Raw genomic sequence first — 67,493 nt, forward strand, 5'->3', positions numbered from 1 at the left:
GGGCAAAGTTCCCCACTGCCACTCCTGCCCCGGGCATGGCTCCGCACCAGGATGCTGCTGGCAGCGCCGTGGGGCTGGGGGGCACCAAGATGGGGGCTTGCACCCAGGCCTTCCTCCTCCTCTTCCACCTCCTCCTCTACAGGGATGCAATGGGTGAGTAGAGCCCGGCCAGGGGGCACCGAAACGCAGATGTGGGGGGCAGGAACGGGGCGTCCTCCCCTGGGGCATCTCCTTGGTGTGTGCTGGGGAGGCTGAAGGGGGAATCGGCCTCCACAGCCTGAGGTGGCACCGTCCTGGTGGGGACAGGGATTGGACATTGGGGAAGGGGATGGTGACAAGGACAGGGATGGGGACACTCCACAGCCCCCTGCCCCGCATTGATGGCACTGATGAGGGCCAATGGAGGCCAAAATTGGGGCAGGGGACACCACAAATCGGGGCAGTGTAGACAATGAACTGGGGTGGTGGAGTCCAGAATTGGGGCATCAGAGGCCAGAATTGGGGCAGTGGAGGCAAAAATTGGGGCACCGGAGGCCAGAACTGGGGCAGTTGAAGCCAGGATTGGGGCACTGGAGGCCAGAATTGGGACAGCAGAGGCCATGAGCTTGGGCAGAAGAGACCACAAATTGGGACAGCAGTGGCTACGTCCTCCTGTGCAGCCTCCGTCCCACCCATCCCATGGACATGTGAACGGGAACAGGACAAGGGTCAGATGAAAGCGAAAGTCGGGGAGAGGGTGGTGGTGGTGGCGGCGGGGGGGGGGGGGGGGGGGGGCGGGAAGGCCAGGAGCGAAGCCGGGAGGTACAAAGGGGAAAGGTGCGAGACGGGGCGGCCGCCACGAGGTGCTGACAGCAGCCGCCTCGCTTCTGACCTCACTGGCAACTAAAACCCCGATCGGTCTTGGTGATGAAGGAAGTGTCTCTGATGCCACCTCCACAACAGCACCTCAACCCACGGCCTCCAGTATAACTCCAGAAACCCCCACAGACTCGACTCTGGCCTCCCCCACCTCCCAGGATACATTCTCGGCCTCCTCTTCCTCTCCAGGAACCCCCACAGGCCCAATCTCCACTGCAGGGAACATCGCTCTGTCCTTCACAGGCTCCTCGGGAGCCACAGGCTCCACCAGTACAGCTCCAGAGACCACCAGCACTGCCCCAGTGACCACAAGCACCGCAACAGTGACTACCAGTACCATCCTAGTGACCACTAGCACAGCTCCAGTGATGACCAGTACAGCCCCAGTGACCACCAGTACCGCCCCAGTAAGCAGCAGTACAGCTCCAGTGACCACCACTAGTGCTGCAGTGACCACCAGCACAGCTCCAGTGACCACCACCAAATCCCAAGTGACCACCACCACCTCCACAACGACCACAAACACCACCACGACCAGTACTACGACGACGACCACCACCACTACCACCACCCCAACCACCACCACCACCACCACCCGAACGACCCACACCGTTCCTCCAGGTCAGCCTCCACATCCCTCCTGTCCTCCCTCCTCTCGGCCTCCTCCCTCCTCCACTCCACCTCCCAGGCCTCCATTACTGACCCTCAACCCCTGTCCTACCCGGGGTCTCCTCATGGGACCCCCCCCCCACCCCTGGGTGCCCCCTGACTTCCGCTTTCCCCACAGTGGTCTGCCAGAATGGAGGCTACTACGACGATATCAAGTGCGTCTGCCCCTCCGACTTCTACGGCCCCTTGTGCGAGTTCTTCAGCGACTCCATCACCACCGAGATCCGTAAGTGCGGCCTCCCCCCAGCCCACGGCCTCTGCCTGACCCGCAACCTCTGCCCGGCCCTGGCCCGCCGCGCTCAGCCCCCTCCTGCCTCCCGCAGCCATCGAGGGGACGATCGTGGCCAATGTGGAGCTGGTGGTGACCGTCACCAACTTTGACTACACGGAGGAGCTGCAGGACCCCCGGTCGGAGGCCTACGAGAACTTTGAGAAGCAATTCCGGCAGGAGGTGAGGCCTGGGAGCATGAGAGGAGGCTGGGCCCCGTGAGGGGAGGCTGGGAACCCGAGGGGAGGCTGGGAGCTGAAGGGGGGACCAGGGTATGCAAGGGGAATTAGGGAGCACAACAGGAGGCCGAGAGCAAGAGGGGAGGCCGGAAGCAAGAGGGGAGGCCGGGAGTGAGAGGGGAGGCTGGGAGTGAGAGGGGAGGCCAGGCCCCGTGAAGGGAGGAGCTGGCTACACGAGACCCATCCTCACAGCACCCCTCACTCTGGCAGATGGCCAAGATCTACAGCTCCGTGCCCGGCTACGAGGGCGTGAAGATCCTCCGCATTGTGCCGGCAGCCTCCAGCAGGTGGGGAGCCCGGGTGCACAGGGCTGGGGGAGACTCCGCATCCTCCCCCGTGGGCACTGGGCTCAACGTGGACCACGAGGTCATCTTCAGAACCACCGCCAGCCCCAACCTGACCGAGGAGTTCCAGAACAAGACGAAGGAGCTGGTGCAGAAGCTTCAGGAGACTGCCGACAGCCAGGGCGACTGCGAGAACGACTCCTGTGGGTGTTCTGTCTTCCCTCCTCGCCCCCCGACCCCTCGGGGAGGCCCCAGGGAAGGTTTCCTGACAGCCTCTCTCTCCCCGCAGCCATCGTCTGCTTCAAGGTGCCACCCAGTCCCATCATCAAGAACATGACAGAGTCCTCTTCATTTGATGGTGAGGCCTGGGTGGACAGGGTGCCCCCATGGACCCCCCCATGCACCCCCTGAGCCCCCTATGTGCCCCACCAGCCCCTACACACCCCACCACCCCATTTAACCCCCTCCCGTGCCCCCTCCTCAGCACTGTGCCAGCAGCGGGCGCCCGTTGGCTACCAGGACTACTACTACGCGCAGAACATGAGCGACACCATCCGCTGCGTCACCAACTGCACGGCCAACACGCCCGGCACCATGGACTGCCACCATGGCGAGTGCCGCATCACCCGCGCTGGGCCACAGTGCTTGTGAGTGCCACCACGTGTCCCTCTGTGCCCACCCCCCGGCACCATGGGAGCACCGGCCTGACCTTTCCTTGTCCTTGCAGCTGCCGGGATGAATCGCTCTACTGGTACACGGGCACCCGGTGCTCCGGGCGTGTCAGCAAGGTGGCCACCGGGTTGGGGGTGGTGGTCACGGTGCTGCTCGTTGCCTGCATCACCCTTGCTGTGCTGCTGGTGATACGGAAGAAGGGCAGGAAGAGGTAGAGGGGCAGGGATGGTTGGGGCAGATTGGATTGGGTTGGTTGGGTTGGGCTGAGGTGAGTAGGTTTGGGGTGGTTTGGTTTGGATGGGTTGGGTTGGTTAGGTTGGGTTTAGTAGGGTTGGGTTTAGTGGGGTTGGATGGTTTGGGGTCTTTTGGGTTGGTTGGGGTGGTTGGGTTGGATGGGATGGGATGGGTTGGGTTGGGTTTAATTGGGTTGGCTGGTTTGGGGTCTTCTGGGTTGGTTGGGTTGGGTTTAGTTGGGTTGGATGGTCTGGGGTCTCTTTTGCTGGATGGTTGATGATGGACTCATGGGCTGGTGGCAGATACCTGGGCTTGGTTGGGGTATAGAACGGGGTTGTTGGCGGACAGCTGGGCAGGCTTGGGGGGTGGGACAGCCCCCTCCTCTGTCCTTCTGCCCCCTCTGAGCCCCCTGGTGCTGCCCCCCAGGAACACTTCGGCCACTGTTGAGGAGAACTGGTATGAGAACGAAGGCGGCACCTGGACGGCATCCGACGGCTTCGTCCTCAGCAACAGCAACGCCACCGACCCAGGTCGGGAGGGCTCTGGGGGGCAGGACTGGGGGGGGCGGTGGGACCACAGCCGCTCCCCCAGCCCCACCGCTCACCCTATCGCCCCCCACCCATGTCCCCAACAGGCGGCAGCCTACGGAGCTTCACGGTCTCGCTGGAACGGGTCAACACTGACATCCCAGTGGGTGCCTCCAAGACGAGTCTCCCCCCGCACCCACCCTCCACCCCTCAGTCCCCCCGGACCCATCTCACCTCTGTCACCTTCTCCTTTCTCTCCGCCCTCCCAGATGCAGATCTCCAGACTCTCGCTGTGACCCCAGTTGTGACCCAGGTACTGTGAGATGTGGGGCAAGGGAATGTGGGGTGGGAACAAAGGGTGTGGGGCTGGGGTAGGGGCAGAGGGATGTGGGGCGGAGCGCTGTGGGGCAGGGGGGTGTTGGAGCCAAGAATCTTCTCAATGATTCTCCTCCAAGGTCTTCACTGGCCCCTCCTCACCTCATTGCCCACCAGGACCTCCAGGACCTTCTCAACGATGCTGATTCCAAGGTCATCGTTGGCTCCTGCTCACCGTGGTGCCCACAGAAGTAATCTGAGAAAAAGCAGATGGGGCTAGGAACAATTTGGGAAGACTCGGCCAGGAGTCAACCTGGGGAGACCCAACCGGGAGACCCAACCATGGCTGGAAATGCTCTTGGAAGACCCAACCATGGCTCAAAATGCTCTTGTAAGACCCAACCATGCCTTGAAATGTTCTTGGAACCCCAACCACGGCTCAAAATGCTCTTGAAAGACCCAACCATGGCTGGAAATGCTCCTTGAAGACCTAACCATGGCTGGAAATGCTCCTGGAAGACCCAACCATGGCTGGAAATGCTCCTTGAAGACCCAGCCATGGCTGGAAATGCTCCTGGAAGACCCAACCATGGCTGGAAATGCCCTTTGAAGGCCCAACCACGGCTGGAAGCAATCTGTAGGAACCTGGTGGAGCTGGAAGCGGCCCAGGACAGCCCAGCAGTGACTGGAAATGGGCTTGGCAGGACACGGGCGCGTTATTTTGCTCTGCGAGGAGGAGGAAAGACCTGTGTTTGCAGATCCTGGCAGTGGGGGACAGGACTCCGGCCAGTGTCTGCCCATTCCACTTAGGGTTGGGCAATCCCAATAAAAATTCTGTGAATCCCACTAACAATTCTGCTGCTGCCTCCGGCCCCACACCAGCCATGGTCACAGGGGATGTCGGGGCCGGGGTGGGAACTGGCCAACTATGGCCCCCTTGGGGCTTCAGCTGCTGGGGTCCATCTAGGTCCTTCTGGGGGTCTCCACCAGTGCCGGGAGCCACCAGAACCCACAAATCCCCAGCTCCCGGTCCCAAATTTAGGTCAGATTCACCCCAAATCCCCCCAGCCCTACAGGTCCTGCCAGCTCCCTGGGCTTTGGCACCAGCAAAGCCTCATGGGAAGGTGACAGGGATGGGGGATGTTGGGGACAGGGGATATGGTGGATGGAGATGGGGGGCACCAGGAATGGGGATGGACACCAAAGATGGGGGGGACACCGAAGATGGGGGGACACCAGGGATGGAGATGAGGGACACCAGGGATGGGGATGGACACCAAAGATGGGGATGGGGGACACCAGGGATGGGGATGGGGGACACCAGGGGTGGGGGGACATCACTGATGGGGTTGGGAGACGAAAAGGATGTGAATGTGCTCCCAAATTGCCCCAAATGCCTCAAAAATGAACAGAAATTGCCCCAAATTGAACACAAAACACACCTAAATGTCCCCATACGTCCCCAAACAGTCCCCAAATGTCCCAAAACAGACCTGAAATGGACCCCAAGACAGCCCTGGAATAGAAAAGCCCCAAAGTACCCCAGAACGGCCCCAAAGCAGCCTGAAGATTGGACCTGGAATAGACCTGAAAAAAAAAACAACACCAAAATATCCCCAAATGGCTCCAAATGCCCCCATATCAAAGAATCACAGAATCACAGAACCATCTAGGTTGGAAGAGACCTCCAAGATCACCGAGTCCAACCTCTGACCTAGCACTAACAAGTCCTCCACTAAACCATATCACTGAGCTCTACATCTAAACGTCTTCTAAAGTCCTCCAGGGATGGTGACTCAGCCACTTCCCTGGGCAGCCCATCCCAATGCCTCACAACCCTGTCAGTAAAGAAGTTCTTCCTAACAACCAACCTAAACCTCCCCTGGTGCAACTTTAGCCCATTCCCCCTCGTCCTGTCACCAGGCACGTGGGAGAACAGACCAACCCCCGCCTCGCTACAGCCTCCTTTAAGGTACCTGTAGAGAGCGATGAGGTCGCCCCGAGCCTCACCAGCCTCGTTGCCCTTCTCTGGACTCTCTCGAGCACCTCCATGTCCTTCTTGTAGTGAGGGGCCCAAAACTGAACACGGTACTTGAGGTGTGGACTCACCGAGTACGGGGGGGCAATCAATTCCCTAGCCCTGCTGGCCACACTGCTTCTTATGCAAGCCAGGATGCTGTTGGCCTTCTTGGCCACCTGAGCACACTGCGATGGTTGGAATTGAAATTAGAGGACCCAACGATGGTTGGAAATGATCTTGGACAACCCAGCGATGGTTGGAATTGATCTTGGGGACCCAATGATGGTTGGAATCGATGTTGGGGGACACAAAGATGGTTGGACATGAACTTGGACCAGCCAACGATGGTTGGAATCAATCTTGGCGAACCCAACGATGGTTGGACACATCCTGGGAAGACCCCACGATGGCTGGAATCCATCTACCAGCCCCCAACCCCAGCCCCCAGTCCCCAAATTGGGTCAGATTCACCCCAAAAAGGGGCAAACACCCCCTCCCCAGGACACCGCGATACCCCCAGGGTGACGATACCGGGGAGGGGGCCGTCGTGGTTGTCCCCGATAATGGGGACAATGTCATGTTTGTCCCCACAGTCATGGTGCCCACGATTGGTCTGGGAACGGCCGCGCCCCCCCCAAAACACCGCCTGCCCTGGGAAAATGCTGCTCCTCCCTGCAGAGGGGCAAAGTTCCCCACTGCCACTCCTGCCCCGGGCATGGCTCCGCACTGGGATGCTGCCGGCAGCGCTGCGGGGCTGGGGGGCGCTAAGATGGGGTCTTGCACCCGGGCCTTCCTCCTCCTCTTCCTCCTCCTCCTCTACGGGGATGCAGCGGGTGAGTGGAGTCTGGCCAGGGGGCACTGAAACACAGCCATGGGGGCGGGAGGAGGTGGCCTCCCCTGGGGCATCTCCTCAGGGTGCGCTGGGGAGGCTCAGGGGGGAATCGGCCTCCACAGCCTGAGGTGGCACCGTCCTGGTGGGGATGGGGACAGGGACATTGGGGAGGGGGATGGGGACACTGGGGAGGGGGACGGGGACATTGGGCACAGGGACATTGGGGAGGGGGATGGGGACAAGGACAAGGATGGGGACACTCCACAGCCCCCCACCCTGCGGTGATGGCATTGATGAGGGCCAGCGGAGGCCAAAATTGGGGCAAGGGAGGCCACAAATTGGGGCAGAGTAGACGCAGAACTGGGGCGGTGGAGGCCAGAACTGTGGCATCGGAGGCCAGAATTGGGGCAGTGGAGGCAAAAATTGGGGCACGGTAGGCCAGAATTGGGGCAGATGAAGCCAGGATTGGGGCACTGGAGGCCAGAACTGGGACAGTGGAGGCCATGAGCTTGGGCAGAAGAGTCCAAAAATCGGGACACTGGAGTCCACATCCTCCCGTTCAGCCTCTGCCCCACCCGTCCCACAGACGTGTGAACAGGAATAGGACAAGGGTCAGATTAAAGTGAAAGTGGGAAAGAGGCCAGGGGGGAAGGGGGCACAGCCACGGGTGAGGCCGGAGGGGAGGCAAAGGGGAAATGTGAGGCACGGGGCGGCCTCCACACGGCGCCGAGTGATGCAGCCTCCACAGGGAGCAACAGCAGGGAGCAGAGAAATCACCACAGAGACCCCTGCCAGCACCCCTAAAACCCCCATGAGCCCCCTGGGACCCAGAGCAGCACCCATGAGAACCCCACCAGCTTTCTCAGAATGACCACAAGCTCCCATGGGACTCCCATGAGCATCCCAGGGATCACCTGAGCAGGGACCTCCATGGCGTCCTCCACCAAACGTTCACTGACCTAAACTCCACACGGGTTACTTCCACAGCAAACACCACATCGACCTCCACAGTGACCACCAACTTTACAACAACCACCACCACTACATCGACCACCACTTCCACACCCACCAGCACCTCTACACGCACCACCACCTCTACACTGATGACCACCTCAACACCAACCATCACCCCTACAAACACCACTACCTCTACACTGACCACCACTTCTACACCGACCACCACCTGTACACCCACCACCACATCTACACCGAGTACCACCTATACATCCACCACCACTTTTACACTGAACTCCATCTGTGCACTGACCACTACTTCTACACCCACCACCACTTCTACACCAACCACCACTTCTAAACCCACCACCACTTCTACACCGACCACCACTTCTAGACCCACCACCATCTCTACAATGACCTCCACTTCCACACTGAGCACCACCTCTACACCCACCACCACCACCTCTACACCGACCTCAACCTTGACACCCTCCACGACATCTACACCCACCACGACTTCTTCACTGACCACCACCTCTACACCGACCACCACCTGTACACCGACCACCTCTTCTACACCAACCACTACATCTACTCCCACCACCACCTCTACACCCACCACCACCTCTACACCCACCACCACCTCTACACCAACCACTACATATATTCCCACCACCATCTCTACACCGAGTACCACTTCTACACTGACAAGCACCTCTACACCGATCACCACCTCTACACCGACCACCACCTCTACACCCACCACCATCTCTACACCCACCACCACCTCCACTCCAAGCACTACATCTACTCCCACCACAATCTCTACACCCACCACCACTTCTACACCCAACACCACCTCTACACTGACCACCACTTCTACACCGACAACCACGTCTACACCCACCACCACCTCTACACAAACCACTACATCTAGTCCCACCACCACCTTTTCACCGATCACCACCTCTACACCCACCACGACCTCTACACTGACTACTACTTCTACACCGAAATCCACCTCTACACCAACCGCCACCTCTACACCAACCACTACATCTACTCCCACCACCAACTCTACACCCACCACCACCTCTACACCCACCACCACCTCTACACCAACCACGACTTCTACACCGACCACCACCTCTACACCCACCACTTCGACACCGACAACCACCGCTATAACCACCAGCACGTCAATACCAACCACTACAACTACACCCACCACCATCTCTACACCGACCACCACTTCTACACTGACCAAGACCTCTACACTGACCACCACCTCTACACCGACCACCACTTCTACACTGACAACCACCTCTACACCCACCACCACCTCTACACCAACGACTAAATCTACTCCGACCACCACCTCTACACCGACCACCACTTCTACACCGACCAACACCTCTACACTAACCAGCACTTCTACACTGACCACCATCTCTACACCTACCAACTCTACACCGACCGCCACTTCTACACCGAAAACCAGCTCTACACCAACCACCACATCTACACCAATCAGCACTTCTACACCGACCACCACCTCTACAACGACCACCACTTCTACACCGACAACCACTTCTACACCAACAACCACCTCTACACACACCACCACCTCTACACACACGACCACTTCTACACCGACCACCACCTCCACACTGACCACCATTTCTACACCGAAAACCACCTCTACACGAACCACTACATCTACACCCACCACCACATCTACACCCACCACCATCTCTACACTGACCCCCACCTGTACACAGACCACCACTTCTACACCGACAACCACCTCTACACCCACCACTACCTCTACACCAATCACTACATCTACTCCCACCACCACCTCTACACCGAGCACCACTTCTACACCCACCAGCACTTCTACACCCACTCCCACTTCTACACTGACCACCACCTCTACACCAACCACAACTTCTACACCGACCATGATCTCTACACCCACCACCTCTACACCGACCACCACCTCTACACCAACCACCACTTCTACACCGACCACCACCTCTACACCCACCACTACCTCTCCACCGACAACCACCTCTACACCGACCACGACCTCTACACCGACCACCACCTCAACAGCCACCACCATCTCTACACCGATCACCACTTCTACACCCACCACCACATCAACACGCACAACCTCCTCTACACCAACCACTACATCTACTCCCACCACCATCTCTACATCCACCACCACATCTACACCCACCACCACCTCTACACCGACCACCACTTCTACACCGACCACCACTTCTACGCCGACCACCACCTCTACACCCACAACCACCTCTACACAAACCACTACATCTAGTCCCACCACCACCTCTTCACCGATCACAACCTCTACACCGACCACCACCTCTACACCAACCACTACATCTACTGCCACCACCACCTCTACACCGACCACCTTTTCTACACCGACCACCACTTCTACACCGAAAACCGCCTCTACACCGACCACCACTTCTATACTGACCACCACCTCTACACCCACCACCATCTCTACGCCCACCACCACCTCTACACTGACCACCACTTCTACACCGACAACCACGTCTACACCGACCACCACTTCTACACTTACCACCACCTCTACACTAACCCCTACATCTACTGCCACCACCACCTCTACACCGACCACCACTTCTACACCGACAACCACCTCTACACCGACCACCACTTCTACACTGACCACCACCTCTACACCCACCACCATCTCTACGCCCACCACCACCTCTAAACCGACCACCACTTCTACACCGACAACCACTTCTACACCGACCACCACCTCTACACTGACCACCTCTTCTACACCGAAAACCACCTCTACACCAACCACCACCTCTACACCAACCACTAAATCTACTCCCACCATGACCTCTACACCCACCACCACCTCTACACCCACCACCACCTCTACACCCACCACCACCTCTACACCCACCACCACCTCTACACTCACCACCGCCTCTACACCGACCACCACTTCTACACCGACAACCACTTCTACACCGACAACCACCTCTACACCGACCACCACTTCTACACTGTCAACCACCTCTACATCAACCACCACTTCTACACCCACTACCACCTCTACACCAACAACCACCTTTACACCGACCACCACTTCTACACTGACCACCACCTCTACACCCACCACCATCTCTACGCCCACCACCACCTCTACACCAACCACCACTTCTACACCCACCACCATCTCTACGCCCACCACCACCTCTACACCAACCACCACTTCTACACTGACCACCACCTCTACACCGACCACCACCTCTACACCGACCACCACCTCTACACCCACCACCACCTCTACACTGACCACCACCTCTACACCCACCACCACCTCTATACTCACCACCACCTCTACACTGACCACCACCTCTACACCGACAACCACCCCTACACCAACAACCACCTCTACACCCACCACCACCTCTACACCCACGACCACTTCTACACCGACCACCACCTCTATACTCACCACCAACTCTACACCCACCACCACCTCTACACCGACAACCACCTCTACACCAACAACCACCTCTACAGCAACCACTACATCTACTCCCACCACCACCTCTACACCCCCCACCACCTCTACACCCACCACCACCTCTACACCGACCACCACTTCTACACCGACCACCACTTCTACGCCGACCACCACCTCTACACCCACAACCACCTCTACACAAACCACTACATCTAGTCCCACCACCACCTCTTCACCGATCACAACCTCTACACCGACCACCACCTCTACACCAACCACTACATCTACTGCCACCTCCACCTCTACACCGACCACCTTTTCTACACCGACCACCACTTCTACACCGAAAACCGCCTCTACACCGACCACCACTTCTATACTGACCACCACCTCTACACCCACCACCATCTCTACGCCCACCACCACCTCTACACCGACCACCACTTCTACACCGACAACCACGTCTACACCGACCACCACTTCTACACTTACCACCACCTCTACACTAACCCCTACATCTACTGCCACCACCACCTCTACACCGACCACCACTTCTACACCGACAACCACCTCTACACCGACCACCACTTCTACACTGACCACCACCTCTACACCCACCACCATCTCTACGCCCACCACCACCTCTAAACCGACCACCTCTTCTGCACCAAAAACCACCTCTACACCAACCACCACCTCTACACCAACCACTAAATATACTCCCACCATGACCTCTACACCCACCACCACCTCTACACCCACCACCACCTCTACACCCACCACCACCTCTACACCCACCACCATCTCTACACTCACCACCACCTCTACACCCACCACCACCTCTACACCCACCACCATCTCTACGCCCACCACCACCTCTAAACCGACCACCTCTTCTACACCGAAAACCACCTCTACACCAACCACCACCTCTACACCAACCACTAAATCTACTCCCACCATGACCTCTACACCCACCACCACCTCTACACCCACCACCACCTCTACACCCACCACCACCTCTACACCCACCACCACCTCTACACCAACCACCACTTCTACACCCACCACCATCTCTACGCCCACCACCACCTCTACATCAACCACCACTTCTACACCCACTACCACCTCTACACCAACAACCACCTCGACACCGACCACCACTTCTACACTGACCACCACCTCTACACCCACCACCATCTCTACGCCCACCACCACCTCTACACCGAGCACCACTTCTACACCGACCACCACCTCTACACCGACCACCACCTCTACACCGACCACCACCTCTACACCCACCACCACCTCTACACTGACCACCACCTCTACACCGACCACCACCTCTATACTCACCACCACCTCTACACTGACCACCACCTCTACACCGACAACCACCCCTACACCAACAACCACCTCTACACCCACCACCACCTCTACACCCACGACCACTTCTACACCGACCACCACCTCTATACTCACCACCAACTCTACACCCACCACCACCTCTACACCGACCACCACCTCTACACCGACCACCACCTCTACACCCAGCACTTCCTCTACACCGACCACCACTTCTTCACCGACCACCACTTCTACACTGTCCACCACCTCTACACCAACCACCACTTCTACACCGACCACCACCTCTACACCGACCACCACTTCTACACCCATCACCACTTCTACACTGAGCACCACCTCTACACCGACCAGCACTTCTACACCCACCACCGCCTTTACAAGCACCACTACCTCTACACCGACCACCACCTCTACACCGACCATCACTTCTACACCGACAACCACCTCTACACCCACCACCACCTCTACACAAACCACTACATCTAGTCCCACCACCACCTCTTCACCGATCACCACCTCTACACTGACCACCACCTCTACACCAACCACTACATCTACTGCCACCACTACCTCTACACCGACCACCACTTCTACACCGACAACCACCTCTACACCGACCACCACTTCTACACTGACCACCACCTCTACACCCACCACCATCTCTACGCCCACCGCCACCTGTACACCGACCACCACTTCTACACTGACAACCACTTCTACACCGACAACCACGTCTACACCGACCACCACTTCTACACTGACCACCACCTCTACACCGACCACCACTTCTTCACTGACCTCCACCTCTACACCAACCACCACTTCTATACCCACCACCATCTCTACACCCACCACCTCTACACTGACCACCACCTCTACACCGACCACCACCTCTACACCCACCACCACCTCTACACCGACCACCACCTCTACACCGACAACTACCCCTACACCGACAACCACCTCTACACCCACCACCACCTCTACACCGACCACCACTTCTACAGTCACCACCATCTCTACACCCACCACCACTTCTACACCGAAAACCACCTCTACACCAACCACCTCCTCTACACCAACCACTAAATCTACTCCCACCACCACCTCTACACCCCCCACCACCTCTACACCCAATACCACCTCTACACCCGCCACCATCTCTACACCCACCACCACCTCTACACCAACCACCACCTCTACACCGACCACCACTTTTACACGCACCACCACCTTTCCACGCAGCACTACCTCTACGCCGACCACCACCTCTACACCAACCACCACTTCTACACCGACAACCACCTCTACACCCACTACCACTTCTACACAAACCACAACATCTAGTCCCACCACCACCTCTTCACCGATCACCACCTCTACACTGACCACCACCTCTACACCAACCACTACATCTACTGCCACCACCACCTCTACACCGACCACCACTTCTACACCGACAACCATGTCTACACCGACCACCACTTCTATACTGACCACCACCTCTACACCGACCACCGCTTTTACACCCATTACCACTTCTACACTGACCACCACCTCTACACTGACTACCATCTCTACACCCACCAGCATCTCTACACCCACTACCACCTCTACACCGACCATCACTTCTACACCGACCGCCACTTCTACACTGTCCACCACCTCTACACCGACCAGCTCTTCTACACCGAAAACCACCTCTACACCAACCACCACCTCTACACCATCCACTACATCTACTCCCACCACCACCTCTACACCCACCACCACCTCTACACCCACCACCACCTCTACACCCACCACCACCTCTACACCGACCACCATCTCTACACCGACCACCATTTCTACACCCACCACCACCTCTACACTGACCGCCACTTCTACAGTCACCACCACCTCTACACTGTCCACCACCTCTACACCCACCACCACCTCTACACCGCCCACCACTTCTACACCGACCACTACCTGTACACCAACCACCACTTCTACACCCACTACCATCTCTACACCCACCACCTGTACACCGACCACCACTTCTACTCCTACCACCACCTCCACACTGACCACCACTTCTACACCGACCACCACTTCTACAGTCACCACCACTTCTACACCGACCACCACCTCTACACCCACCACCACCTCTACACCGACCACCACTTCTACAGTCACCTCCACCTCTACACCGACTACCACCTATACACCCACCACCACTTCTACACCCACCACCACTTCAACACCGACCACGACCCGTATACCTACTACCACCCGAACTTCCACCACCAGCACGACCTCCACCAGCACTGTTCCTTCAGGTCAGCCTTCAGCTATTTTTCATCTTCCCTGCCCTCACCATCCTCCCTTGTCTACCCCTCTTCCGAGTCCTCCATCACTGCTCCTCTCCCCCATCCTCCCCGGGGTCTCCTCACGTGACCCCTAACCCTGGGTGCCCCCTGACCTCTCCTCTCCCCACAGTGGTTTGCCAGAACGGAGGCAACTACGATGGTGTCAAGTGCATCTGCCTCTCCGACTTCTATGGTCCCTTGTGCGAGTTCTTCAGCGACTCCATCACCACCGAGCTCCGTAAGTGTGGCCTGCCCCCAACCCACGGCCTCTGCTTGGCCCACAACCTCCACCCGGCCCTGGCCCCCCATACTCACTCCCCTCCTGCCTCCTGCAGCCATCGAGGGGACAATTGTGGCCAACGTGGAGCTGGTGGTGACCGTCACCAACTTTGACTACACAGAGGAGCTGCAGGACCCCCACTCTGAGGCCTACGAGAGCTTTGAGAAGCAATTCCGGCAGGAGGTGAGGCCCAGGAGCATGAGAGGAGGTTGGGCCCCACGAGGGGAGGCTGAGAACCTGAGGGGAGACTGGGAGCTCAAGGGGAGACCAGGGTGTGCAAGGGCAGTTTGGAAGCACAACAGGAGGCCGGGAGTGAGAGGGGAGGCTGGGCCCTGTGAAGGGAGACCGAGAGCACAAGGGGAGGCCGCGTTGTGTGAAGGGTGGCTGGGCTGTGCGAGAGGAGTTTGGGAGCACAAGGGGAGGCTGGGCCCCATGAGGGGAAGCTTGGGCCACACTGGAGCCATCCTCACGGCACCCGTCGCCCTGGCAGATGGCCAAGATCTACAGGTCCATGCCTGGCTACGAGGGCGTGAAGATCCTCCGCATTGCGCTGGCAGCCTCCAGCAGGCAGGGAGCCCGAGTGCGCAGGGCCGGGGGAGACTCCGCATCCTCCCCCGTGGCCAGCGGCCTCAACGTGGACCACGAGGTCATCTTCAGAACCACCGCCAGCCCCAACCTGACTGAGGAGTTCCAGAACAAGACGCAGGAGCTGGTGCAGAAGCTTCAGGAGACTGCCGACAGCCAGGGCGACTGCGAGAACGACTCCTGTGGGTGTCCCGTCCTCTCCCCTCGCCCCCTGACCCCTCAGGGAGGCCCCAGAGAAGGGTCCCTGACAGCCTCTCTCTCCCCGCAGCCATCGTCTGCTTCAAGGTGCCACCCAGTCCCATCATCAAGAACATGACGAAGTCCACTTCATTTGATGGTGAGGCCTGGATGGCCGGGGTGACACCCACGGACCCCCTATGCGTCCCCTGAGCCCCCTATGCACCCCACCAACCCCTAAGCGCCCCACCACCCCATTTGACCCCCTCCCGTGCCCCCTCCTCAGCACTGTGCCAGCAGCGGGCGCCTGTCGGCTACCAGGACTACTACTACGCGCAGAACATGAGCAACATCATCCGCTGCGTCACCAACTGCACGGCCAACACACCCGGCACCATTGACTGCCACCATGGCGAGTGCCGCGTCACCCGCGCCGGGCCACAGTGCTTGTGAGTGCCACCACGCGTCCCTCTGTGCCCACCCCCGGCACCCTGGGAGCACCGGGCCCAACTGTTCCTTTTCCCTGTTCCTTGTCCCTGCAGCTGCCGGGATGAATCGCTCTACTGGTACACGGGCACCCAGTGCTCCGGGCGTGTCAGCAAGGTGGCCACCGGGCTGGGGGTGGTGGTCACGGTGCTGCTCGTCGCCTGCATCGCCCTTGCTGTGCTGCTGGTGATACGGAAGAAGGGCAGGAAGAGGTAGAAGGGCAGGGATGGTTGGGGTGGATTGGATTGGGTTGGTTGGGTTGGGTTGAGGTGAGTTGGGTTGGGGTGGTTTGGTTTGGATGGGTTGGGGTGGTTAGGTTGGGTTTAGTAGGGTTGGGTTTAGTAGGGTTGAATGATTTGGGGTCTTTTGTGTTAGTTTGTTTGGGGTGGTTGGGTTGGGTTTAGTTGGTTTGGATGGTTTGGTGGTCTTCTGGGTTGGTTGGGTTGGGGTGGTTTGGGTAGAGTTGGGTTAGGTTGCATGGGTTGGGTTGGTTGGGTTGGGTTTAATGGGTTGGATGGTCCAGGGTCTTTTGGGTTGGTTGGTTGGTGACGGACACGTGGGCTGGTGGCAAACACCTGGGCTTGCTTTGGGTTCAGAATGGGGTTGTTGGTGGACATCTGGGAAGGTTTGGGGGGCGGGGGGGGGGGGACAGCCCCCTTCTTTGTCCTCCTGCCCCCTCCGAGCCCCCTGGCGCTGTCCCCCAGGAACACTTCGGCCACCGTTGAGGAGAGCTGGTACGAGAACAATGGCGGCACCTGGACGGCATCCGACGGCTTCGTCCTCAGCAACAGCAACGCCACCGACCCAGGTCGGGAGGGCTCCGGGGGGCAGCACTGGGGGGGCAGTGGGACCACAGCTGCTCCCCCAACCACACCACTCACCTTATTGCTCCCCACCCATGCCCCCAATAGGCGGCAGCCTACGGAGCTTCACGGCCTCTCTGGAAGGGGTGAATACCGACATCCCGGTGGGTGCTCCCCCAGACCTGTCTCCCCCCCCTCCCCTGCACTCACCCCCCATCCCACAGACCCATCTCACCTCCGTCCCCTTCTCTTTTCTCTCCACTCCCCCACAGATGCAGATGGCCAGACCCTCACTGCAATCCCAGTTGTGACCCAGGTATGTGGGGCAGGGGAATGTGGGGTGAGAACACAGGGTGTGGGGCTGGGGTGGGGGCAGAGGGATGTGGGAGCCAAGAATCTTCTCAATGATTCTCCTCCAAGGTCTTCGCTGGCCCTTCCTCACCTCATTGCCCACCAGGACCTCCAGGACCTTCTCAACGATGTTGATTCCAAGGACAATGTTGCCTCCTCCTCACCTTGGTGCTCACCAGGACCTCCAGGCCCTTCTCAATGACACTGATTCCAAAGGTCATCGTTGGCTTCTCTTTACCTCATTGCCCACCAGCACTTCCAGGTCGTTCTCAACGATGCTGATTCCAAGGACAATGTTGCCTCCTGCTCACCACGGTACCCACGTAAGTAATCTGGGAAGAAGCAAATGGTCTGGGAACAATTTGGGAAGACTCAGCCAGGAGTCAACCTGGAGAGACCCAACCGGGAGACACAACCATGGCTGGAAATGCTCTTGGAAGACACAATCATGACTTGAAATGCACTTTGAAGACTGAACCATGTCTGGAAATGCTCCTGGAAGACCCAGCCATGGCTGGAAATACTCTGGGAAGACCCAACCATGTTTGGAAGCAATCTGTAGGACCCTGGCGGAGCTGGAAGTGGCCCAGGACAGCCCAGCAGTGACTGGAAATGGGCTTGGCAGGACCTGGGTGCGTTTGTTTGCTCAGTGAGGAGGAGGAAACACCTGTGTTTGCAGATCCTGGCAGTGGGGGACAGGACTCCCGGCCAGTGCTTGCCCATTCAACTTAGGGGTGGGCAATCCCAATAAAAATTCTGTGCATCCGAATAAAAATTCTGCTGCTGCCTCCGGCCCCACACCAGCCACGGTCACAAGGGATATTGGGGCCGGGGTGGGAACCGGCCAACCACGGTCCCATTGTGGCTTCAACTGCTGGGGTCCATCTGGGTCCTTCTGGGGGGTCTCCACCAGCACTGGGGGCCACCAGAACCCACAAATCCCCAGCCCCAGGTCTCAAATTTGAGTCGGATTTGCCCCAGATCCCCCCAGCCCTACAGGTCCTGCCAGCTCCCTGGGCTTTGGCACCAGCAAATGGGAGACGTTGGGGACAGGGGATATGGTGGATGGAGATAGGGGGCACCAGGGATGGGGATGGAGATGGGGGACATCAGGAATGGGGGAGCATCACTGATGGGGTTGGGAGACGAAAAGGATGTGAATGTGCTCCCAAATTGCCCCAAATGCCTCAAAAATGAACACAAATTGCCCCAAATTGAACACAAAACACACCTAAATGTCCCCATACATCCCCAAACAGTCCCCAAATGTCCCAAAACAGACCTGAAATGGCCCCAAAGTGGACCTCAAGACAGCCCTGGAATAGAAAAGCCCCAAAGTGCCCCAGAATGGCCCCAAAACAGCCTGAAGACTGGACCTGGAATTGACCTGAAAAAAAAAACCAAACCACAAAGTATCCACAAATGGCTCCAAATTCCCCCATATGGCCTCAAATGCCCCAAATGGCCCCAAATTGGACCTGGAATGGACCTGAAATACTCCAAAATTGACCTGGAATAGATCTGGAATAACCCAAAATGCCCCTGAACAGCCTCAGAGACCTCAAACACCCCCAAACTGGACCTGAAATCCACCCAAATGGCCCCAAAACTGGACCTGAAGCCACAAAGACCCCCAAATGTACCTGAACAGCTCAAAATGTCCCCTACGACAGCCCCAAAACACCCCAGAATGTCCATAGTTGTGCCTATCACCCAAAGGTGCCAGCCTGATGGTGACACCCTGTCCTGTGTCTCCTTTGTCCCTTGTGCTTGGGGGGGGGGGGGGGGGGGGCACGGTTGGGGAAGGGGTCACCCCCCCCCAATACCTCTCATGACTCCTGCCCCCCCCACCCAGCACCGTGGGGTGCTGTGGACAGGGGTTGGGTGGCGGCACCCATGGGGGCGCCCTTTGGCAGGGGATGGTAGCACTGTGTCCTTGTCCTCATGGTTCCCACGGGGAGGGGAGGAGGGAACACGCAGGGCTCGCGTGCCAAGGTGGGGGCCCCCCCCGCCTTTTTCTGCACCACCGCCCTGTGCTAAAATTAGCACCGGTGTCGCCTCGGTGTCACCCGTAACACCCTTAGGTGGCATTGACGTCAGCGGCTGAGGCGTGGGTGGGGGCAAAGTCCAGGAGGCTCCGAAGCTGCCCTATAAGGGCGGGGGGGGGGGGGGGGGGGGAGGGGAGAAACGGTCCTGGTCTCTCTGCGTCAGGGGGAGGGTCAATGGGACACGAGTTGGGGGTCCCCTGGAGGGGGTCCCAAGAATGAGGAGGGGGTCCCATGGAATATAAGGTGGGGCTCCCGGGTGGGTGCTGTCCTGTGGGTGAGATTCCCATGGGAAACGAGGATGGGGAGGGGACTATGGGGGGGGAGATCATGGGTGGGGGGTTTTCCCATGGGGGTCTTGAGGAAGGGTCCCCACAAGATCTTCTCCCCTCCCTCCACCCCCCCCCCCCCCCTCCCCCAATCCACAGGAGACATTCTCTGCACTGTAATGCCCCAAATGACCCAAAATCCCATGTTTTTTTATGGGGAACGCACCACCCCGAAATGCTGAGGTTGGGGGGGCTTTTCCAGGGACCCCTCCCCCCCCCGCTCCCCTCCCCTATTCCCCCCTCCTTTTCCCCAAGGAATTAATGGCCCTGTGCATGCCAGAGCCATCCCAGTACAAACCAGTGACACCAGTGACTTGGTAGTTATTTATTTGGAATTGGAGGGGGGGGTCCAGCCCTATGCATGAGGGAGGGGGGGGATCCTGACCCTTAAAGTGACCTATGGGGGGGGGGGGCAACCCTGAAATGAGGTCATGGCCCCCAAAGTAGTGTCATCACCAGGAGAGCAGGGCCAGGACCTGTATGTGCAAGCAGAGGTGGGGGCCAAATGAAGTGCTACAGGAAGGGTGGGGGTCATGACTCTAAAAGGGAGGGTCACGACCCCCAACTTGAGGTCATGACCCCCCCAAAAGTAGGGAGGGTATCCCACAGTGCTGTGCGGGTCCCTGGGCGGGGGGGCAGCCTCCTGGTGTCCTCCCCTCCTTGCTCAGAGCTGCGTGGCGATCCTCTCTGGCCTCTGCATTTGGACCTGGAGGGGGGTATTTTTTTTTGGGGGGGAGGGGATCACATGGTGAGGCTGTGAGTGGGGATGGAGGTCATGTGATCCCCCCCCCCCCGGGTTCCTCCACCTGTGCCCCCCCCCCCCCCCCGGGGGGGTGAGGGGACCCACTTTTACCGAGGTGTCCATGGACTTCAGGTCAACCCACATTGTATAATGGAGCTCCATGGGGGTGTCCCGGGTGCGGGGGTCCCTCCCACCCCTCCCCCCCCTTCACCCCATCGTACCTTCATTTTGGATGATGAAGTGCTCTGGTTGGGCTCCAGCTTTCATTCATTTCCTCATACCAGTTCTCCTTGTCCTCCTTCAGGTCGCTGGCACTGGAATGGGATGGGATGCCGTGGGACTGTGACACTGGGAGGGGGGGACCAGGAGGCACTGGGGGGGGCAGCAGGCACTGGGGGAATCCAGGAGGCACCAGGAGGGTCAAGCCCCTACCCATTGGGGCCACCAGAGATGGGGCCAAGCAGCACAGATGGGTGTGCTTGAGAACCTCCATGGATGGCAACTCTACAACTGGAGACTCCATGGATGGAGGATATCCATGGGTGGAGGACGTCCATGGGTGGAGCACGACCATGGGTGGAAGGTCTACCACAGGTGGAGGATCTCAACCACCGCCAGGGCTTTCCTGTCCAGCTGCCTCTCCCCCGCCCCACCCACCACCCACCATCAGCCCTTCCTCCAGGTCCCCTCTTGTGCCCACTGCCTCCTCCCCCCCAATTCTGCAGGATCCCCCCACCTCTCAGATGACTTTGGCCTCTTGGCCCTGAAGAGGAAGATGGTGAGAACGAGGATGACCAAGCACAAGGCTGCCACGGCCACGCTCAGACCCACGGTCATCTTGCTGACCCGGCTCTTGCACCGATTGCCCTGGTACCAGTAGAGGTTGGTCTCACGGCAGCTGTGGGGAGGAGATGAGAGGCTGAGCACGGTGCCGAGACCCTCACCCCAGCCCCTGGTCCTTTGGTAGGGCCAAGAGCACCCGTCAGGGCACTGGAGGTGTCCCTGGGGGTGTCCCCATGGTCCTTACAAGCACTGGGGGCCACTCAGGGTGAGCTGGCACTGCCCCTCGTTGCAGTCGATGGTGCCGGCGGTGTTGGCCGAGCAGTTGGACACGCAGCTGAGGCCGCTTTTGGTGGTGTTGGGGTAGTAGAAGTCCTCGAAGCCCTTGGGTGCGACCTGGCGGCAATACGCTGCGAAGGGAACGGGGGTTGGCCAGGGGGAGATGCCTCTGGACCCCCGTCCATGGTTTACTCCAAACAACCCACTCCGCGGGCTCACCCGTTGCATTGAACTCAAACGAGGGTTGGGTGATCGTCACTTCAGAGGCGTTGAAGCAGAAGCTGCCTGGGAAGGAGAGGGAGAGGCCGTGTGGAAGAGCTCCTAGGCCTCAGGGGTCCCAAGGGCCCCAGTCCTGTCCCCGGAGGCCCCAACTCTGCCCCAGGCCTAGGCCTGAATGGATCCCCAGGGCCTCAGCCATTTCCAGGATGCCCCAACCCTGTCCAAAGGGCCCCAAGCTTGTCCCCAGAGGCCACAACCTTGTCCCCAAGGCCAGGCCCGAATGGTTCCCCAGGGCCCCAACCCTATCCTCAGAAGACTCCAACCATGCCCCAAAGGATTAGGCCCGAAGGGGTCCCAAGGGCCCCAACCCTGTCATGGAGGGCACAACACCATGACAGAGGGCTCCAATCCCATCATGGAGGGCCCTAACCCCATCCCTGGGGACCCCAACCCTGTCCCTGGGGGAGCAGAGGCTCACTGTTGTCAGTGCAGTTTTTCTGATGGGCCGCTGCTTGGACAATCTCCTCCTTCACATTCTTGGTGACATTATTGATCTTCTCCGTGGTATCGGCGGTCACCAGCAGAGTGACGATGACGGCGTGATCCACCATGATGCTGCCGTTCCTGAGGGAACACCCCAATGGCCGTTGGTGCACCCCCAATGCCAGTTGGAACATCCCAATGTCTCCTGATCATTGACCAGCATGAGGCCAGTTGGAGCACCCCAATGCCTCTTGGAGCACCCCAATGCCCACTGGAACACCCCAATGGTAGTCCGAGCACCCCAAAACCCTCTCCCAGAGGCCAGCACCCCAACACTCACGACAGACTCAGGATCTCGATGCCCTGGTAGCCTTCAATGTTGCGGTAGAAGACGTCCATCTGGAAGAGAAGGAGGCTGCAGACTGGGTATCAGGGCCCCACTCCCTTCCCTCTCATGTTCCTTCCCCACCTCGGGGATCCCACAAACAAGCACACCCCTAACAAGGACGGAGAAGACCCCATGGGGGAACTAGCATTGTCTCACCTGCTGGGTGAAGCTGCGGACGAAGTTCTGGTAGGTGTTGGAGCTTTTGTTTCGGAGGTCCTCAGAGAACTCCTGGTTGGTGACCCGCAGCTCCACACTCACGGACACATTGGTCTCTTTGGGGGAAGGCAGGAGATGGGACTCAGGAGCAGAAGACAACCCCAGCATGACCATGGGCATTGTTCCCAAGCCCCACATGGCACTAACAAGCCTTAGTGGCCCCAACCGGCCTCACCTGGGCCCTCCAGCCTCTGCTTATTGCTGCAGAGGGAGCATTTAAGGGCAGGCCCGAAGTCCTCTGGAGCTGTGCTAAGGGGGGACCTGATCTTTGGCTGCCACTGTTTGGACCTCAGCTGTGGTCTCCTGCCCCATGCTTCTCCTTGCGCCTTTGGGTGCTGTGGGACCTTGTGGTGTTTGGGGAACTTCTTACCCCCACTTTTGGTGCTGTAGGACCTTGTGCTTATTGGGAAACACCTTGCCCACAACGTTGGGTGCTCCATGATAGCACCATGGTTAGAAAACTCACTGTCAACACCTTAGGGTGCTGCGTGTTCGTGCCCTGCTCAGAGACCATGTCCTCCCCATGAGGAAGCCCCCCTCCTGGTTCTTCCCAGAAGATTTCCCCCCCACCCCCACCCCGTGGTCTGGAGGTGGGCGCAGATGGCTCCCTACCGGCTTTAGTCTCGATGCTGCTCTCGCCGTAACTGCAGGTGTTGCCCGTGTATCCTGGGGGGCACACGCATTGGCCGTTGACCCAAGTGCCTCCATTTTCACAGACCCCTAGAAAAGACCAGGTGAGGTGGGGCTGGGAGTTTTAAGTCGAGAAACCTGCCCTGGTGGCAGCCAAAGGTGGGAGGGGTGATACCTGGGGTGGTGGTGGTGGTCGTGGTGGTGGTGGAGCGAGTAGTGGTAGTGGTGGTCGGGCTCGAGGTGGTAGTGGTGGTGGTGGTGTTCGGGCTCAAGGTGGTGGTGTTCGGGCTCAAGGTGGTGGTGGTGGTGTTTGGGCTCGAGGTGCTGGTGGTGGTCGGTCTGGAGGTGATGGTGGTGGTGGTCAGGCTCAAAGTGGTGGTGGTCGGGCTCGTGGTGGTGGCGGTGGTGGTCGGGCTCAAGGTGGTGGTGGTTGTGGTGGTCGGGCTTGCGCTGGTGGTGGTGGTGGTCGGGCTCATGGTGGTGGTGGTGGTGGTGGTGGTTGGGCTCGAGGTGGTTGTGGTGGTGGTGGTCGGGCTCAAGGTGGTGGTGGTGGTGGTCTGGCTCAAGGTGGTGGTAGTGGTGGTGGTCGGGCTCGAGGTGGTGGTGGTGGTGGTCGGGCTTGTGGTGGTGGTGGTGGTCGGGCTCAAGGTGGTGGTGGTGGTCGGGCTCGAGGTGGTGGTGGTGGTTGGGCTTGTGGTGGTGGTGGTTGGGATCATGGTGATGGTGGTTGGACTTGAGGTGGTGGTGGTCGGGCTTGAGGTGGTGGTGGTGGTCGGGCTCAAGGTGGTGGTGGTGGTGGTGGTTGTGGTGGTGGTGGTCGGGCTCGAGGTGGTGGTGGTGGTTGGGCTTGAGGTGGTGGTGGTCATGCTCGAGGTGGTGGTGGTAGTGGTGGTCGGGCTCGAGGTGGTGGTGGTGGTTGGGCTTGTGGTGGTGCTGGTGGTCAGGCTCGAAGTAGTTGTGGTGGTGGTGGTGGTTGTCGGGCTCGAGGTGGTGGTGGTGGTCGGGCTTGAGGTGGTCGTGGTTGGGCTTGTGGTGGTGGTGGTGGTGGTGGTGGTGGTCGGGCTTGTGGTGGTGGTGGTGATGGTTGGGCTTAAGGTGGTGGTGGTGGTGGTCGGGCTTGTGGTGGTGTTCGGGCTTGAAGTGGTTGTGGTGGTGGTGGTCGGGCTTGTGGTGGTGGTGGTGGTCAGGCTCGTGGTGGTGGTGGTGGTGGTTGGGCTTAAGCTGGTGGTGGTGGTGGTCGGGCTTGTGGTGGTGTTCGGGCTTGAAGTGGTTGTGGTCGTGGTGGTGGTGGTCGGGCTCGAGGTGGTGGTGGTGGCGGTCGTGCTTGAGGTGGTGGTGGTGATTGTGGTGGTTGGGGTCGTGTTTGTGGTGGTCGTGCTCGAGGTGGTGGTGGTGGTGGTTGTGGTGGTTGGGGTCATGGTTGTCGTGGTTGGGCTCGAGGCGGTGGTGGTGGTCGGGCTCGTGGTGGTGGTGGTGGTCGGGCTCAAGGTGGTGGTGGTTGGGCTCGAGGTGGTGGTGGTTTTGTCTGTGCTCTGGGTGGTGCCTGCATACAACATGAGCGCAGCTCAACCAAATCCTCCCTGGCGTTATCACCTCTCAGATGTGGGCGAGGACTTCCCTGTTCCCTTCCCTTCCTCGCAGTCCAGTTTCTCGCCTCTCCTCCCGGTCACCCTCCCACGTGAGCTGCCTGCACTTTGCCCCCTGCAGCAGCCCCACCTTGCCCTCCAACTTTCCCTTTTCCCCGTCCTTCCTTCCCTGTGTCCTCACGCCTCCACCTTCTGCCTCCCTTTCACTTTCTCCCCACGCCCTCCCTGTGCCCATTCACACACCCGTGGGGTGTGCAAGGCGCGGTGGGGTGAGGGCGCACGCCGGCACCTCGGGAGCTTCACGTGAGGACAGACAGCCGGGAGGACAAATTCTTGGCCTCCACTCCCCCTTGTCACTGCCGGCACCCCAGGGAAGGGAGTTGTGTGGTGTCCCCCTCCCCGTCCCCAATGTCCTTGTCCCCGTCCTTGTCTCCATCCCTGTCCCCACTGTTCCTGTCCCCATCCCCGCCAGTATGGTGTCACCTCGGGCTGTGGAGGCTGATTTTCCCTGAGCATCCCCAACACACCCCAACAGAATGCCTCAGGGGAGGCTGCCCCCTTCCCACCCCCCACGGCTGTGTTTCGGTGCCCCCTGCCTGGGCTGCACTCACCCGCTGCCACCCCGTAGAGGAGGAGGAGGAAGAGGAGGAGGAAGGTCCGGGTGCAAGACCCCATCTTGGCACCCCCCAGCCCCGCGGTGCCGCCAGCAGCATCCCGGTGTGGAGCCATGCCCGAGGCAGGAGTAACAGTGGGGAACTTTGCCCCTCTGCGGGGAGGAGCCACGCATCCTCACCTCGGGCTGCCCCAGGGCAAGGAATTAACAGCCCCAGGCATGCTGGAGCCATCCCAGTACAAACCAGTGCCATCAGCGACTGGGTAGTTATTTCTGGGGAATTGGAGCAGGTCCGGCCATCCCCATACAAACCAGTGACACCAGTGACTTGACAGTTATTTATTTGAATTGGAAAGGGTCCAGCCCTATGCAGGGGGAAGGGGGGATCCTGACCCTTAAAGGGACCTGGGGGGGGGGGGAACACCCTGGAAATGACATCATGGCCCCCCAAAGTGAGGTCATCACCAGGAGAGCAAGGCCGGGACCAGTATGTGCAAGCAGAGGTGGGGGCCAAATGAAGTGCTACAGGAAGGGTGGGGGTCGTGACCCTAAAAGGGAGGGCCACGATCCCCAACTTGAGGTCATGACCCCCCCCCAAAAGCAGGGGGGGTATCCCAAAGTGCTGTGTGGGTCCCTTGGGGGGGGGTAGCATCCTGGTGTTCCCCGCTCCCTGCTCAGAGCTGCGTGGTGATCCTCTCCGGCCTCTGGATGTGAACCTGGGGGGGATTTTTTGAGGGGGGGAGTCACATTGTGAGTCCATGAGAGGGGTGATGGTGCCCCCCCAATATGTTCCCCCCTCCTCGGGTGGGTGGGGGACCTACCTGTGCTGAGGTGTCCATGGACTGCACGTCAACCCGCATGGTGTCCTCATGGGCACCTGTGGGGTGAAGGAGCTCAACGAGGGTGCCCCGGCTGGGGGTCCCACCAGCCCCCCCATCCCATAAGTGGGTTCTCCCCCCCCCAACCCCATACCTTCATTCTGGATGGTGAAGCCCCCAGGAAGGCTCCAGTTTTCATCCTCTTCCTCATAGCACTGCTCCTTGGTCTCCGTCAGGTCGCTGAACCTGGGGGGGTATAGAGGCTGTGACATCGGGAGTGGGTCTGGAGGCAACTGGGGGGTCTTAGAGGCACCGGGAAGGGCAAGCCCCACTCCATCAGGACTACCAGAGGTGGGGTCAAGCACCATGGATGGGTGCACTTGAGGACTTCCATGAATGGAGACTCTACAACTGGAGACTCCATGGAGGACCTCCATGGACAGAGGAGGGCCTCTACTTGTGGAGGTCCTCCCGTGCCTACTGCCTCCCCTCCCCACCCCCCGGGGTTTCCCCACCTGTCTGAAAACTTCAGCCTCTTGGCCCTGAAGAGGAAGGCAGCGAGGATGAAGATGACCAAGCACAAGGCTGCCACGGCCAGGCCCATGCCCACGGCCATCTTGCTGACCCGGCTCTTGCACCGATTGCCCTGGTACCAGTAGAGGTTGGTCTCACGGCAGCTGTGGGGAGGAGATGTGGGGCTGAGCGCAGTGCCGAGAACCCCAGCCTGGCCCCTGGTCCTTTGGTGGGGCCAAGAGCACCCGTCAGGGCACTGGAGGTGTCCCTGGGGGTGTCCCCATGGTCCTTACAAGCACTGGGGGCCACTCAGGGTGAGCTGGCACTGCCCCTCGTTGCAGTCGATGGTGCCGGCGGTGTTGGCCGAGCAGTTGGACACACAGCTGAGGCCGCTTTTGGTGGTGTTGGGGTAGTAGAAGTCCTCGAAGCCCTTGGGTGCGACCTGGCGGCAAAATGCTGTGGAGGGGATGGGGGTTGGCCAGGGGGAGATGCCCCTGGACCCCCACCCATGGTTTACTCCAAACAACCCACTCCGCGGGCTCACCCGTTGCATTGAACTCAAACGAGGGTTGGGTGATCGTCACTTCAGAGGCATTGAAGCAGAAGCTGCCTGGGAAGGAGAGGGAGAGGCCGTGTGGAAGAGCTCCTAGGCCTCAGGGGTCCCAAGGGCCCCAGTCCTGTCCCCAGAGGCCCCAACTCTGCCCCAGGCCTAGGCCTGAATGGATCCCCAGGGCCTCAACCATGTCCAGGATGCCCCAACCCTGTTCAAAGGGCCCCAAGCCTGTCCCCAGAGGCCACAACCTTGTCCCCAAGGCCAGGCCCGAATGGTTCCCCAGGGCCCCAACCCTATCCTCGGAAGACTCCAACCATGCCCCCAAGGCCTAGGCCCGAAGGGGTCCCAAGGGCCCCAACCCTGTCATGGAGGGCCCCAACCCCATCTCTGGGGACCCCAACCCTGTCCCTGGGGGGCAGAGGCTCACTGTTGTCAGTGCAGTTTTCCTGATGGGCCGCTGCTTGGACAATCTCCTCCTTCACATTCTTGGTGACATTATTGATCTTCTCCGTGGTATCGGCGGTCACCAGCAGAGCGACGATGACGGCGTGATCCACCATGATGCTGCCGTTCCTGAGGGAACACCCCAATGGCCGTTGGTGCACCCCCAATGCCAGTTGGAGCATCCCAATGTGTCCTCATCATTGACCAGCATGAGGCCAGTTGGAGCACCCCAATGCCCACTGGAACACCCCAATGGCAGTCCGAGCACCCCAAAACCCTCTCCCAGAGGCCAGCACCCCAACACTCACGACAGACTCAGGATCTCGATGCCCTGGTAGCCCTCAATGTTGCGGTAGAAGACGTCCATCTGGAAGAGAAGGAGGCTGCAGGCTGGGTATCAGGGCCCCACTCCCTTCCCTCTCATGTTCCTTCCCCACCTCGGGGATCCCACAAACAAGCACACCCCTAACAAGGACAGAGAAGACCCCATGGGGGAACGAACAGTGTCTCACCTGCTGGGTGAAGCTGCGGACAAAGTTCTGGTAGGTGTTGGAGCTTTTGTTTCGGAGGTCCTCAGAGAACTCCTGGTTGGTGACCCGCAGCTCCACACTCACGGACACGTTGGTCTCTTTGGGGGAAAGCAGGAGATGTGACTCAGGAGCAGGAGACGACAACCCCAGCACCCTGGGCATTGCTGCTGAGCCCTGCAGGGCTCTAACAAGCCTTAGCGGCCCCAACCGGCCTCACCTGGGCCCTCCAGCCTCTGCTTATTGCTGCAAGGGGGGGCATTTAAGGGCAGGCCCCCAGTCCTCTGGAGCTGTGCTAAGGGGGGGACCTGATCCATGGCTGCCACTGTTTGAACCTCAGCTGTGGTCCCCTGTCCCATGCTTCTCCTTGCGCCTTTGGGTGCTGTGGGACCTTGTGGTGTTTGGGGAACTTCTTACCCCCACCTTTGGGTGCTGTAGGACCTTGTGCTTATTGGGAAACACCTTGCCCACAACGTTGGGTGCTCCATGATAACGCCATGGTTAGAAAACTCACAGGCAACACCTTAGGGTGCTGCGTGTTCGTGCCCTGCTCAGAAACAATGCCCTCCCCGTGAGGAAGCCCCCCTCCTGGTTCTTCCCAGAAGATTTGCCCTCCCGTGGTCTGAAGGTGGGCGCAGACGGCTCCTTACCAGCTTTGGTCTCAATACTGCTCTCGCCGTAACTGCAGGTGTTGCCTGTATATCCCGGGGGGCACACGCATTGGCCATTGACCCAAGTGCCTCCATTTTCACAGACCCCTAGAAAAGACGAGCTGAGGTGTGGCAGGGAGGTGCAGGCTGAGGAACCTGCCCTGGTGGCAGCCAAAGGTGGGAGGGGTGATACCTGGGGTGGTGGTCGTGGTGGTGGTGGAGCGAGTAGTGGTGGTGGTGGTTGGGCTCGAGGTGGTAGCGGTGGTGGTGGTTGAGCGAGTAGTGGCAGTGGTGGTTGGGCTCGTGGTGGTGGTGGTGGTCGGTCTCAACGTGGTGGTGGTGGCTGGGGTCGTGGTTGTGGTGGTCGGGCTCAAGGTGGTGGTGGTGGTGGTCGGGCTCGTGGTGGTTGTGGTCGGGCTCAAGGTGGTGGTGGTGGTTGGGGTCGTGGTTGTGGTGGTCGGGCTCGAGGTGGTGGTGGTGGTGGTTGTGGTGGTTGGGGTCGTGGTTGTGGTGGTGGTCGGGCTCGAGGTGGTGGTGGTGGTGGTGGTCGGGCTCGAGGTGGCGGTGGTGGTCGGGCTGGTGGTGGTGGTGGTGGTCGGGCTCGTGGTGGTGGTGGTGGTCGGGCTCGAGGTCGTGGTGGTGGTTGGGGTCGTAGTTGTGGTGGTCGGGCTCAAGGTGGTGGTGGTGGTTGGGGTCGTGGTGGTGGTGGTCGGGCTCGAGGTGGTCGTGGTGGTGGTGGTCGGGCTCGAGGTGGTGGTGGTGGTTGTCGGGCTTGTGGTGGTTGTGGTCGGGCTCAAGGTGGTGGTGGTGGTCGGGCTCATGGTGGTGGTGGTTGGGCTTGTGGTGGTGGTGGTCGGGCTTGAGGTTGTGGTGGTGGCTGGGGTCGTGGTTGTGGTGGTCGGTCTCGAGGTGGTGGTGGTGGTGGTTGTGGTGGTTGGGGTCGTGGTTATGGTGGTCGGGCTCAAGGTGGTGGTGGTGGTTGGGGTCGTGGTTGTGGTGGTCGGGCTCGAGGTGGTGGTGGTGGTGGTTGTGGTGGTTGGGGTCGTGGTTGTGGTGGTCAGGCTCGAGGTGGTGGTTGTGGTGGTCAGGCTCGAGGTGGTGGTGGTGGTCGGGTTCGAGGTGGTAGTGGTGGTTGGGGTCGTGGTTGTGGTGGTCGGGCTCAAGGTGGTGGTGGTGGTGGTCGGGCTCGTGGTGGTGGTGGTGGTCGGGCTCGAGGTCGTGGTGGTGGTTGGGGTCGTAGTTGTGGTGGTCGGGCTCAAGGTGGTGGTGGTGGTTGGGGTCATGGTGGTGGTGGTCGGGCTCGAGGTGGTCGTGGTGGTGGTGGTCGGGCTCGAGGTGGTGGTGGTGGTTGTCGGGCTTGTGGTGGTTGTGGTCGGGCTCAAGGTGGTGGTGGTGGTCAGGCTCATGGTGGTGGTGGTTGGGCTTGTGGTGGTGGTGGTCGGGCTTGAGGTTGTGGTGGTGGTTGGGGTCGTGGTTGTGGTGGTCGGGCTCGAGGTGGTGGTGGTGGTTGTGGTGGTTGGGGTCGTGGTTGTGGTGGTCGGGCTCGAGGTGGTGGTGGTGGTGGTCGGGCTCGAGGTGGTGGTGGTGGTCGGGTTCGAGGTGGTAGTGGTGGTTGGGGTCGTGGTTGTGGTGGTCGGGCTCGAGGCTGCGGTGGTGGTGGTGGTTGGGGTCATGGTTGTGGTGGTCGGGCTCACGGTGGTGGTAGTTGGGCTCAAGGTGGTGGTCGTGGTTGTCGGGCTTGTGGTGGTTGTGGTCGGGCTCAAGGTGGTTGTGGTGGTTGGGGTCGTGGTGGTGGTGGTTGGGCTCGAGGTGGTGGTGGTGGTTGTTGTGGTGGTTGGGGTCGTGGTTGTGGTGGTCATGCTCGAGGTGGTGGTGGTCGGGCTCGAGGTGGTGGTGGTGGTTGGGGTCGTGGTTGTGGTGGTCGGGCTCGAGGTGGTGGTGGTGGTGGTCGGGCTCATGGTGGTGGTGGTGGTCCGGCTCGAGGTGGTGGTGGTGGCTGGGGTCGTTGTTGTGGTGGTCGGGCTCGAGGTGGCGGTGGTGGTGGTGGTGGTGGTTGGGGTCGTGGTTGTGGAGGTCGTGCTTGAGGTGGTGGTGGTGGTCGGGCTCGTGGTTGTGGTGGTGGTCAGGCTCGAGGTGGTGGTGGTGGTTGGGGTCGTGGTGGTGATGGTGCTGGTGGTCGTGCTTGAGGTGGTGGTGGTGGTCAGGCTTGAGGTTGTGGTGGTGGTTGGGGTCGTGGTTGTGGTGGTTGGGCTTGAGGTGGTGGTGATGGTGGTTGTGGTGGTTGGGGTCGTGGTTGTGGTGGTTGGGCTTGAGGTGGTGGTGGTGGTGGTTGTGGTGGTTGGCGTCGTGGTTGTGGTGGTTATGCTCGAGGTGGTGGTAGTGGTCGGGCTCGTGGAGGTGGTGGTTGGGCTCAAGGTGGTGGTGGTGGTGGTTGGGGTCGTGGTTGTGGTGGTCGTGCTCGAGGCTGTGGTGGTGGTCGTGCTCGAGGTGGTGGTGGTGGTCGGGCTCATGGTGGTGGAGGTGGTGGTCGGGCTCAAGGTGGTGGTCGTGGTGGTCGGGCTTGAGGTGGTGGTGGTGGTTGTCAGGCTCATCGTGGTGGTGGTGGTTGGGCTCGATGTGGTGGTGGTGGTCGTTGGGGTCGTGGTTGTGGTGCTCGGGCTCGAGGCTGTGGTTGTGGTCGTGCTCGAGGTGGTAGTGGTGGTAGGGCTCGAGGTGGTGGTTGTGGTGGTCGGGCTCGAGGTGGTGGTGGTGGTGGTCGGGCTCGTGGTGGTGGTGGTCGGGCTCAAGGTGGTGGTCGTGGTGGTCGGGCTTGAGGTGGTGGTGGTGGTTGTCAGGCTCATCGTGGTGGTGGTGGTTGGGCTCGAGGTGGTGGTGGTGGTCGTTGGGGTCATGGTTGTGGTGGTCGTGCTCGAGGCTGTGGTGGTGGTCGTGCTCGAGGTGGTGGTGGTGGTCGGGCTCATGGTGGTGGTGGTGGTTGGGCTCGTGGTGGTGGTGGTGGTGGTCGGGCTCGTCGTGGTTGTGGTGGTTGGGGTCGTGGTTGTGGTGGTCGTGCTTGAGGTGGTGGTGGTGGTGGTTGTGGTGGTTGGGGTGTGGTTGTGGTAGTCAGGCTTGAGGTGGTGGTGGTGGTCGGGATCTTGGTGGTAGTGGTAGTTGGGCTCGAGGTGGTGGTGGTGGTTGGGGTCGTGGTTGTGGTGGTTGGGCTTGAGGTGGTGGTGGTGGTGGTTGTGGTGGTTGGGGTCGTGGTTGTGGTGGTCGTGCTAGAGGTGGTGGTGGTGGTCGGGCTTGTGGTGATGGTGGTGGTGGTCGGGCTTGTGGTGGTGGTGGTTGTGGTCGGGCTCAAGGTGGTGGTCGTGGTGGTCGGGCTTGAGGTGGTGGCGGTGGTTGTCAGGCTCATCGTGGTGGTGGTGGTTGGGCTCGAGGTGGTGGTGGTGGTCGTTGGGGTCGTGGTTGTGATGCTCGGGCTCGAGGCTGTGGTTGTGGTCGTGCTCGTGGGGGTGGTGGTGGTCCGGCTCGTGGTGGTGGTGGTCGGGCTCAAGGTGATGGTGGCGGTGGTTGGGGTCATGGTTGTGGTGGTTGGGCTCGAGGCAGTGGTGGTGGTCGGGCTCGTGGTGGTGGTGGTGATCGGGCTCGAGGTGGTGGTGGTGCCAGTCAGGCTCCAGGTGGTGCCTGTATACAACATGAGCGCAGCTCAGCCAAATCCCCCCTGGCGTTATCACCTCTCAGATGTGGGCGAGGACTTCCCTGTTCCCTTCCCTTCCTCGCAGTCCAGTTTCTCGCCTCTCCTCCCAGTCACCCTCCCACGTGAGCTGCCCACCCTCTGCCCCCTGCAGCAGCCCCACCTTGCCCTCCAACTTTCCCTTTGCCCTGTCCTTCCTTCCCTGTGTCCTCACCCCTCCACCTTCTGCCTCCCTTTCACTTTCTCCCCACGCCCTCCCCGTGCCCATTCACACACCCGTGGGGTGTGCAAGGCGCGGTGGGGTGAGGACGCACGCTGGCACCTCGGGAGCTTCACGTGAGGACAGACAGCCGGGAGGACAAATTCTTGGCCTCCACTTCCCTTTGTCACTGCCGGCACCCCAGGGAAGGGAGTTGTGTGGTGTCCCCCTCCCCGTCCCCAATGTCCTTGTCCCCGTCCTTGTCTCCATCCCTGTCCCCACTGTTCCTGTCCCCATCCCCGCCAGGACGGTGCCACCTCGGGCTGTGGAGGCCGATTCCACCCTCAGCCTCTCCAACACACTCCGAGGAGATGCCCCAGGGGAGGCCACCCCCTCCCACCCCCCCACGGCTGCGTTTCGGTGCCCCCTGTCTGGGCTGCACTCACCTGCTGCCACCCCGCAGAGGAGGAGGAGGAAGAGGAGGAGGAAGGCCCGGGTGCAAGACCCCATCTTGGCACCCCCCAGCCCCGCGGTGCCGCCAGCAGCATCCCGGTGTGGAGCCATACCCGAGGCAGGAGTGACAGTGGGGAACTTTGCCCCTCTGCGGGGAGGAGCCACGCATCCTCACCTCGGGCTGCCCCAGGGCAAGGAATTAACAGCCCCAGGCATGCTGGAGTCATCCCAGTACATACCAGTGCCACCAGCGACTGGGTAGTTATTTCTGGGGAATTGGAGCAGGTCCGGCCATCCCCGTACAAACTAGTGACACCAGTGACTTGACAGTTATTTATTTGAATTGGAAGGGGTCCAGAACTATGCAGGGGGAAGGGGGGATCCTGACCCTTAAAGGGACCTGTGGGGGGGGAAACACCCTGGAAATGACGTCATGGCCCCCCAAAGTGAGGTCATCACCAGGAGAGCAAGGCCGGGACCAGTATGTGCAAGCAGAGGTGGGGGCCAAATGAAATGCTACAGGAAGGGTGGGGGTCGTGACCCTAAAAGGGAGGACCACGATCCCCAACTTGAGGTCATGACCCCCCCCCAAAAGCAGGGGGGGTATCCCAAAGTGCTGTGTGGGTCCCTTGGGGGGGGGTAGCATCCTGGTGTCCCCCCCTCCCTGCTCAGAGCTGCGTGGTGATCCTCTCCGGCCTCTGGATGTGAACCTGGGGGGGATTTTTTGAGGGGAGGGTGTCACATTGTGAGTCCATGAGAGGGGTGATGGTGCCCCCCATATGTTCCCCCCTCCTTGGGTGGGTGGGGGACCTACCTGTGCTGAGGTGTCCATGGACTGCACGTCAACCCGCATGGTGTCCTCATGGGCACCTGTGGGGTGAAGGAGCTCAACGGGGGTGCCCCGGCTGGGGGTCCCACCAGCCCCCCCCATCTCATAAGTGGGTTCCCACCCCCCCCCCCCCCCATACCTTCATTCTGGATGGTGAAGCCCCCAGGGAGGCTCCGGTTTTCATCCTCTTCCTCATAGCACTGCTCCTTGGTCTCCATCAGGTCACTGGACCTGGGGGGTATAGAGGCTGTGACATCGGGAGTGGGTCTGGAGGCAACTGGGGTGTCTTAGAGGCACCGGGGGGGGGCAAGCCCCACTCCATCAGGACTACCAGAGGTGGGGTCAAGCACCATGGATGGGTGCACTTGAGGACTTCCACGGACGGAGACTCTACAACTGGAGACTCCACAGAGGACCTCCATGGACAGAGGAGGGCCTCTACTTGTGGAGGTCCTCCCATGCCTACTGCCTCCCCTCCCCACTCCCTGGGGTTTCCCCACCTGTCTGAAAACTTCAGCCTCTTGGCCCTGAAGAGGAAGGCAGCGAGGATGAAGATGACCAAGCACAAGGCTGCCACGGCCAGGCCCATGCCCACGGCCATCTTGCTGACCCGGCTCTTGCACCGATTGCCCTGGTACCAGTAGAGGTTGGTCTCACGGCAGCTGTGGGGAGGAGATGTGGGGCTGAGCGCGGTGCCGAGAACCCCAAGCCTGGCCCCTGGTCCTTTGGTGGGGCCAAGAGCAGCCGTCAGGGTGCTGGAGGTGTCCCTGGGGGTGTCCCCATGGTCCTTACAAGCACTGGGGGCCACTCAGGGTGAGCTGGCACTGCCCCTCGTTGCAGTCAATGGCACCGGCGGTGTTGGCCGAGCAGTTGGACACACAGCTGAGGCCGCTTTTGGTGGTGTTGGGGTAGTAGAAGTCCTCGAAGCCCTTGGGTGCGACCTGGCGGCAAAATGCTGTGGAGGGGATGGGGGTTGGCCAGGGGGAGATGCCCCTGGACCCCCACCCATGGTTTACTCCAAACAACCCACTCCGCGGGCTCACCCGTTGCATTGAACTCAAACGAGGGTTGGGTGATCGTCACTTCAGAGGCGTTGAAGCAGAAGCTGCCTGGGAAGGAGAGGGAGAGGCCGTGTGGAAGAGCTCCTAGGCCTCAGGGGTCCCAAGGGCCCCAGTCCTGTCCCCAGAGGCCCCAACTCTGCCCCAGGCCTAGGCCTGAATGGATCCCCAGGGCCTCAACCATGTCCAGGATGCCCCAACCCTGTTCAAAGGGCCCCAAGCCTGTCCCCAGAGGCCACAACCTTGTCCCCAAGGCCAGGCCCGAATGGTTCCCCAGGGCCCCAACCCTATCCTCGGAAGACTCCAACCATGCCCCCAAGGCCTAGGCCCGAAGGGGTCCCAAGGGCCCCAACCCTGTCATGGAGGGCCCCAACCCCATCTCTGGGGACCCCAACCCTGTCCCTGGGGGGCAGAGGCTCACTGTTGTCAGTGCAGTTTTCCTGATGGGCCGCTGCTTGGACAATCTCCTCCTTCACATTCTTGGTGACATTATTGATCTTCTCCGTGGTATCGGCGGTCACCAGCAGAGCGACGATGACGGCGTGATCCACCATGATGCTGCCGTTCCTGAGGGAACACCCCAATGGCCGTTGGTGCACCCCCAATGCCAGTTGGAGCATCCCAATGTGTCCTCATCATTGACCAGCATGAGGCCAGTTGGAGCACCCCAATGCCCACTGGAACACCCCAATGGCAGTCCGAGCACCCCAAAACCCTCTCCCAGAGGCCAGCACCCCAACACTCACGACAGACTCAGGATCTCGATGCCCTGGTAGCCCTCAATGTTGCGGTAGAAGACGTCCATCTGGAAGAGAAGGAGGCTGCAGGCTGGGTATCAGGGCCCCACTCCCTTCCCTCTCATGTTCCTTCCCCACCTCGGGGATCCCACAAACAAGCACACCCCTAACAAGGACAGAGAAGACCCCATGGGGGAACGAACAGTGTCTCACCTGCTGGGTGAAGCTGCGGACAAAGTTCTGGTAGGTGTTGGAGCTTTTGTTTCGGAGGTCCTCAGAGAACTCCTGGTTGGTGACCCGCAGCTCCACACTCACGGACACGTTGGTCTCTTTGGGGGAAAGCAGGAGATGTGACTCAGGAGCAGGAGACGACAACCCCAGCACCCTGGGCATTGCTGCTGAGCCCTGCAGGGCTCTAACAAGCCTTAGCGGCCCCAACCAGCCTCACCTGGGCCCTCCAGCCTCTGCTTATTGCTGCAAGGGGGGGCATTTAAGGGCAGGCCCCCAGTCCTCTGGAGCTGTGCTAAGGGGGGGACCTGATCCATGGCTGCCACTGTTTGAACCTCAGCTGTGGTCCCCTGTCCCATGCTTCTCCTTGCGCCTTTGGGTGCTGTGGGACCTTGTGGTGTTTGGGGAACTTCTTACCCCCACCTTTGGGTGCTGTAGGACCTTGTGCTTATTGGGAAACACCTTGCCCACAACGTTGGGTGCTCCATGATAACGCCATGGTTAGAAAACTCACAGGCAACACCTTAGGGTGCTGCGTGTTCGTGCCCTGCTCAGAAACAATGCCCTCCCCGTGAGGAAGCCCCCCTCCTGGTTCTTCCCAGAAGATTTGCCCTCCCGTGGTCTGAAGGTGGGCGCAGACGGCTCCTTACCAGCTTTGGTCTCAATACTGCTCTCGCCGTAACTGCAGGTGTTGCCCGTATATCCCGGGGGGCACACGCATTGGCCATTGACCCAAGTGCCTCCATTTTCACAGACCCCTAGAAAAGACGAGCTGAGGTGTGGCAGGGAGGTGCAGGCTGAGGAACCTGCCCTGGTGGCAGCCAAAGGTGGGAGGGGTGATACCTGGGGTGGTGGTCGTGGTGGTGGTGGAGCGAGTAGTGGTGGTGGTGGTTGGGCTCGAGGTGGTAGCGGTGGTGGTGGTTGAGCGAGTAGTGGCAGTGGTGGTTGGGCTCGTGGTGGTGGTGGTGGTCGGTCTCAACGTGGTGGTGGTGGCTGGGGTCGTGGTTGTGGTGGTCGGGCTCAAGGTGGTGGTGGTGGTGGTCGGGCTCGTGGTGGTTGTGGTCGGGCTCAAGGTGGTGGTGGTGGTTGGGGTCGTGGTTGTGGTGGTCGGGCTCGAGGTGGTGGTGGTGGTGGTTGTGGTGGTTGGGGTCGTGGTTGTGGTGGTGGTCGGGCTCGAGGTGGTGGTGGTGGTGGTGGTCGGGCTCGAGGTGGCGGTGGTGGTCGGGCTGGTGGTGGTGGTGGTGGTCGGGCTCGTGGTGGTGGTGGTGGTCGGGCTCGAGGTCGTGGTGGTGGTTGGGGTCGTAGTTGTGGTGGTCGGGCTCAAGGTGGTGGTGGTGGTTGGGGTCGTGGTGGTGGTGGTCGGGCTCGAGGTGGTCGTGGTGGTGGTGGTCGGGCTCGAGGTGGTGGTGGTGGTTGTCGGGCTTGTGGTGGTTGTGGTCGGGCTCAAGGTGGTGGTGGTGGTCGGGCTCATGGTGGTGGTGGTTGGGCTTGTGGTGGTGGTGGTCGGGCTTGAGGTTGTGGTGGTGGTTGGGGTCGTGGTTGTGGTGGTCGGTCTCGAGGTGGTGGTGGTGGTGGTTGTGGTGGTTGGGGTCGTGGTTATGGTGGTCGGGCTCAAGGTGGTGGTGGTGGTTGGGGTCGTGGTTGTGGTGGTCGGGCTCGAGGTGGTGGTGGTGGTGGTTGTGGTGGTTGGGGTCGTGGTTGTGGTGGTGGTCGGGCTCGAGGTGGTGGTGGTGGTGGTGGTCGGGCTCGAGGTGGCGGTGGTGGTCGGGCTGGTGGTGGTGGTGGTGGTCGGGCTCGTGGTGGTGGTGGTAGTCGGGCTCGAGGTCGTGGTGGTGGTTGGGGTCGTAGTTGTGGTGGTCGGGCTCAAGGTGGTGGTGGTGGTTGGGGTCGTGGTGGTGGTGGTCGGGCTCGAGGTGGTCGTGGTGGTGGTGGTCGGGCTCGAGGTGGTGGTGGTGGTTGTCGGGCTTGTGGTGGTTGTGGTCGGGCTCAAGGTGGTGGTGGTGGTCGGGCTCATGGTGGTGGTGGTTGAGCTTGTGGTGGTGGTGGTCGGGCTCGAGGTGGTGGTGGTGGTTGTGGTGGTTGGGGTCGTGGTTGTGGTGGTCGGGCTTGAGGTGGTGGTGGTGGTGGTCGGGCTCGAGGTGGTGGTGGTGGTCGGGTTCGAGGTGGTAGTGGTGGTTGGGGTCGTGGTTGTGGTGGTCGGGCTCGAGGTGGTGGTGGTGGTGGTTGGGGTCATGGTTGTGGTGGTCGGGCTCATGGTGGTGGTAGCTGGGCTCAAGGTGGTGGTCGTGGTGGTCGGGCTTGTGGTGGTTGTGGTCGGGCTCGTGGTGGTGGTGTTGGTGGTCGGGCTTGAGGTGGTGGTGGTGGTTGGGGTCGTGGTTGTGGTGGTCATGCTCGAGGTGGTGGTGGTCGGGCTCGAGGTGGTGGTGGTGGTCAGGCTCGTGGTGGTGTTGGTGGTGGTGGTCGGGCTCGAGGTGGTGGTGCTGGTGGTCGGGCTCGTGGTGGTGGTGGTGGTCGGGCTCGAGGTGCTGGTGGTGGTTGGGGTCGTGGTTTTGGTGGTCGGGCTCGAGGTCGTGGTGGTGGTGGTTGCCGTAGTGGTTGTGGTGGTCGGGCTCGAGGCTGTGGTGGTGGTCGGGCTCGAGGTGGTTGTGGCGGTCGGGCTCGTGGTGGTGGTGTTGGTGGTCGGGCTCGAGGTGGTGGTGGTGGTTGGGGTCGTGGTTGTGGTGGTCGTGCTCGAGGTGGTGGTGGTGGTCGGGCTCGAGGTGGTGGTGGTGGTCGGGCTTGAGGTGGTGGTGGTGATCGGGCTCGAGGTGCTGGTGGTGGTGGTCGGGCTAGTGGTGGTAGTGGTGGTGGTGGTCGGGCTCGAGGTGGTGGTTGTGGTGGTTGGGGTCGTGTTTGTGGTGGTCGTGCTCGAGGCTGTGGTGTTGGTCGTGCTCGAGGTGGTGGTGGTGGTCGGGCTCGAGGTGGTGGTGGTGGTCGTGCTCGAGGTGGTGGTGGTGGTCGTGCTCGAGGTGGTGGTTGTGGTCGGACTCGAGGTGGTGGTGGTGGTCGGGTTTGAGGTGGTGGTCTTGGTTGGGGTCATGGTTGTGGTGGTCGGGCTCAAGGTGGTGGTGCTTGGGGTCGTGGTTGTGGTGCTCGTGCTCGAGGCTGTGGTGGTGGTCGTGCTCGAGGTGGTGGTGGTGGTCAGGGTCGAGGTGGTGGTCGTTGGGCTCGTGGTGGTGGTGGTGGTTGGGGTCGAGGTGGTGGTTGTGGTTGGGGTCGTGGTTGTGCTGGTCAGGCTCGAGGTTGTGGTGGTGGTTGTGCTCGAGGTGGTGTTGGTGGTCGTATTGGTGGTGGTCGTGGTCGGTCTCGTGGTGGTGGTTGTGATCGGGCTCGAGGTGGTGGTGGTGGTTGGGGTCGTGGTTGTGGTGGTCGGGCTCAAGGTGGTGGTTGTGATGGTTGGGGTCGTGGTTGTGATGGTCGGGCTCAACATTGTGGTGGTGGTCGTGCTAGAAGTGGTGGTTGTCGGGCGTGAGGTGGTGGTGGTCGGGCTCGAGGTGCTGTTGGTGGTTGGGGTCGTGGTTGTGGTGGTTGGGCTTGAGTTGGTGGTGGTGGTTGGGCTCGTTGTGGTGGTGGTGGTTGGGGGTGTGGTTGTGGTGGTCGGGCTCAAGGTGGTGGTGGTTTTGGTGGTTGGGAACGTGGTGGTGGTGGTCGTGCTCGAGGTGGTGGTGCTGGTGGTTGGGGTCGTGGTTGTGGTGGTTGGGCTTGAGGTGGTGGTGGTGGTTGGGCTCGTGGTGGTGGTGGTGGTCAGGCTCGTGGTGGTGGTGGTGGTCGGGGGTGTGGTTGTGGTGGTGGGGCGCAAGGTGGTGGTGGTGGTTGTGGTTGGGGTCGTGGTTGTGGTAGTCGGGCTTGAGTTGGTGATCGTCGTAGGGCTCGTGGTAGTGGTGGTGGTTGGGCTCAGGGTGGTGGTGGTGGTTGGGGTCGTGGTTTTGGTGGTCGGCCTCAAGGTGGTGGTGGTGGTGGTGGTTGTGCTCAAAGTGGTGGTAGTTGTGCTCGAGGTGGTGGTGGTGGTGGTCGGTCTTGTGGTGGTGGTGGTGGTCAGGCTCGAGGTGGTGGTGGTGGTTGTGGTCGAGGTGGTGGTGGTGGTGGTCGGGCTCGAGGTGGTGGTGGTGGTCGGGCTCGAGGTGGTGGTGGTGGTTGGGGTCATGGTTGTGGTGGTCGGGCTCAAGGTGGTGGTGCTTGGGGTCGTGGTTGTGGTGGTCGGGCTTGAGGCTGTGGTTGTGGTCAGGCTCGTGGTGGTGGTGGTCGGGCTTGAGGTGGTGGTGGTGGTGGTTGGGCTTGAGGTGGTGGTGGTGGTTGTCGGGCTCGTCGTGGTGGTGGTGGTGGTGCTCGAAGTGGTGGTGGTCGTACTCGAAGTGGTGGTGGTTAGGTTCGATGTGGTCGTGGTGGTGGTCGGGCTTGTGGTGGTGGTGGTGGTGGTCGGGCTGGAGGTGGTAGTGGTGGTCGGGCTTGTGGTAGTGGTGGTTGGGCTCGTGGTGGTGGTCGTGGTTGGGGTCGTGGTGGTGGTGGTCGGGCTCAAGGTGGTGGTGGTGGTGGTGGTTGGGGTCGTGTTGGTGGTGGTGGTCGGTCTCGTGGTGGTGGTGGTGGTCGGGCTCTTGGTGCTGGTGGTGGTGGTCGGGCTCGAGTAGGTGGTGGTCGGGCTTGTGGTGGTGGTGGTGGTGGTCGGGCTTGTGGTGGTGGTGGTTGGGCTCGTGGTGGTGGTCGTGGTTGGGGTCGTGGTGGTGGTGGTCGGGCTCAAGGTGGTGGTGGTGGTGGTGGTTGGGGTCGTGTTGGTGGTGGTGGTTGGTCTCGTGGTGGTGGTGGTGGTCGGGCTCGAGGTGCTGGTGGTGGTGGTCGGGCTCTTGGTGCTGGTGGTGGGTGTCAGGCTAGTGGTGGTAGTGGTGGTGGTGGTCGGGCTCGAGGCCGTAGTGGTTGTTGTTGGGCTTGTGGTGATTGGGCTTGTGGTGGTGGTGGTGGTGGTCAGGCTCGAGGCTGTAGTGGTTTTGGTTGGGCTTGTGGTGATTGGGCTTGTGGTGGTAGTGGTGGTCGGGCTCAAGGTGGTAGTGGTGGTTGGGGTCGTGTTTGTGGTGGTCGTGCTCGAGGCTGTGGTGGTGGTCGTGCTCGAGGTGGTGGTCATGGTCGGACTCGAGGTGGTGGTGGTGGTCGGGCTCGCGGTGGTGGTGGTGGTCGTGCTCGAGGTGGTGGTCATGGTCGGACTCGAGGTGGTGGTGGTGGTCGGGCTCGAGGTGGTGGTCTTGGTTGGGGTCATGGTTGTGGTGGTCGGGCTCAAGGTGGTGGTGCTTGGGGTCGTGGTTGTGGTGATCGGGCTCGAGGCTGTGTTTGTGCTCAGGCTCGTGGTGGTGGTGGTCGGGCTTGAGGTGGTGGTGGTGGTGGTTGGGCTTGAGGTGGTGGTGGTGGTTGTCGGGCTCTTGGTGGTGGTGGTGGTGGTGCTCGAAGTGGTGGTGGTCGTGCTCAAAGTGGTGGTGGTCAGGCTCGAGGTGGTCGTGGTGGTGGTCGGGCTCGAGGTTGTGATTGTGGTGGTCGGGCTCGAGGTGGTGGTGGTCGGGCTTGTGGTGGTTGTGGTGGTGGTCGGGCTTGAGGTGGTGGTGGTGGTCGGGCTCGAGGTGGTGGTGGTTGGGCTCGTGGTGGTGGTGGTGGTCGGGCTCAAGGTGGTGGTGGTGGTGGTTTTGGTCGTTGGGGACGTGGTGGTGGTGGTCGGGCTCGAGGTGGTGGTGGTCGGGCTTGTGGTGGTGGTTGTGATTGGGCTCGAGGTGGTAGTGGTGGTTGGGGTCGTGGTTGTGGTGGTCGGGCTTAAGGTTGCGGTGGTGGTGGTGGTTGTGCTCGAAGTGATGGTGGTCGTGCTCAAGGTGGTGGTGGTGGTCGGGCTCGAGGTGGTGGTGGTGGGTGGAGTCGTGGTTGTGGTGGTCGTGCTCGAGGTGGTGGTGGTTGTGGTTTTCGGGCTCGTGGTGGTGTTGGTGGTCGGGCTCGAGGTGGTGGTGGTGGTGGTCGGGCTCATGGTGGTTGTGGTGGTTGGGCTCGTGGTGGTGGTTAAGATCGGGCTCGAGGTGCTGGTTGTGGTTGGGGTCGTGGTTGTGATGGTCAGGCTCGAGGCTGCGGTGGTGGTCGTGCTCGAGGCTGTGGTGGTGGTTGGGCTTGAGGTGGTGGTGGTGGTCGGGCTCGAGGTGGTGGTGGTGGTGGTTGTGGTGGTTGGGGTCGTGGTTGTGGTGGTCGGGCTCGAGGTTGTGGTGGTGGTCAGGCTCGTGGTGGTGGTGGTGGTGGTGGTTGGGCTCGAGGTGTTGTTGGTGGTGGTGGTCGGGCTGTTGGTGGTGGTGGTGGTTGTCGGGCTTGAGGTGGTGGTGGTGGTTGTGGTTGGGGTCGTGGCTGTGGTGGTCGGGCTTGAGTTGGTGATTATCGTTGGGCTCGTGGTAGTGGTGGTGGTCGGGCTCAAGGTGGTGGTGGTGGTTGGGGTCGTGGTTTTGGTGGTCGGCCTCAAGGTGGTAGTGGTGGTGGTGGTCGTGCTCGAAGTGGTGGTAGTTGTGCTCGAGGTGGTGGTGGTGGTGGTCGGGCTCGTGGTGGTGGTGGTGGTCGGGCTCAAGGTGGTGGTGGTGGTTGGGGTCGTGGTTGTGGTGGTCGGGCTGGAGGCTGTGGTTGGGGTCGTGGTCAAGGTGGTTGTGGTGGTCGGGCTCGAGTTGGTAGTGGTGGTCGTGCTCGAGGTGGTGGTGGAGGTCGGGCTTGAGGTGGTGTTGGTGGTCGGGATCGTGGTGGTGGTGGTGGTGGTTGGGCTCGAGGTGATGGTGGTGGTCGGGCTCGTGGTGGTGGTGGTGGTCGGGCTCGAGGCTGTAGTGGTTATGGTTGGGCTTGTGGTGATTGGGCTTGTGGTGGTGGTTGTGGTGGTCGGACTCGAGGTGGTGGTGCTGGTGGTCGGGCTCGTGGTGGTGGTGGTGGTCGGGCTCGAGGTGCTGGTGGTGGTTGGGGTCGTGGTTTTGGTGGTCGGGCTCCAGGTCGTGGTGGTGGTGGTTGCCGTAGTGGTTGTGGTGGTCGGGCTCGAGGCTGTGGTGGTGGTCGGGCTTGTCGTGGTGGTGGCGGTCGGGCTCGTGGTGGTGGTGTTGGTGGTCGGGCTCGAGGTGGTGGTGGTGGTTGGGGTCGTGGTTGTGGTGGTCGGGCTAGAGGTGGTGGTGGTGGTCGGGCTCGAGGTGGTGGTGGTGGTCGTGCTCGAGGTGGTGGTGGTGGTCGGGCTTGAGGTGGTGGTGGTGGTCGGGCTCGAGGTGGTGGTGGCGGTGGTCGGGCTCGTGGTGGTGGTGGTGGTTGGGGTCGAGGTGGTGGTTGTGGTTGGGGTCGTGGTTGTGGTGGTCGGGCTCAAGGTGGTGGTAGTGGTGGTGGTTGGAGTCGTGTTGGTGGTGGTGGTCGGTCTCGTGGTGGTGGTGGTGGTCGGGCTCGAGGTGCTGGTGGTGGTGGTCGGGCTCTTGGTGCTGGTGGTGGGTGTCAGGCTAGTGGTGGTAGTGGTGGTGGTGGTCGGGCTCGAGGCCGTAGTGGTTGTTGTTGGGCTTGTGGTGATTGGGCTTGTGGTGGTGGTGGTGGTGGTCGGGCTCGAGGCTGTAGTGGTTGTGGTTGGGCTTGTGGTGATTGGGCTTGTGTTGGTGGTGGTGGGCGGGCTCAAGGTGGTAGTGGTGCTTGGGGTCGTGTTTGTGGTGGTCGTGCTCGAGGCTGTGGTGGTGGTCGTGCTCGAGGTGGTGGTGGTAGTCGGGCTCGAGGTGGTGGTGGTGGTCGGGCTCGCGGTGGTGGTGGTGGTCGTGCTCGAGGTGGTGGTCATGGTCGGACTCGAGGTGGTGGTGGTGGTCGGGCTCGAGGTGGTGGGCTTGGTTGGGGTCATGGTTGTGGTGGTCGGGCTCAAGGTGGTGGTGGTCGGGCTCGTGGTGGTGGTGGTGGTCGGGCTCGAGGTGGTGGTGGTGGTGGTTTTGGTCGTTGGGGACGTGGTGGTGGTGGTTGTGCTCGAGGTGGTGGTGGTGGTGGTGGTTGGGGTCATGGTTGTGGTGGTCGGGCTTGAGGTGGTGGTGGTTGGTGGGCTAATGGTGGTGGTGGTGGTCGTGCTCGTCGTGGTGGTGGTGGTTGGGCTTGAGGTGGTGGTGGTGGTTGGGGGTGTGGTTGTGGTGGTCGTGATCGAGGTGGTGGTGGTGGTGGTTGGGGTCATGGTTGTGGTGGTCGGGCTTGAGTTGGTGATCGTCGTTGGGCTCGTGGTAGTGGTGGTGGTCGGGCTCAAGGTGGTGGTGGTGGTTGGGGTCGTGGTTTTAGTGGTCGGCCTCAAGGTGGTGGTGGTGGTGGTGGTCATGCTCGAAATGGTGGTAGTTGTGCTCGAGGTGGTGGTGGTGGTGGTCGGTCTTGTGGTGGTGGTGGTGGTGGTCCGGCTTGAGGTGGTGGTGGTGGTCGGGCTCGTGGTGGTGGTGGTGGTCGTGCTCGAGGTGGTGGTGGTGGTTGGGGTCGTGGTTGTGGTGGTCGGGCTCAAGGTGGTGGTAGTGGTGGTGGTTGGGGTTGTGTTGTTGGTGGTGGTCGGTCTCGTGGTGGTTGTGGTGGTCGGGCTTGTGGTGGTTGTCGTGGTGGTCGGGCTTGAGGTGGTGGTGGTGGTCGGGCTCGAGGTGGTGGTGTTCGGGCTCGTGGTGGTGGTGGTGGTTGGAGTCGTGGTTGTGGTGGTCCGGCTCGAGGTAGTGGTTGTGGTGGTTGGGGTTGTGATTGTGGTGGTTGGGCTCAAGGTGGTGGTGGTGGTGGTTGGGGTCATGGTGTTGGTGGTCGGGCTTGAGGTGGTGGTGGTGGTTCGGCTCGTCGTGGTGGTGGTCGGGCTCGAGGTCGTAGTGGTGGTTGGGGTCGTGGTTGTGCTGGTCAGGTTCGAGGCTGTGGTGGTTGTCGTGCTCGAGGTGGTGGTGGTGGTCGTGGTGTTGGTGGTCTTGGCCGGTCTCGTGGTGGTGGTTTTGATCGGGCTCGAGGTGGTGGTGGTGGTTGGTCTCGAGGTTGTGGTGGTGGTCAGGCTCGTGGTGGTGGTGGTGGTGGTGGTCGGGCTCGTGGTGGTGGTGGTGGTCGGGCTCGTGGTGGTGCTTGTGATCAGGCTCGAGGTGGTTGTGGTGGTTGGGGTCGTGGTTGTGGTGGTCGGGCTCGAGGCTGTGGTGGTGGTGGTTGTTGTTCTTGGGGTCGTGGTTGAGGTGGTTGTGCTCGAGGTGGTTGTGGTGGTGGTTGTGGTGGTTGGGGTCGTGGTGGTCGTGGTCGGTCTCGAGGCTGTGGTGGTGGTCAGGCTCGTGGTGGTGGTGGTGGTGGTGGTGGGGCTCGAAGTGCTGCTGGTGGTTGGGGTCGTAGTTGTGGTTGTCGGGCTCAAGGTGGTGGTTGTGGTGGTTGAGGTCTTGGTTGTGGTGGTCAGGCTCGAGCCTTCGTTGGTGGTGTTGCTCGAGGCTGTGGTGGTGGTCGGGCTTGAGGTGGTGGTGGTGGCTGGGGTCGAGGTGATGGTGGTGGTGGTGGTGGTGGTCGGGGTCGAGGTGATGGTGGTGGTGGTGGTGGTAGTTGTGCTCGAGGTGGTCGTGGTGGTGGTCGGTCTTGTGGTGGTGGTGGTGGTGGTCCGGCTTGAGGTGGTGGTGGTGGTCGGGCTCGTGGTGGTGGTGGTGGTCGGGCTCGAGGTTGTGGTGGTGGTTGGGGTCGTGGTTGTGGTGGTCGGGCTGGAGGCTGTGGTGGTGGTCGTGGTCGAGGTGGTTGTGGTGGTCGGGTTCGAGTTACTAGTGGTGGTCGTGCTCGAAGTGGTGGTGTAGGTCGGGCTTGAGGTGGTGGTGGTGGTCGGGCTCGTGGTGGTGGTGGTGGTTGGGGTCATGGTTGTGGTGGTCGTGCTCGAGGTGGTGGTGGTGGTCGGGCTCGAGGTGATGGTGGTGGTCGGGCTTGTGGTGGTGGTTGGGGTCATGGTTGTGGTGGTCGGGCTTGCGGTGGTGGTGGTTGTGGTTTTGGTGGTTGGGGTCGTGGTTGTTGTGGTCGGGCTCGAAGTGGTGGTGGTGGTTGGGGTCGCGGTTGTGGTGGTAGGGCTCAAGTTGGTGGTAGTGGTGGTGGTTGGGGTCGTGTTGGTGGTGGTGGTCGGTCTCGTGGTGGTGGTGGTGGTCCGGCTTGTGGTGGTTGTCATGGTGGTCGGGCTTGAGGTGATGGTGGTGGTCGGGCTCGAGGTGGTGGTGTTCGGGCTCGTGATGGTGGTGGTGGTTGGGGTCGTGGTTGTGGTGGTCCGGCTCGAGGTGGTGGTTGTGGTGGTTGGGGTCATGGTTGTGGTGGTTGGGCTCAAGGTGGTGGTGGTGGTGGTTGGGGTCATGGTGGTGGTGGTCAGGCTTGAGGCTGTGGTGTTGGTCAGGCTCGTGGTGGTGGTGGTGGTGGTGGTCCGGCTCGAGGTGCTGGTGGTGGTGGTCGGGCTCTTGGTGGTGGTGGTGGTGGTCAGGCTAGTGGTGGTAGTGGTGGTTGTGGTCGGGCTCGAGGCTGTAGTGGTTGTTGTTGGGCTTGTGGTGATTGGGCTTGTGGTGGTGGTGATGGTGGTCGGGCTCGAGGCTGTAGTAGTTGTGGTTGGGCTTGTGGTGGTCAGGCTTGTGGTGGTGGTGGTGGTCGTGCTCCAGGTGGTAGTGGTGGTCGGGCTCGAGGTGGTGGTGGTGGTTGGGGTCATGGTTGTGGTGGTCGGGTTCAAGGTGGTGGTGGTTGGGGTCGTGGTTGTGGTGGTCGGGCTCGAGGCTGTGGTTGTGGTCAGGCTCGTGGTGGTGGTGGTGGTGGTCGGGATCGAGGTGGTGGTGGTCGTGGTGGTTGGGGTTGAGGTGGTGGTGGTGGTTGTCGGGCTCGTGGCGGTGGTGGTGGTCGTGCCCGAAGTGGTGGTGGTCGTGCTCGAAGTGGTGGTGGTCGTGCTCAAGGTGGTGGTGGTGGTCGGGCTTGAGGTGGTGGTGGTGGTCGGGATTGAGGTGGTGGTGGTGGTCGGGCTCGTGGTGGTGGTGTTGGTGGTCGGGCTTGAGGTGATGGTGGTGGTCGGGCTCGAGCTGGTGGTGGTGGTAGTTGTGGTGGTCGGGCTCAAAGTGGTGGTGGTGGTGGTGGTTGGGGTCGTGGTTGTGGTGGTCGTGCTCGATGTGGTGGTGGTGGTCGTGGTTGGCGTTGTGGTTGTGGTGGTTGGGCTCGAGACTGTGGTGGTGGTCGTGTTCGAGGTGGTTGTGGTGGTCGGGCTCGAGGTGGTGGTGGTGGTCGTGCTCCAGGTGGTGGTGGTGGTCGGACTCGAGGTGGTGGTGGTGGTTGGGGTCATGGTTGTGGTGGTCGGGTTCAAGGTGGTGGTGGTGGTCGGTCTCGTGGTAGTGGTGGTGGTCGGGATTGTGGTGGTTGTCATGGTGGTCGGGCTTGAGGTGATGGTGGTGGTCGTGCTCGAGGTGGTGGTGTTCGGGCTCGTGATGGTGGTGGTGGTTGGGGTCGTGGTTGTGGTGGTCCGGCTCGAGGTGGTGGTTGTGGTGGTTGGGGTCGTGGTTGTGGTGGTTGGGCTCAAGGTGGTGGTGGTGGTGGTTGGGGTCATGGTGGTGGTGGTCGGGCTTGAGGTGGTGGTGGTGGTTCGGCTCGTCGTGGTGGTGGTCGGTCTCGAGGTGGTGGTGGTGGTTGGGGTCGTGGTTGTGGTAGTCGGGCTCGTGGTGGTGGTGGTGGTCGGGCTCGTGGTGGTGGTTTTGATCAGGCTCGAAGTGGTGGTGGTGGTTGGGGTCGTGGTTGTGGTGGTCAGGTTCGAGGCTGTGGTGATAGTGGTTGTGGTGGCTGGGGTCGTGATGGTGTTGGTGCTCGGGTTCGTGGTGGTGGTGGTTGGTCTTGAGGCTGTGGTGGTGGTCAGGCTCGTGGTGGTGGTGGTGGTTGGGGTCATGGTTGTGGTGGTCGTGCTCGAGGTGGTGGTGGTGTTCGGGCTCGAGGTGATGGTGGCGGTCGGGCTCGTGGTGGTGGTGGTGGTTGGGGTCATGGTTGTGGTGGTCGGGCTTGTGGTGGTGGTGGTGGTGGTTTTGGTGGTTGGGGTCGTGGTTGTTGTGGTCGGGCTTGAGGTGGTGGTGGTGGTCAGGCCTGTGGTGGTGGTGGTGGTCGGGCTCGAAGTGGTGGTGGTGGATGGGGTCGCGGTTGTGGTGGTAGGGCTCAAGGTGGTGGTAGTGGTGGTGGTTGGGGTCGTGTTGGTGGTGGTGGTCGGTCTCGTGGTGGTGGTGGTGGTCCGGCTTGAGGTGATGGTGGTGGTTGGGCTCGAGGTGGTGGTGGTGGTCGGGCTCGAGGTGGTGGTTGTGGTGGTTGGGGTCGTGGTTGTGGTGGTTGGGCTCAAGGTGGTGGTGGTGGTGGTTGGGGTCGTGGTTGTGGTGGTTGGGCTCGAGGTGGTGGTGGTGGTGGTTGGGGTCGTGGTTGTGGTGGTCGTGCTCGATGTGGTGGTGGTGGTTGTGGTTGGGGTTGTGGTCGTGGTGGTTGGGCTCGAGACTGTGGTGGTGGTCGTGTTCGAGCTGGTTGTGGTGGTCGGGCTCGAGGTGGTGGTGGTGGTCGTGCTCGAGGTGGTGGTGGAGGTCGGGCTTGAGGTGGTGTTGGTGGTCGGGCTCGTGGTGGTGGTGGTGGTGGCTGGGCTCGAGGTGGTGGTGGTGGTGGTCGAGCTCGTGGTGGTGGTGCTGGTGGTGGTCGGGCTCGAGGCTGTAGTGGTTGTGGTTGGGCTTGTGGTGATTGGGCTTGTGGTGGTGGTGGTCGGGCTCGAGGTGGTGGTGGTGGTCAGGCTCGTGGTGGTGGTGGTGGTCGGGCTCAAGGTTGTGGTGGTGGTGGTGGTCGTGCTCGAAGTGGTGGTGGTCGAGCTCGAGGTCGTGGTGGTCGGGCTTGTGGTGGTGGTGGTGGTGGTCGGGCTTGAGGTGGTGGTGGTGGTCGGGCTCGAGGTGGTGGTGGTGGTCGGGCTTGAGGTGGTGGTGGTGGTCGGGCTCGTGGTGGTGGTGGTGCTCGGGCTCGAGGTGGTGGTTGTGGTGGTTGGGGTCGTGGTTGTGGTGGTCGGGCTTGAGGCTGTGGTGGTGGTCGTGCTCGAGGTGGTGGTGGTGGTCGGGCTCGAGGTGGTGGTGGTGGTGGTCAGGCTAGTGGTGTTGTTGTTGGTGGTGTTCGGGGTGGTGGTGTTCGAGGCTGTAGTGGTTGTGGTTGGGCTTGTGGTGATTGGGCTTGTGGTGGTGTTGGTGGTGGTCGGGCTCGAGGTGGTGGTGGTGGTTGGGCTCGTGGTTGTGGTGGTCGGGCTCGAGGCTGTGGTGGTGGTCATGCTCGAGGTGGTGGTGTTGGTGGTCGGGCTTGAGGTGATGGTGGTGGTCGGGCTCGAGGTGGTGGTGGTGGTGGCCGTTTGGGTCGTGGTTGTGGTGGTCGTGCTCGAGGTGGTGGTGGTGGTCAGGCTCGTGGTGGTGGTGGTGGTGGTGGTCGGGCTCGAGGTGCTGGTGGTGGTGGTCGGGCTCTTGGTGGTGGTGGTGGTGGTCAGGCTAGTGGTGGTAGTGGTGGTTGTGGTCGGGCTCGAGGCTGTAGTGGTTGTTGTTGGGCTTGTGGTGATTGGGCTTGTGGTGGTGGTGATGGTGGTCGGGCTCGAGGCTGTAGTAGTTGTGGTTGGGCTTGTGGTGGTCAGGCTTGTGGTGGTGGTGGTGGTCGTGCTCCAGGTGGTGGTGGTGGTCGGGCTCGAGGTGGTGGTGGTGGTTGGGGTCATGGTTGTGGTGGTCGGGTTCAAGGTGGTGGTGGTTGGGGTCGTGGTTGTGGTGGTCGGGCTTGAGGCTGTGGTTGTGGTCAGGCTCGTGGTGGTGGTGGTGGTGGTCGGGATCGAGGTGGTGGTGGTGGTGGTGGTTGGGGTTGAGGTGGTGGTGGTGGTTGTTGGGGTCGTGGCGGTGGTGGTGGTCGTGCCCGAAGTGGTGGTGGTCGTGCTCGAAGTGGTGGTGGTCGTGCTCAAGGTGGTGGTCGGGCTTGAGGTGGTGGTGGTGGTCGGGCTTGAGGTGGTGGTGGTGGTCGGGATTGAGGTGGTGGATGTGGTCGGGCTCGTGGTGGTGGTGTTGGTGGTCGGGCTTGAGGTGGTGGTGGTGGTTGGGCTCGTGGTAGTGGTGGTCGGGCTCGAGGCTGTGGTGGTGGTCGTGCTCGAGGTGGTGGTGGTGGTCGGGCTTGAGGTGGTGGTGGTGGTCGGGATTGAGGTGGTGGTGGTGGTCGGGCTTGAGGTTGTGTTGGTGGTCGGGATCGTGCTGGTGGTGGTGGTGGTCGGGCTCGAGGCTGTAGTGGTTGTGGTTGGGCTTGTGGTGATTGGGCTTGTGGTGGTGGTCGTGGTGGTCGGGCTCGAGGTGGTGGTGGTGGTCAGGCTCGAGGTGGTGGTGGTGGTGGTGGTCGTGCTCGAGGTGGTGGTGCTGGTGGTTGGTGTCGTGGTTGTGGTGGTCGAGCTTGAGGCTGTGGTAGTGGTCGTGCTCGAGGTGGTGGTGGTGGTTGGGGTCGTAGTTTTGGTGGTCGGGCTCAAGGTGGTGATGGTGGTGGTCGGGCTCGAGGTGGTGGTTGTGATCGGGCTTGAGGTGGTGGTGGTGGTGGTCGGGCTGTTAGTGCTGGTGGCGGTTGTCGGGCTTGAGTTGGTGATTGTCGTTGGGCTCGTGGTAGTGGTGGTGGTCGGGCTCGAGGTGGTGGTGGTGGTTGGGGTCGTGGTTGTGGTGGTCGGGCTCGAGGCTGTGGTGGTGGTTGTGGTCGAGGTGGTTGTGGTGGTCGGGCTCGAGGCTGTAGTGGTTGTGGTTGGGCTTGTGGTGATTGGGCTTCTGGTGGTGGTGGTGGTGGTCGGGCTCGGGGTGGTGGGGGTGGTCAGGCTCATGGTGGTGGTGGTGGTGGTGGTCGGGCTCGAGGTGGTGGTGCTGGTGGTCGGGCTCGTGGTGGTGGTTGTGGTCGGGCTCAAGGTGGTGGTGGTGGTGGTTGGGGTCGTGGTTGTAGTGGTCGGGCTTGAGGCTGTGGTGGTGGTCGTGCTCGAGGTGGTGGTGGAGGTCGGGCTTGAGGTGGTGTTGGTGGTCGGGCTCAAGGTGGTGGTGGTGGTGGTCGGGCTCGAGGTGGTGGTGGTGGTCGGGCTCAAGGTGGTGGTGGTGGTGGTGGTTGGGGTCGTGGTTGTGGTGGTGGTTGGGCTCAAGGTGGTGGTGGTGGTGGTGGCTGGGGTCGTGGTGGTGGTGGTCGGGCTCGAGGCTGTGGTGGTGGTCGTAATCGAGGTGGTGGTGGTGGTCAGGCTCATGGTGGTGGTGGTGGTCGGGCTCGAGGTGGTGGTGGTGGTGGTCAGGCTAGTGGTGTTGTTGGTGGTGGTGTTCGGGCTCGAGGCTGTAGTGGTTGTGGTAGGGCTTCTGGTGATTGGGCTTGTGGTGGTGTTGGTGGTGGTTGGGCTCGAGCTGGTGGTGGTGGTCGGGCTCGTGGTAGTGGTGGTCGGGCTCGAGGCTGTGGTGGTGGTTGTGCTCGAGGTGGTGGTGGTGGTCGGGCTTGAGGTGGTGGTGGTGGTCGGGATTGAGGTGGTGGTGGTGGTCAGGGTCGTGGTGGTGGTGGTGGTGGTCGGGCTTGAGGTGATGGTGGTGGTCGGGCTCGAGGTGGTGGTGGTGGTAGTTGTGGTGGTCGGGCTCAAAGTGGTGGTGGTGGTGGTGGTTGGGGTCGTGGTTGTGGTGGTCGCGCTCGATGTGGTGGTGGTGGTCGTGGTTGGGGTTGTGGTTGTGGTGGTTGGGCTCGAGACTGTGGTGGTGGTCGTGTTCGAGGTGGTGGTGGTGGTCGGGCTTGAGGTGGTGGTGGTGGTTGGGGTCATGGTTGTGGTGGTCGGGTTCAAGGTGGTGGTGGTTGGGGTCGTGGTTGTGGTGGTCGGGCTCGAGGCTGTGGTTGTGGTCAGGCTCGTGGTGGTGGTGGTGGTGGTCGGGATCGAGGTGGTGGTGGTGGTGGTTGGGGTTGAGGTGGTGGTGGTGGTTGTCGGGCTCGTGGCGGTGGTGGTGGTCGTGCTCGAAGTTGTGGTGGTCGTGCTCGAAGTTGTGGTGGTCGTGCTCAAGGTGGTGGTGGTCGGGCTCAAAGTGGTGGTGGTTGGGGTCGTGGTTGTGGTGGTCGGGCTTGAGGTGATGGTGGTGGTCGGGCTCGAGGTGGTTGTGGTGGTCGGGATTGAGGTGGTTGTGGTGGTCGGGCTTGTGGGGGTGGTGTTGGTCAGGCTCGAGGCTGTAGTGGTTGTGGTTGGGCTTGTGGTGATCGGGCTTGTGGTGGTGGTGGTGGTGGTTGGGTTTGTGGTGTTGGTGGTCGGGCTCAAGGTGTTTGTGGTGGTCGGGCTCAAGGTGGTGGTGGTTGGGCTCGAGGTGGTGGTGGTTTTGTCTGTGCTCGGGGTGGTGCCTGCATACAACATGAGCGCAGCTCAGCCAAATCCCCCCTGGCGTTATCACCTCTCAGATGTGGGCGAGGACTTCCCTGTTCCCTTCCCTTCCTTGCAGCCCAGTTTCTCGCCTCTCCTCCCGGTCACCCTCCCACGTGAGCTGCCCACCCTCTGCCCCCTGCAGCAGCCCCACCTTGCCCTCCAACTTTCCCTTTGCCCTGTCCTTCCTTCCCTGTGTCCTCACCCCTCCACCTTCTGCCTCCCTTTCACTTTCTCCCCACGCCCTCCCCGTGCCCATTCACACACCCATGGGGTGTGCAAGGCGCGGTGGGGTGAGGACGCACGCTGGCACCTCGGGAGCTTCACGTGAGGACAGACAGCCGGGAGGACAAATTCTTGGCCTCCACTTCCCTTTGTCACTGCCGGCACCCCAGGGAAGGGAGTTGTGTGGTGTCCCCCTCCGCGTCCCCAATGTCCTTGTCCCCGTTCTTGTCTCTGTCCCTGTCCCCATCCCCGCCAGGACGGTGCCACCTCGGTCTGTGGAGGCTGATTCCTCCCTCAGTGTCCCCAACACACCCCGCGGAGATGCCCTAGGGGAGGCCACACCCTCCCACCCTCCCACGGCTGCGTTTCGGTGCCCCCTGTCTGGGCTGCACTCACCTGCTGCCACCCCGCAGAGGAGGAGGAGGAAGAGGAGGAGGAAGGCCCGGGTGCAAGACCCCATCTTGGCACCTCCCAGCCCTACGGCGCTGCCGGCAGCATCCCAGTGCGGAACCATGCCCGGGGCAGGAGTGACAGTGGGGAACTTTGCCCCTCTGCAGGGAGGAGCCATGCGTCCCCGCCTGGAGTTGCCCCAGGGCAAGGAATTAACAGCCCCAGGCATGCTGCAGCCATCCCAGTACAAACCAGTGCCACTGGTGACTGGGTAGTTGTTTATGGGGAATTGGAGCAGGTCCGGACATCCCCGTACAAACCAGTGACACCAGTGACTTGACAGTTATTTATTTGAATTGGAAGGGGTCCAGAACTATGCAAGGGAAGGGGGGGAGTGCTGACCCTTAAAGGGACCTGTGGGGGGGGAACACCCTGGAAATGACATCATGGCCCCCCAAAGTGAGGTCATCACCAGGAGAGCAAGGCCGGGACCAGTATGTGCAAGCAGAGGTGGGGGCCAAATGAAGTGCTACAGGAAGGGTGGGGGTCGTGACCCTAAAAGGGAGGACCACGATCCCCAACTTGAGGTCATGACCCCCCCCCAAAAGCAGGGGGGGTATCCCAAAGTGCTGTGTGGGTCCCTTGGGGGGGGGTAGCATCCTGGTGTCCCCCCCTCCCTGCTCAGAGCTGCGTGGTGATCCTCTCCGGCCTCTGGATGTGAACCTGGGGGGGATTTTTTGAGGGGGGGAGTCACATTGTGAGTCCATGAGAGGGGTGATGGTGCCCCCCCCATATGTTCCCCCCTCCTCGGGTGGGTGGGGGAACCTACCTGTGCCGAGGTGTCCACAGACTGCAGGTCAACGCGCATGGTGTCCTCATGGGCACCTGTGGGGTGAAGGAGCTCAACGAGGGTGCCCTGGCTGGGGGTCCCACCAACCCCCCATCCCATCATCCCATAATGGGAGTCAGTAGGTTCCCCCCCCCCCCCCAACCCCATACCTTCATTCTGGATGGTGAAGCCCCCAGGGAGGCTCCAGTTTTCATCCTCTTCCTCGTACCAGTGCTGCTTGGTCTCCGTCAGGTCCCTGGACCTGGGGGGCATAGAGGCTGTGACATCAGGAGTGGGCCTGTAAGCAACTGGGGGGTCTTAGAGGCACCGGGGGGGGCAAGCCCCACTCCATCAGGACCACCAGAGGTGGGGCCAAGCACCATGGATGGGTGCACTTGAGGACTTCCATGGACGGAGACGCTACAACTGGAGACTCCATGGAGGATCTCCACGGACCTAGGAGGGCCTCTACTTGTGGAGGTCCTCCCATGCCCACCGCCTCCCCCTCCCCACCTCCTGGGGTTTCCCCACCTGTCTGACAACTTCTGCCTCTTGGTCCTGGAGAGGAAGGCAGCGAGGATGAAGAGGACCAAGCACAAGGCTGCCACGGCCAGGCCCATGCCCACGGCCATCTTGCTGACCCGGCTCTTGCACCGATTGCCCTGGTACCAGTAGAGGTTGGTCTCACGGCAGCTGTGGGGAGGAGATGTGGGGCTGAGCGCGGTGCCGAGAACCCCAGCCTGGCCCCTGGTCCTTTGGTGGGGCCAAGAGCAGCCGTCAGGGCGCTGGAGGTGTCCCTGGGGGTGTCCCCATGGTCCTTACAAGCACTGGGGGCCGCTCAGGGTGAGCTGGCACTGCCCCTCGTTGCAGTCAATGGCACCGGCGGTGTTGGCCGAGCAGTTGGACACGCAGCTGAGGCCACTTTTGGTGGTGTTGGGGTAGTAGAAGTCCTCGAAGCCCTTGGGTGCAACCTGGCGGCAAAACGCTGCGGAGGGGATAGGGGTTGGCCAGGGGGAGATGCCCCTGGACCCCAACCCATGGTTTACCGCAAACAACCCACCCTGCGGGCTCACCTGTTGCGTTGAAGTCAAACGAGGGTTGGGTGATCATCACTTCAGAGGCGTTGAAGCAGAAGCTGCCTGGGAAGGAGGGGGAGAGGCTGCGTGGAAGAGCCCCCAGGCCTCAGGGGTCCCCAGGGCACCAACCCTGTCCCTGGAGGCCCCAGCTCTGCCCCAGGCCTAGTCCCAAATGTGTCCCCATGCTCCCAGCATCCAACCATGCCCCCAAGGCCTAGGCCCAAAAGGGTTCCCAGGGCTCCAGCCACATCCAGGAAGCCCCAACACCATCCCCAAGGCCCCAACTCTTTCCCCAAGGCCCCAACCCTGTCCCCACGGCCTCAACCCTGTCATGGAGGACCCAACCCCATCCCTGGGGGCCCAACCCTGTCCCTGGAGGGCAGAGGCTCACTGTTGTCAGTGCAGTTTTGCTGATAGGCCGCTGCTTGGACAATCTCCTCCTTCACATTCTTGGTGATGTTATTGATCTTCTCTGTGGTATCAGCGGTCACCAGCAGAGCGACGATGATGGCATGATCTACCACGATGCTGCCCGGCCTGAGGGGACACCCCAATGGCCGTTGGTGCACCCCCAATGCCAATTGGAGCATCCCAATGTCTCCTCATCATTGACCAGCATGAGGCCAGTTGGAGCACCCCAATGCCTCCTGGAACACCCCAATGCCCACTGGAACACCCCAATGGCAGTCCGAGCACCCCAAAACCCTCTCCCAGAGGCCAGCACCCCAACACTCACGACAGACTCAGGATCTCGATGCCCTGGTAGCCTTCAATGTTGCGGTAGAAGTTGTCCATCTGGAAGAGAAGGAGGCTGCAGGCTGGGTATCAGGGTCCCACTCCCTTCCCTCTCATGTTCCTTCCCCACCTCGGGGATCCCACAAACAAGCACACCCCTAACAAGGACGGAGAAGACCCCATGGGGGAACGAGCAGTGTCTCACCTGCTGGGTGAAGCTGCGGACGAAGTTCTGGTAGGTGTTGGAGCTTTTGTTTCGGAGGTCCTCGGAGAACTCCTGGTTGGTGACCCGCAGCTCCACGCTCACAGACACGTTGGTCTCTTTGGGGGAAGGCAGGAGATGGGACTCAGGAGCAGGAGACAACCCCAGCATGACCATGGGCATTGTTCCCAAGCCCCACAGGGCACTAACAAGCCTTAGCGGCACCAACCAGCCTCACCTGGGCCCTCCAGCCTCTGCTTATTGCTGCAGAGGGAGTATTTAAGGGCAGGCCCCCAGGCCTCTGGAGCTATGCTAAGGGGGGCCTGCTCCTGATCTGCTTCTGGCTGCTGCTTGGACCTCAGCTGTGGTCCCCTGCCCTGCCCTATGCTTCTGCCTGCACCTTTGAGTGCTGTGGGAGTGGTTGTGATGTTTGGAGAGCTCCTTACTCACATCTTTTGGTGCCCGAGGACAAGACAGTGGTTGGAGAACTCCTTACCCACACCTGTGGGTGCTGTAGGACCTTGTGCTGGTTGGGAAACCCCTTGCCCACAATGTTGGGTTCCCCAGGATAACACTCAGGTTGGCGAACTCACTGCCAACGCCTTCGGGTGCTGTGGACCCATGCCCTGGTTGAGGTACATGCCTGTGGCCATGGTCACTCCTGACTTGCCCTCCCTGTAAGGAAGCCCCCCTCCTGATTCTCCCGAGAAGTTTTGCCCCCCCGTGGGCTGGAGGTGGGTGCAGATGGCTCCCTACCAGCTTTGGTCTCGATGCTGCTCTCGCCGTAACTGCAGGTGCTGCCCGTGTATCCCGGGGGGCACATGCAGTGGCCGTTGACCCAAGTGCCTCCATTTTCACAGACCCCTAGAAAAGACCAGGTGAGGTAGGGCTGGGAGGTCCAGGGTGAGAAACCTGCCCTGGGGGCAGCTAAGGGTGGGAGGGGCAGTACCTGGGGTAGTGGTGGTTGGGCTCGTGGTGGTGGTCGTGGTGGTGGTGGTCATGGTCGTGGTGGTGGTAGTGGTCGGGTTCGTAGTGGTGGTGGTCGGGTTCGTCGTAGTGGTGGTCGGGTTCGTAGTGGTGGTGGTCCGAAGCGTGGTGGTGGTGGTGAGTGTGGTTGCGGTGGTGGTGCCAGTGGTGTTCGTGGTTGTGTTGGTGGCACCAGTGGTCATCACGGTGGTGGCTGTGGGACTGGTGGTAGTGCTGGTGCCAGGGGTGGTCATTGTGATGGCTGTGGTGGCAGTTGTTGGGACGGTGGTGGTACCAGGAAAGGTTATGGGGCTGGTGGTGACACTGGTGGTGGTTGTGGAGTTGTTGGTGGCTCCAGAAGCGGTCGTGGGGCTGTTGATGGTCATGGTGACAACTGTGGGGCTGGTGGTGGTGCTGGGAGTGGTTGTGGCATTGGCCGTGGCGCTGGTGGTGGTTGTGGCACCTGTGGTGGTTGCAGTGCTCCCAGGGCTGGTGGTGGTAGCAGGGAAGGTTGTGGATAGGGTGGTGGTGCTGGTGGTGGTCGTGGGGATGGTGGTCGTTCTGGTGGTGGTTGTGGGGCTGTCGGTGGTGCTGAAGGTGATCGTGGCATTGGTTGAGGCACTGATGGTGGTCGTGGAGCTGGTGGTGGTTGTGGGGACACCTGTGATGGTGGTCGTGGAGCTGGCAGTGGTGCTGTACATGGTCGTGGCATTGGTTGAGGCACTGGTGGTGGTCGAGGTGCTGATGGTGGTTGTGGGGCTGGCAGTGGTAGGGGTGGTACCCAGGGTGGTCAAGGGATGGGTGGTGATGAGGGTGGTAGTGTAAGGGAGAATTGTGGTGGTGGTCGGGATTGGGTTGGTCGTGGCTGGGTGGCTAGGGCTGATGGAGGTGGTCGCTGTGGTGTAAAATGCACAAGTGGTGGTGCTGGTCGCGGTGGTGGTTGTGGTGGGGGCCATGGTTGTGGGCACTGAACTCGTGGTTGCTGTGCTAGGATAAGTGGTGGGTGTGGAAGAAATGTCTGGAGAAGTGCTGGTGGCGGTTGTGAGGGCACTGGAGCCAGTGCTCGTGGGGATGCTGGTGGCAGTGCTCGTGGGGAAGCTGGTGGGGGTGGCAGAGGAGTCAGGGGCTGAGGGTGTGACAGAGGAGGTCAGGGTTGAGGCGGAGGCAGAGGAGCCAGGAGTTAAGGTGGAGACAGAGGCAGTTGGGGTAAGGGCAGAGGTGGAGGAGTCAGGGGTCGAGGCGAAGGAGGAGGAGGTCGGAGTTGCGGTCAAAGAGGTGGGGTCCAGGGTCACAGTGGAGGTGGTGGGGTCTGGGGTCACCGTGGAGGAGTCCAGGGTCATCAAGGTGGAGGAGTCTGGAGTTGTTGGGGTGGAAGGGCCTGGGGTCGTTGAGGTGAAAGGGTTTGGGGTCATTAAGGTGGAAGGGTCTGGGGTCATAGAGGTGGAGGGGTCTGGATTCAAGGTGGAAGGGTCCATGGTCGAGGTGGAGGGGTCTGGGGTTGAGGTGGAGGGGTCTGGGGTCGAGGTGGAGGGGTATGGGATCAAGGTGGAGGGGTCCATGGTCGAGGTGGAGGGGTCCAGGGTCGAGGTGGAGGGGTCCGGGGTCGACGTGGAAGGGTCCGGGGTTGAGGTGGAGGGGTCTGGGGTCGAGGTGGAGGAGTCCAGCGTAATCACTGTGGAAGGGTCCGGGGTCGAGGTGGAGGGGTCTGGGGTCAAGGTGGAAGGGTCCATGTTCGAGGTGGAGGGATCTGGGGTCGAGGTGGAAGGGTCTGGGGTCATAGAGGTGGAAGAGTCTGGGGTCGAGGTGGAAGGGTCTGGGGTCATAGAGGTGGAGGGGTCTGGGGTCATAGAGGTGGAGGGGTCTGGGGTTGAGGTGGAGGGGTCTGGGGTTGAGGTGGAGGGGTCTGGGGTCGAGGTGGAAGGGTCCGTGGTTGAGGTGGAGGGGTCTGGGGTGGAGGTAGAGGGGTCCGGAGTCAAGGTAGAGGGGTCTGTGGTCATAGAGGTGGAAGAGTCTGGGGTCGAGGTGGAAGGGTCCGGGGTCATAGAGGTGAAAGGGTCCGTGGTCGAGGTGGAGGGGTCTGGGGTCGAGGTGGAGGGGTCTGGGGTCGAGGTAGAGGGGTCCAGGGTCGAGGTAGAGGGGTCCGGGGTCGAGGTGGAGGGGTCTGGGGTCGAGGTGGAGGGGTCTGGGGTCATAGAGGTGGAGGGGTCCGGGGTCGAGGTAGAGGGGTCCATGGTCGAGGTGGAGGGGTCCGTGGTCGAGGTGGAGGGGTCCGTGGTCGAGGTGGAGGGGTCTGGGGTCGAGGTGGAGGGGTCTGGGGTCGAGGTGGAGGGGTCTGGGGTTGAGGTGGAGGGGTCTGGGGTCGAGGTAGAGGGGTCCGGGGTCAAGGTAGAGGGGTCTGTGGTCATAGAGGTGGAAGAGTCTGGGGTCGAGGTGGAAGGGTCCGTGGTCGAGGTGGAGGGGTCTGGGGTCGAGGTGGAAGGGTCCGGGGTCATAGAGGTGAAAGGGTCCGTGGTCGAGGTGGAAGGGTCCGTGGTCGAGGTGGAGGGGTCTGGTGTTGAGGTGGAGGAGTCCAGGATCATCGAGGTGGAAGGGTCCGTGGTCGAGGTGGAGGGGTCTGTGGTCGAGGTGGAGGGGTCCGTGGTCGAGGTAGAGGGGTCCGGGGTCGAGGTGGAGGGGTCTGGGGTCATAGAGGTGGAAGAGTCTGGGGTCGAGGTGGAAGGGTCCGGGGTCATAGAGGTGAAAGGGTCCGTGGTCGAGGTGGAGGGGTCTGGGGTCGAGGTGGAGGGGTCTGGGGTCGAGGTAGAGGGGTCCAGGGTCGAGGTAGAGGGGTCCGGGGTCGAGGTGGAGGGGTCTGGGGTCGAGGTGGAGGGGTCTGGGGTCATAGAGGTGGAGGGGTCCGGGGTCGAGGTAGAGGGGTCCATGGTCGAGGTGGAGGGGTCCGTGGTCGAGGTGGAGGGGTCCGTGGTCGAGGTGGAGGGGTCTGGGGTCGAGGTGGAGGGGTCTGGGGTCGAGGTGGAGGGGTCTGGGGTTGAGGTGGAGGGGTCTGGGGTCGAGGTAGAGGGGTCCGGGGTCAAGGTAGAGGGGTCTGTGGTCATAGAGGTGGAAGAGTCTGGGGTCGAGGTGGAAGGGTCCGTGGTCGAGGTGGAGGGGTCTGGGGTCGAGGTGGAAGGGTCCGGGGTCATAGAGGTGAAAGGGTCCGTGGTCGAGGTGGAAGGGTCCGTGGTCGAGGTGGAGGGGTCTGGTGTTGAGGTGGAGGAGTCCAGGATCATCGAGGTGGAAGGGTCCGTGGTCGAGGTGGAGGGGTCTGTGGTCGAGGTGGAGGGGTCCGTGGTCGAGGTAGAGGGGTCCGGGGTCGAGGTGGAGGGGTCTGGGGTCGAGGTGGAGGGGTCTGGGGTCATAGAGGTGAAAGGGTCCATGGTCGAGGTGGAGGGGTCCGTGGTCGAGGTGGAGGGGTCCGTGGTCGAGGTGGAGGGGTCTGGGGTCGAGGTGGAGGGGTCTGGGGTGGAGGTAGAGGGGTCCGGAGTCAAGGTAGAGGGGTCTGTGGTCATAGAGGTGGAAGAGTCTGGGGTCGAGGTGGAAGGGTCCGGGGTCATAGAGGTGAAAGGGTCCGTGGTCGAGGTGGAGGGGTCCGTGGTCGAGGTGGAGGGGTCCGTGGTCGAGGTGGAGGGGTCCGGGGTCGAGGTGGAGGGGTCTGGGGTTGAGGTGGAGGGGTCTGGGGTCGAGGTGGAGGGGTCTGGGGTTGAGGTGGAGGGGTCTGGGGTCGAGGTAGAGGGGTCCGGGGTCAAGGTAGAGGGGTCTGTGGTCATAGAGGTGGAAGAGTCTGGGGTCGAGGTGGAAGGGTCCGTGGTCGAGGTGGAGGGGTCTGGGGTCAAGGTGGAAGGGTCCGGGGTCATAGAGGTGAAAGGGTCCGTGGTCGAGGTGGAAGGGTCCGTGGTCGAGGTGGAGGGGTCTGGTGTTGAGGTGGAGGAGTCCAGGATCATCGAGGTGGAAGGGTCCATGGTCGAGGTGGAGGGGTCTGTGGTCGAGGTGGAGGGGTCCGTGGTCGAGGTCGAGGGGTCCGGGGTCAAGGTAGAGGGGTCTGTGGTCATAGAGGTGGAAGAGTCTGGGGTTGAGGTGGAGGGATCTGTGGTCAAGGTAGAGCGGTCTGGGGTCAAGGTGGAAGGGTCCGTGTTCGAGGTGGAGGGGTCTGGGGTCGAGGTGGAGGGGTCCGGGATTGAGGTAGAGGGGTCTGGGGTCGAGGTGGAAGGGTCCGTGTTCGAGGTGGAGGGGTCTGGGGTCGAGGTGGAGGGGTCCGGGATTGAGGTAGAGGGGTCTGGGGTCGAGGTGGAAGGGCCCGTGGTCGAGGTGGAGGGGTCTGGGGTCGAGGTGGAGGGGTCCGGGATTGAGGTAGAGGGGTCTGGGGTCGAGGTGGAGGGGTCTGGGGTCGAGGTGGAGGGGTCTGTGGTCGAGGTGGAGGGGTCCGGGATTGAGGTAGAGGGGTCCGGGGTTGAGGTGGAGGGGTCCAGGGTTGAGGTGGAGGAGTCCAGGGTCATCGAGGTGGAGGGGTCCGCGGTCGAGGTGGAGGGGTCCGCGGTCGAGGTGGAGGGGTCTGGGGTCGAGGTAGAGGGGTCCGGGATTGAGGTAGAGGGGTCCGTGGTCGAGGTGGAAGGGTCCGTGGTCGAGGTGGAGGGGTCTGGGGTCGAGGTGGAGGGGTCCGGGATTGAGGTAGAGGGGTCCGGGGTTGAGGTGGAGGGGTCCGGGGTTGAGGTGGAGGAGTCCAGGGTCATCGAGGTGGAGGGGTCCGGGATTGAGGTGGAGGGGTCTGGGGTTGAGGTGGAAGGGTCCGGGATTGAGGTGGAGGGGTCCGGGGTTGAGGTGGAGGGGTCCGGGGCCCAGGTGGAGGGGTCTCGGGTTGAGGTAGAGGGGTCTGGGGTCGAGGTGGAGGGGTCTGTGGTCGAGGTGGAGGGGTCAGGGGTTGAGGTGGAGGGGTCCAGAGTTGTCACGGCAGAGGGGTCTGGAGCTGTCACAGCGGAGGGGTCCTTGGTTGAGGTGGAGGGGTCTGGGGTCGTCACGGTGGAGGGCTCCGGGTTGGTGGTGGAGGGATCTGGGGTTGAGGCAGAGGGGTCCAGGGTTGTCAAGGTGGAGGGGTCCGGGATTGAGGTAGAGGGGTCTGGGGTCGAGGTGGAGGTGTCCGGGGTCGAGGTGGAGGGGTCTGGGGTTGAGGTGGAGGAGTCCAGGGTCATCAAGGTGGAAGGGTCCGTGGTCGAGGTGGAGGGGTCTTGGGTCGAGGTGGAGAGGTCTGGGGTCGAGGTGGAGGGGTCTGGGGTTGAGGTAGAGGGGTCTGGGGTCAAGGTGGAAGGGTCCGTTGTCGAGGTGGAGGGGTCCGGGGTCGAGGTGGAGGGGTCCAGGGTTGTCATGGCAGAGGGGTCCGTGGTCGTGGCAGAGGGGTCTGGGGTCGTCAAGGCAGAGGGGTCTGGGGTTGAGGTGGAGGGCTTCGGAGTCGTCACTGTGGAGGGGTCTGGTGTCGAGGCAGAGGGGTCTGGTGTTGAAGTGGAGGAGTCCGGGATCATCGAGGTGGAGGGGTCTGGGGTTGTCAAGGTGGAGGGGTCTGGGGTCGAGGCAGAAGGGTCTGGGGTCGAGGCGGAAGGGTCTGCGGTCATCAAAGTGGTGGCAGAGGGGTCCGGGGTTGCGGAAGAGGGGTCCTTGGTTGTGGTGGAGCTATCCGGGGTCAAGGTGGAGGGGTCCGGGGTCATCAAGGTGGAGGGGCTCAGGGTTGAAGCGGAGGGGTCCGGGGTTGTTGTGGTGGAGGGGTCCAGGGTTGAGGTGGAGGTGTCTGGGGTTGAGGCGGAGGAAGGGTCTGGAGTTGTTGCAGTGGAGGGGTCTGGGGTTGTTGCAGCAGAGGGGTCCAGGGTCACAGTGGAGGTGTCCGGGGTCGTCAAGGTGGAGGCGGAGCGGTCCGGGGTCATGGTGGAGGGGACCAGGGTCGCGGTGGAGGGATCCAGGGTTGTTGCGGTGGAGGTGTCTGTGGTTGTCAAGGTGGAGGGATCCAGGGTTGCGGTGGAGGGATCTGGGGTCGTGGTGGAGAGGTCCAGTGTCATCGCGGTGGAGGGGTCCGGTGTCGTGGCAGAGGTGGTGGTGGTCAGTGTTGAGGTGGTGATGGGGGAGTTGGAGCGGGAGGAGAAGCAGTGAAAGGTTAAGGTTGTGCACGTTGTGCTGCAGCCTGTGGGCACAGCGCGTGTGGCTCAGCCGTGCGGCCTCCCTTCCTCTCACCCTTGATCAGAGCTGGGTGAGACCTCCCCTCATCGTCCCCCTTCTCTGCAACCCTCGGTCTTGCAGCTTCGACCTCCAGCTCGCAGCCCTGCGATCCTCCCCAGCCCGTCCTGAGCCTGCCTTCTACATTTGCCCCCTCCGGCCTCGCCTGCAGCCTCACGGCCTCCACCCTCGACTTCACACTTTCAGTTTCTCCTCCCCTTTCACTTTCTTCCCACGCCCTTTCCGTGCCCGTTTGCACACCCGTGGGGTGTGCAAGGAGCGGTGGGGTGAGGACACGTGTGTGTGTACCTCCAGGGCTTCACATAGGGACAGGGACAGCCAGGAGGACAAATTCTTGGCCTCCACTCCCCCTTGTCACTGCCATGGCCCTGGGGCAGGGATCTGTGGGGTGTCCCCCTCCCCATCCCCAATGTCTTTGTCCCCATCCTTGTCCCCGTCCCCCTCCCCAATGTCCCTGTCCCTGTCCCCACCAGGACGGTGCCACCCCAGGCCGTGGAGGCCGGTTCCCCCCTGAGCCTCCCCAACACACCCCGAGGAGATGCTCCAGGGGAGGCTGCCCCCTCCTGCCCCCCAGATCTGTGTTTCAGTGCCCCCTGCCCAGGCTGCACTCACCCACTGCAACCCCGCGGAGGAGGAGGAGGAAGAGGAGGAGGAAGGCCTGGGTGCAAGACCCCATCTTGGCAACCCCCAGCCCCGTGGCGCTGCCAGCAGCATCCCGGTGCGGAGGCATACCTGGGGCAGGAGTGGCAGTGGGGAACTTTGCCCCTCTGCAGGGAGGAGCCGCGCATCCATGCCTGGGGTTGCCCCAGGGCAAGGAATTAACAGCCCCAGGCATGCTGGAGTCATCCCAGTACAAACCAGTGCCACTGGTGACTGGGTAGTTGTTTATGGGGAATTGGAGCAGGTCCGGCCATCCCTGTACAAACCAGTGACACCAGTGACTTGACAGTTATTTATTTGAATTGGAAAGGGTCCAGCCCTATGCAGGGGGAAGGGGGGGGTCCTGACCCTTAAAGGGACCTGTGGGGGGAAGGGGGAACACCCTGGAAATGACATCATGGCCCCCCAAAGTGAGGTCATCACCAGGAGAGCAAGGCCGGGACCAGTATGTGCAAGCAGAGGTGGGGGCCAAATGAAATGCTACAGGAAGGGTGGGGGTCGTGACCCTAAAAGGCAGGGCCACAATCCCCAACTTGAGGTCATGACCCCCCCCCAAAAGCAGGGGGGGTATCCCAAAGTGCTGTGTGGGTCCGGGGGGGGGGGGGGCAGCCGACTGGTGTCCCCCGCTCCCTGCTCAGAGCTGTGTGGCGATCCTCTCCGGCCTCTGGATCTGGACCTGGGGGGGTGAGGTCGAGGTTAAGGAGGGGGGGAGTCACATGGTGAGGTCATGAGAGGGGTGGGGGTGCTACCCTATGTGTCCCCCCACCCATGTACCCCCGCTCAGGTGGGTGGGGGACCTACCTGTGCTGAGGTGTCCACGGACTGCAGGTCAACCCGCATGGTGTCCTCATGGGCACCTGTGGGGTGAAGGAGCTCAACGGGGGTGCCCCGGCTGGGGGTCCCACCAACCCCCCATCCCAGAAGTGTGTTCCCTCCCCCCCAGCCCCATACCTTCATTCTGGATGGTGAAGCCCCCAGGGAGGCTCCAGTTTTCATCCTCTTCCTCATACCAGTGCTGCTTAGTCTCCGTCAGGTCACTGGACCTGGGGGGCATAGAGGCTGTGTCATAGGAAGTGGGCCTGGAGGCAACTGGGGAGGTCTTGGAGGCACCAGGGGTGCAAAGCCCTGCTCCATCAGGACCACCAGAGGTGGGGGCTAAGCACCATGGATGGGTGCACTTGAGGACTTCCACAGATGGAGACTCTATAACTGGAGACTCCATGGAGGACCTCCATGGGCTGAGGAGGACCTCTACTTGTGGAGGTCCTCCCATGCCTACTGCCTCCCCCTCCCATCCCACGGAGTTTCCCCACCTGTCCGACAACTTCTGCCTCTTGGCCCTGAAGAGGAAGGCGGCGAGGATGAAGATGACCAAGCACAAGGCTGCCACGGCCAGGCCCATGCCCACGGCCATCTTGCTGACCCGGCTCTTGCACCGATTGCCCTGGTACCAGTAGAGGTTGGTCTCACGGCAGCTGTGGGGAGGAGATGTGGGGCTGAGCGCGGTGCCGAGACCCCCAGCCCGGCCCCTAGTCCTTTGGTAGGGCCAAGAGCCCCCGTCAGGGCCCTGGAGGTGTCCCTGGGGGTGTCCCCATGGTACTTACAAGCACTGGGGGCCGCTCAGGGTGAGCTGGCACTGCCCCTCGTTGCAGTCGATGGCGCTGGCGGTGTTGACCGAGCAGTTGGACACACAGCTGAGGCCGCTTTTGGTGGTGTTGGGGTAGTAGAAGTCCTCGAAGCCCTTGGGTGCGACCTGGTGGCAATACGCTGCGAAGGGAACAAGGGTTGGCCAGGGGGAGATGCCCCTGGACCCCAACCCATGGTTTACCACAAAGAACCCACCCCACGGGCTTACCTGTTGCGTTGAACTCAAATGAGGGTTGGGTGATCGTCACTTCGGAGGCGTTGAAGCAGAAGCTGCCTGGGAAGGAGAGGGAGAGGCTGCTTGGAAGAGCCCCCGGGCCTCAGGGGTCCTCAGGGCCCCAACCCTGTCCCCGGAGGCCCCAACCCTGTCCCCGGAGGCCCCAACTCTGCCCCAGGCCTAGGCCTGAATGGATCCCCAGGGCCTCAACCATGTCCAGGAGTCCTCAACCCTGTCCAAAGGGCCCCAAGCTTGTCCCCAGAGGCCACAACCTTGTCCCCAAGGCCTAGGCCCAAATGGTTCCCCAGGGCCCCAACCCTATCCTCGGAACACTTCAACCATGCCCCCAAGGCCTAGGCCCAAAGGGGTCCCAAGGGCTCCAACCCTGTCATGGAGGACACAACCCCGTCATGGATGGCCCCAATCCCTTCATGGAGGGCCCCAACCCTGTCCCTGGGGGTCCCAACCCCAACATGAAGGACCCAACCCCATCCCTGGGGACCCCAACCCTGTCCCTGGGGGACAGAGGCTCACTGTTGTCAGTGCAGTTTTCCTGATGGGCCGCTGCTTGGACAATCTCCTCCTTCACATTCTTGGTGACATTATTGATCTTCTCTGTGGTATCAGCGGTCACCAGCAGAGCGACGATGACAGCGTGATCCACCACGATGCTGCCCGGCCTGAGGGGACACCCCAATGCCCGTTGGTGTAGCCTCAATGCCAGTTGGAGCACCCCAATACCAGCTGGAACACCCCAATGCCCACTGGAGCACCTCAATGGCAATCAGAGGACCCCAATGCCCACTGGAGCACCCCAATGGCAGTTAGAGCACCCCAAAACCCTCTCCCAGGGGCCAGCAGCCCAACACTCACGACAGACTTAGGATCTCGATGCCCTGGTAGCCTTCAATGTTGCGGTAGAAGACGTCCATCTGGAAGAGAAGGAGGCTGCAGGCTGGGTATCAGGGCCCCGCTCCCTTCCCTCTCATGTTCCTTCCCCACCTCGGGGATCCCACAAACAAGCACACCCCTAACAAGGACGGAGAAGACCCCATGGGGGAACGAGCAGTGTCTCACCTGCTGGGTGAAGCTGCGGAC

The 67,493-nt window shown here is 61.6% G+C and overlaps 6 protein-coding genes across 6 annotated transcripts in view; 1 reads left to right on the forward strand and 5 right to left on the reverse strand.

Moving 5' to 3' along the window:
• Positions 1 to 2,651: 2,651 nt before the first annotated feature.
• Positions 2,652 to 3,902, forward strand: LOC310888300 (mucin-3A-like; the record flags this gene model as incomplete). Its single annotated transcript, XM_083814894.1, has 3 exons — positions 2,652 to 2,676; positions 2,803 to 2,965; positions 3,046 to 3,902. The coding sequence occupies 3 exons, from the start codon at positions 2,652 to 2,654 to the stop codon at positions 3,203 to 3,205; spliced, it is 348 nt and encodes a 115-aa protein (XP_083671020.1). The 3' UTR covers positions 3,206 to 3,902.
• A 16,716-nt stretch (positions 3,903 to 20,618) lies between these two features.
• LOC310888301 (mucin-3A-like) lies at positions 20,619 to 26,204 on the reverse strand (the record flags this gene model as incomplete). Its single annotated transcript, XM_083814895.1, has 10 exons — positions 20,619 to 20,912; positions 21,170 to 21,262; positions 21,685 to 21,846; positions 21,976 to 22,138; positions 22,227 to 22,292; positions 22,705 to 22,850; positions 23,050 to 23,108; positions 23,254 to 23,369; positions 23,926 to 24,033; positions 26,141 to 26,204. The coding sequence occupies 9 exons, from the start codon at positions 26,202 to 26,204 to the stop codon at positions 21,172 to 21,174; spliced, it is 975 nt and encodes a 324-aa protein (XP_083671021.1). The 3' UTR covers positions 20,619 to 20,912; positions 21,170 to 21,171.
• Positions 26,205 to 28,319: 2,115 nt separating this feature from the next.
• Positions 28,320 to 29,314, reverse strand: LOC310888302 (interphotoreceptor matrix proteoglycan 1-like; the record flags this gene model as incomplete). Its single annotated transcript, XM_083814896.1, has 4 exons — positions 28,320 to 28,599; positions 28,779 to 28,837; positions 28,983 to 29,098; positions 29,218 to 29,314. The coding sequence occupies 4 exons, from the start codon at positions 29,312 to 29,314 to the stop codon at positions 28,320 to 28,322; spliced, it is 552 nt and encodes a 183-aa protein (XP_083671022.1).
• A 6,278-nt stretch (positions 29,315 to 35,592) lies between these two features.
• On the reverse strand, positions 35,593 to 57,657 carry LOC310888303 (mucin-3A-like; the record flags this gene model as incomplete). Its single annotated transcript, XM_083814897.1, has 7 exons — positions 35,593 to 35,759; positions 35,848 to 35,913; positions 36,284 to 36,429; positions 36,609 to 36,667; positions 56,660 to 56,775; positions 57,413 to 57,520; positions 57,606 to 57,657. The coding sequence occupies 7 exons, from the start codon at positions 57,655 to 57,657 to the stop codon at positions 35,593 to 35,595; spliced, it is 714 nt and encodes a 237-aa protein (XP_083671023.1).
• On the reverse strand, positions 54,496 to 56,514 carry LOC310888283 (mucin-3A-like; the record flags this gene model as incomplete). The annotated part of the gene is made up of 8 exons (XM_083814876.1): positions 54,496 to 54,537; positions 54,644 to 54,699; positions 54,814 to 54,905; positions 55,175 to 55,336; positions 55,466 to 55,628; positions 55,717 to 55,782; positions 56,111 to 56,256; positions 56,456 to 56,514. 8 exons carry the CDS (start codon positions 56,512 to 56,514, stop codon positions 54,496 to 54,498), a joined length of 786 nt encoding a protein of 261 aa, XP_083671002.1.
• A 5,644-nt stretch (positions 57,658 to 63,301) lies between the features above and the next one.
• The window catches only part of LOC310888318 (mucin-3A-like), a 4,707-nt gene continuing 515 nt past the window's right edge, over positions 63,302 to 67,493 (reverse strand). The window contains exons 1-9 of the mRNA XM_083814911.1: positions 67,473 to 67,493; positions 67,269 to 67,327; positions 66,930 to 67,075; positions 66,390 to 66,455; positions 66,139 to 66,301; positions 65,848 to 66,009; positions 65,486 to 65,577; positions 65,336 to 65,391; positions 63,302 to 65,210 (exon numbers count right to left, since the gene is read on the reverse strand). The exon at positions 67,473 to 67,493 is cut by the window's right edge and continues 515 nt beyond it. Of these exons, the coding sequence (XP_083671037.1) occupies positions 65,169 to 65,210; positions 65,336 to 65,391; positions 65,486 to 65,577; positions 65,848 to 66,009; positions 66,139 to 66,301; positions 66,390 to 66,455; positions 66,930 to 67,075; positions 67,269 to 67,327; positions 67,473 to 67,493 (807 nt within the window). The 3' untranslated portion in view covers positions 63,302 to 65,168. The remainder of the gene's footprint in view (positions 65,211 to 65,335; positions 65,392 to 65,485; positions 65,578 to 65,847; positions 66,010 to 66,138; positions 66,302 to 66,389; positions 66,456 to 66,929; positions 67,076 to 67,268; positions 67,328 to 67,472) is intronic.

This window comes from Anser anser, assembly GCF_964211835.1.
Source record: "Anser anser genome assembly, chromosome: 33".
Taxonomy (NCBI): Eukaryota; Metazoa; Chordata; class Aves; order Anseriformes; family Anatidae; genus Anser; species Anser anser.